The 60,948-nt window shown below is 38.8% G+C and overlaps 1 pseudogene; it reads right to left on the bottom strand.

Moving 5' to 3' along the window:
- Nucleotides 1–23,793: 23,793 nt before the first annotated feature.
- On the bottom strand, nucleotides 23,794–26,860 carry LOC139812138 (uncharacterized; annotated as a pseudogene).
- Between the last annotated feature and the right edge of the window lie 34,088 nt (nucleotides 26,861–60,948).

The raw sequence follows: 60,948 nt of genomic DNA, 5'->3' as shown, positions 1-60,948 counted from the left end.
CGCGACGCCGGAATCCTGCGCCTGTCATGGCCGCCATTGCGTACATACGTGTGTGCTCGCGCGCCCTCGACTCATTCCAGCTTTCCAAATTTAGCTCCACCACAGCATCGGTAAGTGACACTCTTCACTAATTTCTATCGCAATAACGTCGGAATCCGAATGGACGCATTGTTCCCGATCTTAGACGACATCGCAATCGCTTTAATTCAATGGTCTTTATACGGCTTACTAAAAGAATTAAAAGAAGCTAGTGGTTATACGACAAAAGTACACTCTTTAAAATAGTTCCCAATTTGGATGTTATATATCACTTTAAAATATCTCGACAAATAAGATGTAGCGTCATTTCTTACTAGAAACCTTGTGACCTTTGACTTTAAATCTAGTATTGATCCAGATTCGATAGTGTCTCATTTGTTTAAAGAACACTAACGATAATGATGTATCTGCTTCAATCAGAACACATTAACCCGTATCCGAGTTAATAAAAAAGAGACCGTTTTTTATTCGAAATGAATAGTTTAGCACAAGTGTGGCACTATCCTCGTAAAATTAAAGAGCCTAACCAATTTACAAGCGCCATCGAGTCAAAAGTCACCGGAAGATCCTGAAGAGGAAACCGTTGAGCAGAGCCTGTCGAAGCAAAGCGAAGTAGAGAAGCAAAGCAGAAGGAGTCAAGTTGTTTATTTGATGGCGCCATAAAAGGCCTCTTTATGTTTATCTCCCATTTAAAACGCTCGCATAAAACCAGTGACTGCACACACAAACCATCAGCCGAGCATAAATCATGCCGTGAAACGGAGTGTGTTTGAGAGTCACCCCGATTCTGATATGTACGAAGTAAGAAAAGTAATTCCTTGCGTCACGCGCGCGACGTTGGGAGGAGACTGCTTAAGGAACATCGACGTTCGTTGGTCGTATCATCATGTCGGACATAACTTATTGTGATATTTTTAATAATATCTACAATTTTGTATATATTAATTAACTTTTTCTCCAGAGTGAGTGAGTGAGTGAGTGAGTAAGAGAGAGAGAGAGAGAGAGAGAGAGAGAGAGATTGTTCCGAATAAAAAAGATATATTGAATTAATGAAGCATAAAGATGTAAATAATAAAATTAATTTATACAAAATTATATCCAAAGGATTTGTTAATATCAAAATTATTGATCAGTCTTTCTGAAATCTTCATTCATAGTACACAGATGGAGAGAAAATTTTCTAACCCATTCTGTCTCCAACAGGTAACAAAAAAAGTTCGAACTGACGTAAAAATCTACAGAATAGACCACGCGTCCTTGCCTTACCATAATAAAAATCAATACTGTCCTGAGCATTTTTTGAACTAAAAGGATAAGACCTTCAGATGAACCTTACAGGTGAAAAAGAGCTGCGAAGTATCGCGTACACGCAGCTCGTAACTAACTCACTGGCCTATGCCTTATTGGGAAACGTTAGGCACACAAAGAATGTCGGCAGACGAGCCGCACGAAGAATTCCCGCGCAACACGTAAAGCGAAACTTCTCACGAAAAGCATCAGCTTCAACGACAAATATCGATATTGCAAATTTGCTTGAAACAAGTTTCGGCGAAAAGTTGTTGAAGTTGATGGTTGTTGCATGTTTACGCTGCCGATACTGCATACGGCAACTTATTTGCGGAAGGATTTTAAAAAATATGCTTCTTCGCGTGCTTTCTTTACGCTCACGCACAAGTCAGTTTACATAACATTTTGTAACGAATCAGTTTCTCAAATCTTCCACTGTAATCTAAATATAAATGTTATAATATATCGATTTTTATGTATACAGTCAATTTTTATATTAAAATTAAAATTAGTCTGTTAGAAGTGGAAAGAGCTACATTTATTTGTTCATATTTCAACAATTACAATTACTCTATATGTTAGTAATTCGTACACATATGTATCTTTATTCTGTAATTTGCCGGTGAGAAACATATTTGCAGCACATGAAATCCTTTTTGGTCACGAACAATAGCATGTTGGCATAAATTTGTGAGCGATATAGGTACAACCGGAAAATTTTTAACAAGCCTCCGTACCGACTAAAAGAAAGCCCTGCAGCGCTATTAACCGCACTTTAGGCCGAGCGAAGGCTGCGAACGGCCTGGATCGCAACGAGCGGTCAGTGGGAAAAGGGTTGTTTTGTGCGTTTTACTATCGACACGTCAAGGCTGAGACAACACCGTGGCAAATAGCAACCCTTCCTTTCCGTACATACAGCCCAAGGAGATCCCCTTCAGCCTTTATTCCACGAAGAATTTAACTGCCACCCACCATCCGGCATTCAAAATTACACAGTAACCCTTTTTTTACACAGGTACGAGCGAAGAAGTAGAAAAAGAAACAATATAACGCTTCGATTTTTTTTTACGCCAAAGGATACAAGGTGATGCGTGTCCTATTTGCTGGAATGACAAAGTCTCTGTCTAGGACGCGGCGAGGCCTTGACGTGTCGTAAAGGGGTAATCAGCCTTCCTCCGGCCGAACCTTGACTGTAATGCCTCTCTAGCATGTCCCATCCTGTGTTGTAAGTGCGTGCGTCAACCGGTGTGTCAGTGTTGAGTAGGTATGCGTGTCGCGTCGCTGCGCTTCTGTCATTCTACCGTTGAAGTCTGTCTAAGAAGCATGGATCAACCGATGCCTCGTGATAGAATCGTGGATCCATACATTGTCATCCGTTGTCAAACGGATGGCAATCTTGCGATATTGCGAGAAGTGTGCGAATTACATCAATCATCGGCGAATGCGGTGATGTTCAGTGAATTGTGCAGTTGGTGCATCGATCAATAGTCAATGAACTCTGTCTCTAGCTGGGCTTTAATCAACACGACATAGCTACTACATTCAGCGACATAACTACTGTACTTCTCGCAAGAAACAACATGCGTAAGGTAATTCGACTGTTACATGCAACCATTTCCTTTTTCTCGTGTATTATTTCAAATAAGATTAAGCAGAATTAATTTCATTTTGGAATATATTTATTTCGGATCAGATAAAAAAAGTGTGTGTGTTACATGGAAAAGTATACTATATTTTAATGAAATACTCGTTTGAAATAGCGTTATATTCATAACGCTTAATTGTCCGTCCACCTACTAAATTTTTTTTATATATAAAAGTGATTAAATCGTTATATATATTTCAATAACACATTTTTTAAGAAAAATTCCAGAGAAAGCTTCTCTCATACAATTATCCGCAACTGTCGCAGTAAATCTCTCACATCCGACGGCATTATCGTTCTAGATATACTTACAAGTATCTTCATTGAGCAACATTTCAATGTACAAATAACTTCAACGAGCTTCATTATTAATGTCATTAACAATGAAGTAAAAGCTGATATCTTAAGTTAATTACGACGAAATTTTATATAAAACTAATGATTATGATTAACGAGCAGTCAAGTGATGACCGTGCACTTCACGTTTATTTTGTCACAAACGGAGGTTACATTCGTTGTTTTTAGTCGATTAATTTGTACGAATTAATTGACTGGCTGTTACAATGAACCAAGAAACGAAATTTTGAATTAATTATTCCTCATCATATAGTAAAGTAAACCGTTTCCTAAGATGCATACGTCGAATTTTGCTCATTAATTCTTATTCTGCAAGAATGTGACATGAATAACAGAAAAGGTTTCTATTAAATTATTAATTTTTAGAATTAATTTATTATGTGTCATAATCACCGCTGTAACAATAACTATCAAATTAGTGAAACAATATTCATTCAAAGTTCACGTGTTAAATAAAAAACAACAATAAAACGAATTATTATTTTGGAAATATTCGAATCGAGTGATGTTATCAAAGGCAACATGACATAAAAGAATTCTAAATTATAAAAAATTGAAATACAGTTAATTTCTGTTATTATTTGCTGTTTGTATCTTCGTTATATTACATAGGATATAACATAAAAAAGATAGATGGAAGGGAGCAGCATTCGACAACCCATTTATGTATGAATTTGTAAATTCCGTATGTGTAAAATTTATGTAAACTCAATTAGTCTTAGCATATAATCAAGCTAGCATAAAGATCTATCTCACGGCATAAATATCACATTTTTAAATGAGGCCTGCCGTAACGGGAGATAATTTTCGACTATGGCCGGAATAAGTTACATTCCAATTCTGTACGGTATTTAGAGTCTTTTTTCATTTTGGTATCGGTCGCCTTGATAACGTCACGAACTTAAGTGCACCCATAATAATAATTTCGAGCGCTACGCGCGCCATACTGCAAGCTTCATTCGACATTCCATTACCTTTTTGCTTCTTCTTTCTGACTCGCAAGTTATTATTATTATGAATATCCCGTTTACTCTACGATCTGTTTTCTGAACGTCATTTCAGACGCGCGGGTTATAATTAACTTAATTTTGCTCGTAATTTTTTTTTGCGCCGCACTGATATTTCTACGTACTTTTTGCATGGAGCATTGTTTCGTATCGCAACTGCAACCGCGCTACATTGAAAACCAGAAAGCGAATATATCAATGTCAAGAGTCGATAACTCTAATAATTAACAAGCGTGATAATTAACAGTAGTTATTTATATAAACGATAATAAAGCAATTATTAAATAACTAGAAGAAGAAATTAACAATTTATATATTTTATACAAAATGTTGTCGATGATTAAATAAAATTTGCTTTATTTTTTTTAGATACATTTGCAATATACAATTTCTCTCTCATTCTTAATATATGAATAATTATTGAATGAGATTAACTTAACATATATATATATATATTTGCTATCATAATTTGTGCTTAAATTTCGCAGAAAGCATAATTATCCGCTAATTAAGCTCGCTGCATTAATTTATTAAACAGAAAACGGAGAACAGTGTCTGTTAATCGAGTACAATGTATGAGTAAGATAACATTCAGATTATTATTTACATAAGAAAATGTACATTGCATATTTTCTTGTTATTCATGCAATTAATGCATTCCTGAATTACTATCACATAAAACAGTTCTAAAATATCAAGACATTCGTTAGCGCTATTTCTGAGTTAAGCAATTTGACGCGATACAATGACACAAATATACATATATTATATAATAAAATGCTGAAAATCGTGTTGTCAATTATTTTACTGTTAACAGTATATTACAAGGAAGAAAGACAGAGTCGGAGGAACGGAGAAAGAGAGAGAATATGAAATTGTTAATGAGCAGGCAGGTAATTCGACAGAAACGAGATGCATAATTGGTTACGTAACATCTATCAGCGACGGCCATATTATTTTGCGATGCCATACTCGTGAGAGAAGTAACGCGGATAGGTTTAACTAACAGATAACGTCCAGAAACTGTTTCCTTCGGGACAGCCGTAATTTCACGACTGTCATTAATAAACGATAATGCCGGCAATCACTTCGATTATTGTACGATAATCGTGCCGTATACTATACGCTGTTTACGCTCCTCGTCGCGGACATTCCTCGCTCGCGCGCAAATATCGCTCGGCGCGCATACCCACAGCCATGTTAGTTAGCGCGGAGTATCGCCTTTGCGTCGTGCCTACGCCATTCCGTGCACGGACTGACCCTAAGGACGTCTCGTCCCATCCCGTTCCGTCCTCACATATGTAGATCCGGTGAATACACGCGCGCGCGGCCATCTTAACGCGCGCGCGTTCACACGCGCGCAGCCTCCACGGCGCGGCGCGTTGAGTTGGATGGTCCCTACGGTTTTCGACTGGCGGTAGCCCCCATGGCTACCGGTCTCGGTGGAAGGGAAGTCGGCCATTCGTGCAAACTTAAACCCAATCCATTGGGTCTGATGCTACCGATATTGATATTATCGCAAGTACTTTCGAATCGTCGACGCGCTCTTTCGCTGATTTCCCGATATCACGAATGAAAATCTCTTATCGGATCGTCACGGATACGCGTTGCCGATACGTCCCCGTCGATCTCAGCGAACGTTTTCTCGATCATATTACATATAAATTGCGGCGGTAATCAGAGATTACATGGAGCAAGTGCTCTGTGCCAATAAATTTCGAGTTATCATAGAAACGTCATATTTACATGCAAATGGGTTCACGTATCAATTTTGTAGAGCAATCGAACGTTTCCTTTATACGTATTACATGTATATTTTACATAATTATGCTCGGTGCGACAACTACCTGTTTGTGTCCTATATGTATATATTTAGATGGAAAGACGTTTCAAATATACCTTCTTCCGGTCGACAGATCACTTCCATAATATATTGCGAGCGGATCACGCATACGTGCACGAATACCGAGAGCTTTGACTTCTATAGTTAGCGGTTAGAAGAAGAGAACCGTCGGGGTCGGTGCAGTTCAAATCAAGACACACGGACGGGTTTGGGGGCACTATTGGGCATCATGGAGGCAGATACCTTTTGGTCAGCAGCGGCAATTTCGCCAAAATCGTTTGGAGTCCTTTACGGATGAACAGTAAAGAGGATACGGGATAGCCAGAGAGAAAAAGAGCAAGCGAGAGAAAGAAAGAGAAAAAGAAGGAGAGGAGGGGAGAGAGAGAGAGAAAGAGAGAGAGAAGGAAAAGGAGAGATTCGACAATCCAGGATCGAGCAAAATTAGGTGGGCGTATTCCGCCGATGGTAGAAAAAAGACGCGCTGCGATTCTCTCCGATTCATTACCTCACATTGCCAAATATTTTTTATGATCTTCAATCTAGGAAGAGCGTTAAAGCGATGCTGTAAATGAATTTATTTACTTGTCGGTTGTGGTCTGCATATATCACAGGCATAATATAATAGCTATAGATGAAATTACATAACTCTGAAATCGGATAGATACGCTAAAGCAGCAGCAAAAAAATTTATCTTTTATTCTGTATCTCGTGCGTATAATGCTACCTGTTTCCAATTTGATTAATTTGTCTAATCGTATGCAATTAAACATTAGCAATAATCTTCTGATGTATATTTCCGCGTTATGACATGCAAATTGGATAGAAAAATACATACTAATTTATTCGAACACGTTAGATGCGCAAACAGATGGGTAAGTACAATTAAGCGAGTATTATATTTAACGCCACAAATACAATTAGAAACTAGGATTTTTGATAACAATGACTTTACCATATTATAACATATAATAATTATACGAGGTAATGTTCATATGAGATATCATCGCCCCTATATATCTTGGTAAAACAGTAGTAAATACGGTGGAAAACATATCACGATAAAGATCTTAAGAGATTGTACACTTTATTAATAGTTTTCTCGCATGCGATCCGCGGCGTTAACTTTTCTCCTTCTTTCTTCGTGCTGTTTCAATTAATCGGATGAGCGATCGCGGATCAAGAATCGCGGATAACGGATACAAAAATGTTAAATGTTAAATAAGCGGAAAATTCAGCGGGATGCACGTATTATGGTGGGAAAAATGCATATCGGCGCGATCGCCAGACGCAATCTATTCTGTGAGCGCGCGCGACTATATAGCGTGGCGTGTCACGGCATAAATCAGTTGCGTCTATCTGCTTAACAATAAATACATATTACATTAAGCGAACAATGGAAACGGCCGTTTCGCGTGTTGGATGTTGTTCCCGTTATGCAGATTCCACGACGTAACTTAGCATTTGCTTAAGCGGTGAGATCGCCATTACGAGCCGATAACATTTAAAATACATGCGACCGAGCTCGTGCTGATGTTTCGACAGCGAATTTATTTTATCTGAGCGCATTATATTCGCTCGATTACAAAAATTATACTTTTCGTAACTTCCGTCGGGGTTACTTTATATTTAGCCGTCACGCTCCAAACCTTTCGTCATGGCCGGGTCATCGCAATTACCCCAACACTTTATGTCATATCTCGTTTCCTGCATATTTAGATATTTCTCCCGAAAATTCGGAACTATCGATGCAAATGTGGTAATTTCGCGGTCGTGTGGATAGAATGTTACTATATATTTCCCTTTATTAATATCACCGCTACATGCGAATGTTACATCTGGGGCCGAAATCGAGGCCGACATCGAGATCGTGATGACCTGTGTGTATGCCGGGATTCTACTTATGTAACTTATAATTTGGGGATTTACGTGCGACGGAACCCCGTGAATACCTCAATAAATCTCTTCTAACAACGCGTTTTACGAGGTCATTCGCATTTACGATCATGTTAATTTTCGCATTTGTAATTTCCCGCATTGATCCTTATCGCGCGACGGGTATTTTGGCAATGACGGGTAATTTGCGACCCGCCGGACTTGCGCGATTACCAACGTGTGAACGGGTTGACGATCCCGGCCATTTTTGTCACTCGCACAAGTGCCGTAAATAATATCGCTTCAACCGTCGGCGTCGGGCGTTTAACTATCTGTTCTCTTTGCTTCTTTTTTTCTGCAGCTACAATTTAACGGATGTTCAAGTTGCAGAATAGGCTTCTTATGCGGTTATAACTCGACATATGAAGTGTTATAAATCGCTTGATAATACCCGCATGTTGATCTTCGATGACACACTTAGACGACGTAAATAGAAAGAACATTCGATGCTGGCTTTTGTCTCATATTTACATATGCAATCATAATTATAATACATGTATATACGATAGATACGTCTGTTCTCTTCATGTTACCTGCATATTTAGAATTATATTTTTACCATTATAAGTGACTATACAATTGTGAAAAATACTCAAATTATGCAGATGAAAGCAGTGTTCCGATAGCAAATATTCTGACGTGTATTGGCATTACAAGGTAATATCTTACACAAAATAGCCTAAAGCATCGTAAATCTCTCAATTATAATGTAGTATCGTGGCAAAAGTCTGCGCTAAAAATGTTGTGCTATGTGAGCTTTCCAGATCTAACCATCAATACATATAAGTAACACAATTTCTTCCAAGGAGAAATTTTTTCAAAGAAACAATCTGCCTTCGTACAATTTCTTTTACGACGCGCGGTAAGTACAATTAGGAGCAATGTAATAATAATAGATGCTTATAATACCTGCTGTGCAAACACTTACCTGTCATTAACCGTCTTCTCTCAGGCGCCATTACCAACCTTTCGTATAATTTAGCCAATCTTCCTGTATTTTTTTAGTGTGATTTACTTTTACTTAGAATATATTTTATTTAGCAAAAAAAGTACATTTTCTGTATCATGCTATAAAAATTGAGATTTTAAAATAAATCTTTTAGCAGCTATAAAATAATTTTACTTCTATATTACTTTTACTGTAATATTACGCGCGTCTCTCGATTTCTAAAATAAATAGGCGATCGGTAGCCCGTGCGTAGTCAACATTATAAAAATTAAAATATTATTGGATCGTTTCGTCGTCATACCTGGAATATATCGCCATTCGAACGTCAGCGAAACGACGTTATAACTGTTATTCGCAACTGGAGTACCAATTGCTTGACTCAGAACTGCGGAGAATGCACAATTTCACATGCAAACGTAATAAACCGTGTTCGGCGCCCGAGTAACCAGCGAACCGCATTCCCATTCCAGAAACGTGCGACTTTACTAACGCCACCGCGCTCAGCATCGTAAAGAATGTTAGCAATTAACGTTTGAAGCCATGTCAAGTTAAACGGAAATTTCGTACAAGCTTTGTTTTACTCGCACGCTATAAGAAGTTCTCCAAGTTTTCCATTTAGTTCAAGAAATGCGAACGTAATTATTATGAAAAATAATTTAAATCAATAAAGTAGTAATCGTCGAGTCTATTATTATAGTTTAGGTCGATCGACTTTTTCGCATTGGTAACGCTTCGAAAAATCCTCATTCTCATAAATTGTCCCGTCAAATGATACTAAGCGAAATTACATCATAGAGATTACATCGAACTTAGTGAATTCGTTGCACGACTGCGTAGGGCATATTCATCGGATCGAGTCTCGCGATTTCAAGTGGAAGCGTCATAAAGTGCGTTCGACGTCTTTGGTTAACCGCATTTCCATTCCAGAAACGTGTGCGCCAGTCGAGCGTCGCGACGGCTGGAATCGTAAATAACATTTCAGCAATTAGCACACGCGACCAGGAGGGCGTTCCAACCTAAGGAGCGGCCATATCCCACGAATCGTGGCTCGAATATGGGATTCTCATAATAACAAGGATTACATCGGGATCCTCGAGGTACCTCACCCCTCGTAGACCCTCTGGTTATCTTTGTCGAGGCACTTAACTCAATCGTTCGGGAAGGCTCGGGTGCGAAAAAAGTACGAAAGATCGTTATTTCTCGCTGAGCCGTTTGGAAAAAATTCCCCGTAGAAATTAACTTTGACGTAACCGAGAGTCTTCTACGAATCTGGTTGCTCGAATCAGCGAAATAGGGGAGAACAAAGTACTGAAAAAGCGCATAGGTATGAAGTACGTATATTCGACCGAGACGAGGCGATTAAACGCCTATGAGACAAGGTTTAACCATCCTAGCCGGGACATTTATTCCGACCATTTGCCGCGCAATGGTGGAGGTAAACGATGAGTAGGAGTGGAAGTGTTCAAGGTGAAAATTCAATGGACGAATTAGCCGTAATATGCAGTGCATAGTACTTTGCAGTCTTTATTGATGGACTTAGCTACCATATCGGGTTTATATCTTTGCCAAGCATAGATCGAGTATTCGTCTCATCAAACAGAATAATTTGGTTACTTTCTACAACCGAGCAGCGAGTAATTTTTATTTGCATATGGAATATTATTACATAATTATGGCAAATAATTATAATGTATTAAATATGTATCGAAATTAATTTGATTCGTATTGCTGTGTTTTTTGCAAATTTCCTATTTAAATAATCGCAGTTTAACAATAATGTAAAAGAAAAGATTTTCGTATTATGATAGTAAATAAGATAAGAAATGGTTATTTTTTCTGGAAAATTAATGGTCAAATGAGAAATGCTTATTAGCAATTTCACGTTTTTAGATAAAATTGACATAATTTATTTCTTCAAAACCTGCATTTATGTGCATGAGAAACAGTATGCGTTACATTCGGCTGAACAGTTCCGCTATCGTCAAAGAACAGCATGCATCCTTCAGTTATTGCTTACTAAAATAGCAGTATACATCGTAAAACGACGTCATCTATAATGAACCGTGTATTAATACAGTATTTATAGCAATTCCTTGCTTGTAAAGCCTCCAGATCAAACCGATAAATATAGAAACCAGTTTCCGACGTTTCCGCTAGTTTGATAACAACAGTCTTGGAAAATCTTAAAGTAAAACTAAAGTAAATTATTCTTTTATATATTAAGTTGCAATTAGCTTGACAAAATTTTAACATATTAATATTAACTCAACGAACTTGTTACTTACGTTTTAAATAATCGATTTATTTCATATAAAATTTATTGTGATAAAATAAAATTATCTTCGTCAATGATGATCATAAGCAAAACTTTTCCACAAAATGTTTTCTCAATTATGAATTAATTACTTCTTGACAAGATTTCAGTATTTACGTAATATAAAATGATCTCAAATATTTAAAAACTTAGAAGAATGTTACAAGTGCAATCTTTCAGCAAATTTCAGTTTTACAAGTCGATAAACGATGCGATATAGCGCATTCATAAATTATCGAGCATTCATGTCTCGATTGCAATCCCTCCACACCTGTAAATTAGACACGTAACGACATCACGGATTTCATCCCATAGACGAAACTGAACGGTGCGACAAGAAAGAGGGACAAATGAGGCATAAAGGGTGGATAGAAGCAACGCAACGTAAAATCATGAAAGTTCGCAAACTCGTGTGAACGGTCGCTCGAACGCCTAAAAACGAAGTGAGAGAAAGAGAAAGAAAGAACGAGAGAAACGGGATGTTCTGAGATCGGCCACGAAGTGATGGAGAGAGGAATGGCATTGGAAAAGTGAGGGCGAGATGCAGAGGGCACGAGGAAGGAAGGTAGGAAGGACGCGGTTCCGGAAAAGAGAGAAGGAGGTAAAAGTTTCGCTCGTAAAGCGAATGGAGGCAAAAAAGGAAAATTACATTAAGAAACTCGAGCGTAGTCGGGTGTGATGGTACTCGGTTGCTGGCACGCAACATGGTGGGCTTTCCGAAGAATGGTTTGTCTCTCGTGTTCTCCCGCTCTTCCTCTTCTATTCACATCTCTAAGCGAGAGGCAAATGTAAGATTAGTTCAAATTGAATCATTGAATCAGTGGTTTTATTGCTATTGCAAATTACTGTTGATGTTTATGTATATGTATGTATAATTGCATTTGCAAAGATATTCTATTTAATATGCTAGTTTACCGCAATATATCATTTTTAATAAAAACCGATCTCCTATCATTTAAAACATACGACACAAGTCGCGTATAATAGTCTTGTTGAAATCATTAACTGTACGATTATATCAGGATAAGTATCTCTTCTAAAATATGAACGCGAGCCAACGTTAATTTATGATAGAATCTGTTGAATACAAAGAGAAGATTATACTTTAAAAGTTTTGTGTCTTTCATGCACAAGTAGAGTGCAACGATAAACAATAGAATTAAAGTCCCGGTGACTCGAGTTAGAGACCGACAGGAATAGGAAAATGCGACATGTCTTATCTTGCTTACGAGTTATCGTGAGACGGGAGAGTATGCAAATGATATAAGAAAGGGTCGCGAAAGGGAAAAGAGAGAGAGAGAGAGAGAGGACGTTTACACGCAAAATCAAGATACGTATCGGACCAACGTAATATGTCACGTAATGGTAAAGAAAAGAAAAAAATAAAAGAAAAACGGATGCGGTATGGTATGTAATGGGCGTTGCACTGGGCGATCCAGACGCGTCTGAAATACCTGCAGGTCGCAATAATAACAGCATTGTAATGGCCAAACAAAGAGGAAGCGTCGGGAAGAAGCCTCTATAACGTTCTTGTGGAGATTCGAGCGCGAGATTAAACAAAGGAACGGGAGTTTCGTAGTAAGGGGTAAGAAGGGCAGGGATGGCGCTAGCTCACCTCTCGCGCAGTAGTTAGCTTCAAGTACAAGAGAATACACATAGGCAGTAGGAGAAAGAAGAAACCGAGAAGAAAAGGAAGGGACAGCGAGATAGAGAGAAAGAGATGGGAGAAGGAAGGAAGGAAGGAAGGGTGGGAGAGAGGGAGGGAAAGAAAGAGGAAAAGAGACGAAAGATTGTCTGCATATAAAGTGGACGGGAAATGAACCGGGTTACATCGAGTCGGTAGGTAAAAGCGTGTGTCGGGGTGCCTCTCTCTGCGTAGTTTGCCCGCCTTTTTACTTGGCGTACATTTCGTTTACATAGAGTACACGCTCGTGTTCGCGCGCGCAAACGCGGATGTATCGTACGGGGAGAAGGGGGAAGGGGATGGTGGTTGCGTACGTGTATACGCGCGTATTGTATATATATATATACATGTATATATAAAATATATATACGTATATATAGAAGCGGGTGGGAGCGAATAGAAGGTCGAAGCCTGGTTAAAAGCGCGCAGGATGCTCGCAATGGCCAGCCATTTTCAACTTTTGCTATCGCGTAGCCGAGAATGGAAAATGGAGAATCTCGTCGGCGAAATATACGCCTGAACAGAGCTCATTTAGTTCGAAAGTTTCTCGAGGATCTCTGCGAATCTCTCTCTCTCTCCCTCTCTCTCTTTTCCCCCCCCCTCTCTCTCTCTCTCTCTCTCTTTTTTTCTCTTTCGTTTACTGATCTCTTCTCTCTCTCGTTCGCCATCCTCGTTACTTCTATCAAGATCTTGGATAGCGGGGCGGACGACATCGAACACGTCGGTGCGTAGTCTCAACTGACAGATAAACGCCAGGATATGTTCAATACGCCTTCCCGAAACAATCCCCAAGATATCCCTGCATGATCTCGAAGGGTGTAACGTAAACGTAATTATCCCTTTGTTTTCGAGCGGGCGTTAGATGTTTTAATTTGCAAGTGAAATGACACGCGGAAACGGACCGCCCGCCGCGGAGTTCAATTAGAGAGATTCGAGACACGGATGTTCCACATTCCTGCAGCACACGCAGTGTGCAGTTTTCCCAATGGAAGTTACCAGCGGCACGTTTCGCGCGCGGTTCCGCAAATGGGAAACTTTTGTTCGCAGCTGTGACCGAACGTTCTTACGATCGCTTAGGTGTCGGATATATCGAACATCTTTTTTGAAATGACTTTTATATACGGCGGGTTTTCAGACGAATTGATATACGACGCAATTCTAAATTTGCGTTAAAGCATAAAAATAATTCATCGCAGACCCGAAATAAATTGAATGTGAGCGAAGTATTCGGATAGTCTTCGCTAATAGAGGTTGAGATAACTAATTCGCGATCATATACATCTCCAATTGGTCCATATTGGCTATTGGCACAGCCGAATTCTGATCAGTAAAAGTCAAAAATATAATCCCGCTAATGACAAGCAAATAGAATACACGGGACTGGAATGTCGAGAGGCACCGGTTTAACGATCGTCAAAAGTCAGGGAGCCCGATCGTAAATTCTTCTATGACATTTATAGTCGGACACCTCGCGACGGAAATTCTCGCTAGACGAGAATCTGAGACGCGTGATGATCGTTAATCTGATCGGCCGCGATGAGTACGAATTGGACTTTAGCATGATTTAACTCCTGCCGGAATAGACATTTGTTTTATAATAATTTACGTTATGTAGAATCGCAACGCACTGCCTCAGAGAGATGCCGTTGATAATCTCAAATCCGAGGCTCTTTGGCCCGATTCCAAATTGTAATAGAATTTTCCAGTAAATTAAATCAAATTCGCCATGATTCTCGTGGAGTTTTAATTAATGTCAAAGTTTCCTATCTTTAAGCCGACCCATCTTACCAAACAATTTCGAAACTTTAGTAGAATTTCATCAAGAAATATTGATAAATAACACATTCTACATGACTATATAAAGTTCTGTTCTTTAAAATTATATTGCAAAATAAATCATATCAAAGAATCAATGTTTGTAAAATATAAAATATAAACTATATTGTTGCTAAATAACTTGTTCTACAAATCCTTTCAATCAATATTTTTAATAACGATTACATTGAACAATCGCAAATATTGAACGTTTTACACAACTAGCTTCTTTCGAAATTTACTCGTATTCGGTATTTGCGAACTATTTCCGGAACGATATCGGGTTCCATCCATGTTTGATCCTGCTCGGCGAAATCTTCTCGGCGACTGAACGCGAATAGAGATGCAGTACGAACTGCAGCAACGACGATTCGCGGGAGATGGGACAAAGTGACCGTAAAAATTCCCATGACATTGGTAATAACGGAGGTACTCTTAGCGATGCGAATCCGTTCGTGACAAAATTGAATTGGTAAGAATCCATAAAACTTTCGCGACGCACACAATTGTGAAAATGCAATGTCTAATGGTGAAATGCATCTGCAGATTTCTGTGCGATCTTTTTTTCTAACTTTGCCATGTAACACACAAAGTTTCAAATATTATACTCCGAAAGTTTTTTAAATTACATGTTTCTTAAATAATAATTATACAAGCTCAATTAAAGTTACGATCAAAACTATATACATACTTTTTTGTGTTAAACCTAAATTTTTAAAATTAATTAAAAAAGAAATTCTTCTAATTTATAAAGCAAGATATATGGAATTTGTTTCGTCTCTCAAAGAACATTCATATAGAAATCTCTATTACCTCATAAACCTTGGTTGAAAGTCATGACTAGAATGATACACGAACGATCGTGACAACGTGATCATCATTGAACTTTCGGTTACAGAACAATACACTCTAGCGCGGGTCTCTTTACTATGAAATTACCATGAGCCCATTCAGCCATTTACCCAATCAGGCTGGTCGTGGATTCCGAGCCATTTTTAGATTTAACCTACCCAAATATGCAAATCACCGAGAAGCGTAGTCGAGCTACTTGGAAGATTCCTGGAGGAGAATGGACGATTCAGTTGGCTCGTACTGGAAGAGGAATATAATCTTCGCCTATGGGTGGATTGTGGGAAGCCAAAATGAACGAGCAAAAAGGACATGAGGAATCCGGCCGAGCATGTATGCGCATGTATGTACGTGCGTAGCGATCCTCTATCGGCGCCGATCAATACCTATAGATATTATGAGAAGAACGAGCAAAATGAGAAATAGCGTACGAATAAATTAATATTAAAATTGGATTCTTTCTCCCCTCACACTCACAAAGAATATGTGTACATATATTATACAACGTAACGTATTTTTACAAAAGCGTATAGCGAACTTTTACTTTTAATGTTTTATTAGTGAATTTTATAATTATGTTATCAATATCGTTTTAAATAATATATTATGAAAACCATCAGAAATTTTAATTTTGACAAACAGAAATACATTGTTCAAATGTTCAAATATTTCACAAGTGCATCTACGTCTAAGCATTCACGTTGCGTGATACAATATAGGTTTTTGGCTCGTGTCTCGATATTAATTTAATTTCACTTTGAGGTTCGAATCTTAACAAGCAAAATAGAGTTCACAACAAATTTTCACTTCGTAAAGATAAGCCGTCCCGTTTCAGAGTTTCTCGCAAATTGAGAACAATTTGCTTTAAGGATTCGTAGCGCGCCCCGAAAAAAGACCGACGTCACTTCAGAAAATACGCATTACGGTGCCTAATGATCGCGCGCCAGTTGAGAGCATGATGGCGGCACAAGGCGGGGCTCTCCGCGAATATTTCTGTCTGCGTAGGTAACTTAAGAGCAGGAGAGAAAGAGAGACCCCGAGAGAAGAGAAGAGAACCAAGTGAGAACCCCGAGAGAAGGGAAGAGGCGAAACGGACAGAAGGGAAACAGGAGGTCGACTGTAATCGTTCCTCGATTCAACCAGAAAGGGAATCCGACGTTCCAATTCCAGTCGTTCTCCTTCCTGCTTTAATTAAAATCAGAAGTTGACGACCGGCCGCCGCGCGTCCCACCTTTTTAACAAAAACGTAAAACGTCGTATCTTAATGCGGTAGAATTGTTTTCGCTGCCACTATCGCGAGTATAACGGCGATGATTTTATTCGATATATTTCGTGTAAAGTCCGAGCAGAAGTTTGCACCAAATTCGCTGTAACACTGCTATTTATCGTTTACTCTCTATTTCAGGATACGGATAACGTCGCATACGAATTGGTAACAACGGGCTCAAGCACCATCTCATAAACATAGAATTTACCAAAGAAAATATTAATTTTATTTTCATATGATTTGCATGATATTCTAAGTTAACAGATAATAAAGAAATTAGTTTAGGAAGTGTCGATAAAATAGGTAAATACACCGGTACTCTATTAATGAAATTATTGAAAATTGGTTAGGTAAAATTTGATTTACAATAATTCATCTAAACGATCACGTAAGCATAAAATTTTATAATTAATACAATTCCTTATAAAGATAGTGCCAATTAGTTATATTGATGCTACATGTATATAATGGCCAATTAGCAAAAGAGAAGTTAAGCGATAAATTAGGAAGTTTGACAGGAAATCAAGATTCACAAATATTAATAGCTGCTTTGATAGTGAATAAAGTAAAAAAAAATAGAAAAAAGTATATTTTTGTATTCCTCATAATAACCTGTTTTTTGGAGGATTTTCCGTTTTGCCTAACTAATTAACGAATAAAAGATATTAGCATAGACCGTTTGATACCGGTTTGATTCCCAACCACAATTGCATCACACATAATTTAATATTTTATGAAGTATTTAAAATATTTTATTAATATTTTAAGAAATTTATCATTACAACCGTAAGTCCCGCTCATGTTTCATCCACGTGTAATATTTCTTTCGTCTGTATAATACTTTTCTACGTCTACTTTTATCCCATTGCTGCTGATATTTCGAAACCCTTCTTGTAGATGCGTTATTGCTAACGTCAGTTGGCTTCAAGGAAGTCTCAGTTTTCGAGTTTACACCCGATAATATTTATCAACGCCATTAATAGACCTCTATTTTTGGTCTACATCATAAATTATCGTTATGTTTCACCGCAAGGGGAAAATTTGAGAGAAGTAGTAATGCATGTGAACAATGACGTGCATTAACTGGATTCAAACATTTGTAACGTGATATCGCAAGATAATCGCAACCATGTTTTACGTCATGCATTACTATTTGTATCGTGCAAAGGGTCAGCCATAGAGAGAGAGAGAGAGAGAGAGAGCGAGCGAGTGAGGGAGAAAGAGAAAGAGAAATAGGGAGAGAGGTGGAGGGATTCACAGAAAGCCGACAGAAATAAAGATGAGGGTATAGGTGTCGGGGGATGGACCATTCGCCGTGACCATCCTATGAAGCCGCGTACGCAGTCCAGGGTATAACAGATGCCCTCCTCTCTCCCCTTTCCACTTTCCGAGTACGGGGAAGTTTTATTGGAATAAAGGTTATAAGTGGAAGAGCGTGTGAAGAGGAGCGTATATATTCCTTTAGTTGCGGCACAGGGAAAAATAACGCGGGGGCGGCAAAAACAGACGAACAAATAGGTTCAGATATTAAAGATCAGCATGAAACTTACTAAAGCAGGAGCAAGAAAAAACCTACCGTGACGTTCGACAATTTTTAAGCGACGATTACTGAATGAGATTGTTATTTAAAGAATTCATATATAGTCTTTCGTCATTCTTTTTTAAATTTTATTCCCGTTATTTATATCGATGCATCTATAATAACTTACGTCTTATGTGTGACAGCTATGAAAAGCTGTGTAGCGAAGTACAAAAATAAAATAAATTATGTAATCTTAATGTGAAATGCTGTATTTCGCAGCAGCTATCATACACGGTCATGTATCGTGCAATAAGTGATTACGCGTCAATCACGAGCCACGTAGTTACATTAAGTAGAGTTAAGTGGAGGTTGCTCGTTATAGAAAAAAAAAAGGGAAAATCCGTGAACAAATATTCGAGCGTTGCATTAACTTTATCTCGGCGTATTCGTGATTCATGCGAGCTGTAAATAACGAGCCCGCGCCGAGAGCGTCTCTCTCTCTCTTTCGGGCTCTGGTATGTGCGTATCTAAGTTTGCAAGCGAACGACGACGCTAGATCGTCTTTCGCTCGATTCTCGAATATCCCATCCTAACTCCCTGCCGATATCTTCTCCCCCTCTCTTTCCCTTCCTTCCCTTACCGCCCCGCCACGCTTTTCCTTTGCCACCCTGCCTGTAAACCCCCCCTTCCTTCGAATCCAATGCGATATCAACGGATTACCTTACCGGAGGTAATAAGGAAGATAGCAATACTGTTAAATCGATACGTCCCGCAGACGAGCATCATCCTATTCTGCAATCCCTTTGAGGCGTTGCACGTGCTCGCAAGCGCGATGCGATGCAGCGCGGTGAGGTGCAATACGGCACGGGAGGCGGAATACCCGCGCGTAATTTGAAAAATACTCTGCCCTGGCCCACGCATGCGCGATCTAGGAGAACCGGATACGTATCCGAGGCGCGTCACGCAGAAATAAGATATTATAATCCCGCGGACGATCGTAAATATCGTTGCGGTGACGCGGGCATTACACAAAGTTGTAAAGTCGTAGGACATGTTACACGGAGCTGGCCGCACTCGCGACTCGTTTGGCACGCCGACTGACGGGATATTTCCTTTATTTTTAATATTCTTTTTTTTTTCTTTACCCGTCCGACGTTCGTGCTTGCGCGTAAATACGTCGCCCGGTCAAATCCGGCGCGATCACGTCGGCACTAATTAAAGCGCATTGCTCGTAGATCATATGACATCTCGTGTATGTATGCCTATGTATATCTCATTTGATGTTGTTAACGCTTTGAAATGCACATAACTCGATAAGAAATATTTCACAACTGTAAGAACGAAGAGACTAATATTTTATATTATTTAATAGATATTTTCGATGATGCCTGTATTCATGGAAGCAAGTAAATTGTGGTATGTATGTTCATCTGTATATTCATCTGAAGAAAATCACGATAGTGATTGAATATTAGCACACTTGGTTTGGCAAAGTATAGTTGTTAACGATAATTATGAAATATCTTGGAAGAAACAATGTATTAATTATTAAGAAATCTATAACGTCTCATAACTATAAAGAGGCAAAGAAAGAGGAAGAGAAAAATGACAGAAATTATAAAACGTATAAAGATTAAAAAATTATAATTCTGTTTTCGGATTATGTAACCATTTGAGTTTCGAATATCGTTTTACTATACTGTCTTTGAGTCATCCTCGTTTTTTATACTCGGTCTGTTATAGAAACATCCTATTCATGGAGACATTTATCTTCAATCACTTGAATGCAACGGTGTTTCTCCAATACGCCGCCAATTTTTCAGTATTACTTGGTTGTAAGGATTGTCATGTATGTCGAATATGTATTTCTACGCTGTGCTTGCAGGCATTTCTTGCTTGTGTCAATCGATACAACTCGTAGGTATACCTATGTATGTATTTGCGTGATGATAGTAGTTATTTAATATTTTATTTCTTTCTGCTTCCTTTTGGCAACCGAATTATGCATATCACTGATCGCATTTCAATAATATAATACGCGCAACGTTATAAAAATATTCATTCAACGTCCTAGGTCACTAACGTCGCGTTATCTATTCCTGGATAATCTGGAGTACCGCTGAATTATCAGCGCCACGCGTTTCCACCAGCAAATGCTTTTCATGCTTTCACCGGACGTGTGGATATCGCGACGCGAAGGGACAATTATAATGCGCCCCGGTCATCTCTATTCCGCGTAGCGTGCCCTCGATACCTTCTCGCCTTTTTTGCTTTTATACTCCGCTGTGAAATGAAACTGCGATGCATGCACACTGCCCGCTCGTCCCTTCCTATCTTCCTTCTTCGCTCGCCCTCCGCCTCTTTTCTCGCTTGTTCACCTCACTCACGCTTCTCCCTCTTTCGGGAACCGCTCCTCTCCTCCCTCCCGCCCTGAACCGAAGCTGAATGCGCTCGCCGTTCCAACCCCTCTTTGCCTCCCTCCTTCTCTTTTCCGACGGTTTTTCTTCCTCTCCCTCGCCCCAAGCGCTCGAACCCCGTCCCCACCTCGCCTCCTCCTACCAGCTCTTTCTCATCTGCTACACTGCCATCCCTTCCCCACCTTCTGTTCTCTTACCAACCGGGCCGCACGAGAATACATATTTTACAGGCATTCATGATGGCCGCCGCACATCTGTGCGAACCTGCCTGCTGGGCTGCCTTTAGCTTGCCTCGGGCAGGCTCGCCCCCTTCGAACCAGAGCGATACCGGATCTGCCCAGGCTAACCCTGCGTTGTCTCTCTTACTCTCTTCGGCTACAATCCCACACCATTTAGATGCGTCGTAGGAATAATTAATTTGGTCAATTTTTATATATTTTATGATTCGGTAGAAGCATCGAATTATTACTTCTCACTCGATAATATCACCGATATTCTATAAAGATAAATATTATATGAAAATAAATATACAGCACGTGTGTGGAATATTCTCTCTTCTTCGTAGAAGCTTAATAAAAATTAAGAATAATGAAATTATAGTGCAGTGAAATATCGAGGCATAATTCAAAAGAGTGAGTGCGAGAAAAGTGAGATGTTGGGTGATATAAAGCGAAAATATCGAAGTGAAATTTTGCAGGTAGATTTATAAAATCGATAAGAGTGATCATAAAATTAAAGCAAAATTTAACAATGCAACAATCTAAAGAAACATAAAACAAACTCTAAATACGTTTGTTATTGCCACTAACAAATAAATATATTAATTATCATGTATCAATAATTACTTAATAGTAATTTCTTCCAATAATTATATCGTATAAATCTGCACACATACATGTTCTCATATCACACGCGCGTACGAACACACGCACGCACGCACGCACATATATACACCAAGCGGTAGAATATAAATTGTGTGACACTAGGATACGTTTAGAGTTACCAGCCGACTTCGCCGTTGCTGCGTGGAAAAGAGGACAGATCTATATCCGCGCGAAACGCGACCGAAATTACAGCCGTAATTGCGTAATAATCCCTCTCGGCCGTATCACGGCTGGAAGAAAAGCTACATGGATAATAAGCAAACGCGTGTATGCTTTGTGGGTTAACTGCTCCTTTGCACTGAACGGTTTTTCGGTCGATTTGCTTACGAATGCGCGCACCGAGATGGTCATTATTATAATCATCAAACCTGCGTTGATATATGTATCCCATTATCTATTATTTTCGTGCGGTCCTTACTCCATTACGCTCGGACGGCCGGTATTTTCGAGCTGCTTCTCGCTCGCTCTCCAGTTTTACGACGGTTTACCGATGCGATGCGTGCGAAGTTATTGCCACCGATTTTAGTGTACCTATACGTACGCTTATGACTACATCGGTTCCCGAAGGCGCAAACCTGGCAGGCTACGTTAAAACCTCAAGGGGAGATCGAGTTTTCTGTCGGTGGCCTCGCTCTCGTTTCTTTTTTCGCGGGATCCAGACGCGATTAAGTACGGATTTTCATGGTGGTATCCTACAGCCGTGCTTCTTTATGTGGTATCGCTTAACTAGACACCACGGGAATTCCTTTGCATATATTAGGATTTCAGTCGCGAGATATACAGTGGCGTAGAATCAAGGAAATGTATGAACTTAATGAGATGGAGAAATTAAGAGAAACGATTATACTGGCCGGTTTACACATTCTAGTGGATCTTTAATACCACTTTAAAATCACGTCTGGAACATTTTATCGAAGTTAACACTTTAATAAAATTTAATAAGATTGGATCGATAAAAATATATTAATTCACAAATCAGTTATTAAATTGCATAAAAAAGCTATATGTATATTATTATACATCTTTATATACGTAAATTATAAATATATGAATTGTAAATTATACATGTCTCACACACACATACACACGCGCGTACGCGTGCGCGTTTTTAATAATTTTAAAATACCGAAACAAATCGATTAAAAGATTCATTTCGATTATATCTAATTTCGGAAAAAATTAATAAAAAACAGACGTCTTTTTATACTCTTGAATTTTCCTGAATAAAATTTGCCATTAGCTAATTTACATTTAAGTACTTTGTTACTGACATTAAAATTCTAAAAAGATTGTACAGAATCGAATGAGCTATTTATAGAGAAAATCCTCTCTGAAATATATATATATATATATATATATATATATATATATAATGATCAATTTTCTTTTATAAGATATCGTAAAGGAATGTAACAGGTTCTGGGAGGCACGATTGAATATATTGATAGTAGGATGCCTAGGGAGAGGCAAACGGCAATCTAATCAGTAAAATCGATGTCGTTGGCCTCTGTTCATTATTCTCTCTCACAGTATTATTTTTCGATCTTAAAAATTATTTGAAAATCACAAAAGAGCGTTTTCTCGAAAAGGAGATAAATGCGAAACGAGAACAAGACAACTCTAAAGGAGCTTACTATAGTAGACTGTATACATTGAAGCACAAGGATAGCGAACAAGAGATTAACTGACTACGACTGAAACGCTTAGGCCAAATTCCTCGTCACAAACGTCGCTTACTACCGGCTTAACATGTGTACGCGTGTACACACGCGTGTGTGATGTCGAAGGGAATCTATAAACGAATGTTTTGGATTGTGCTGTACAGATGGCAGCACCTAACAAGGTATTTCGTGAAGGTCAATATTCGAAGCTATGGAATTCATCTGGATTTTCATAGAACAGAAAGCTTAATCAACATAGAATAGTCGCTTGGAAATTTTTCTATATCCTTTATTGACTCTTACATTCTCTAATTAAATTTATCATGAAGTTTTTTTGCTCTTGTCATGTGAATCGTCAGCTATAAAGAGTATAAAGTATTGAAGTTAAAGGTGTATTTCATTTTTTTAAAGAGAGAGAGAGAGAGAGAGAGAGAGAGAACCTGTCCTTTCTCATTTTTTTAAATTTTATATTTTTAACTGTTTTTACACACGCAATCTCGTATTACCTCATATTAAATGTTACGTAATGTGTCTTAATATCTATGCAAATCTATCGCAACGCCAGTTCGCACGTAAAAATCTGACTCACTGTTCTTTAAACGTTCGCAGATTCATCTTGGCGTATGCGACCCGTTTCTCCCGATTTACGAGCCAACTACTCGTCGAATTAATAATTTTCGCTACCGCGGAGGTTTTTGTAGCAAACTCACGAGGTCGTAACCTTACCTGCACACTAGACAAAGAGTAAACTGAAAAAGGTGTCCGCAGGCGCGAATGAGAAACGGAGAAAGAAGGAAAGTGAGACGAAATCACACACAGGGGCAGCTTGCAATACTCGTACCCTCTCTCTTTCACGTAACAGAGCGTCGCCCAATAAAAACGTCACGAATTCAGGGGCGAAGAGTTTCTGGGTGAACACCGTCTGGTGGCGCCAGGTTACACCACCTTCTCGATCCACGGGGAGTTGCGTAAAGCTCACTGACTCGCTGTCACACGCAGAGTCAGCGAGTGGTGGGGAAGCTATGGAGCGAGATGACATCGCGCGCACACAGAGACGCGGCGAAATCAAATCGACGCCAGCGCGCTTCGAAGGAAGGGCGAGAAAGCGGCAGGACTAAGCATCAGAAGAAAAACAGAGAGGACATTATAAGAAGACAGTTAAAGAGAGAAAGAAATAAACGGAGCCAAAGCGAGGGAGAGAGAATCGAGAGAGAGAAAGAGAGAGAAATAGAGTCCGTAGGGTGGATGAAGAAAACGTAAACGATAGACGGAGTGAGAAGGTAACGGAGAAAGGTTGATCGATCCCGATAAGAACGAGAAAGATGGAGCCATCCCGAGAGAAGCAGAAGGTGACAGAGGAAATGAGACAATGAACATGAAAGAGAAAGAGAGAGATAAATAGGATAGGTGTGGGAGAGAAAGAGAAGTTGTTCCGGAGCAATGAGGGAGACAAAGAGCGGAAGCTCGGCAAGAGGGAGGCAGGTAAAGGCAGAAAGGGGAAGAGAAAGAGAGAGACGGAGATGGAGCGAGAGGGGTTGGTCGACCCTGCGCGTTATCAAGAGCCGCCCCTCCCGGTTGCCCCTATATCCACCCCGACTTTATATACCCCCCGTGCATCTAAAGAGTACATGCATTCGTGTGTGCGGTGGTTGAAAACCCACACAACCATTGACGTGGCTCGTCCCTAGACGCGGCCGGGCGCAGAGCGACGCCGCATGGCGTCGGCGTCGCGAGGTCGTCCCGGCACTAACTCTCTAACGATGGCATCGTCGGCCAACCGCCGCCGGAGGAAGCCGCTTCTTCCGTGGTTCGTAACGTCGTTCCTGGACGATCGGGACGCCCGGACGGGATCGGAGCATCCGAGGAGACCAGGGGCACGAAGAGACGAAGAGACCCGACACCCGCGCGAGTGACGTGCAACGCCGGAGCGCCGCGACGCCGACAGTCGTCCGCGGGACGCGTCACGGTCGTCTCACGGGAGACCGGGGACGTCTAGTTCCAGCTGCATCATCCTCCAGTTGGCGTCTGACGTATGAACGGCACACGTCTCTAATCATCCCGTCTCATCTTCCTGCCTGCGCGTCAGCTTTTCTTCAGTTTTTTTTTTCTTTATTCTTCCGTTCCCCGGCCGTGCGCATTCTTTCCCATTCTATTCCGTTCCTCGTTCTCTACGCCTCCCCCATTTTCGTCTCGTCTCTCGACTCTCGCCCGTTCTCGAGTTTATCTCTCTTTCTCCTCGACGATTGCGTCGAGCGCCTGTCCTTCGCATCGAGCCACGACTCAGCGAATCGGCGAACGAAACGGACGGAGCGTATCCACCGTGAACGTCACTCGTAGCATGTAGACCGAGCGGAGCTGTCATTCGTACGTCGCGAAGACGAGATTCGGAGTGCCTTCTGTGATTCGCAATCCCGAATGCCCCCTTCGGAACTCCTCAGTGTGCGGTGCTCGACATACATATCGGAAAAGGATCCTACGTCAGATTTCACATATCGGTTGATTTCAGTTGGCGATGCTCAAATAGGAAATCTACGTGATGACGATGTCGCAAAAATTAACCCGATCGCAGATAGAGAGAGACCCAGACAGAGAGAAGGAACGGAAACGATAACGAGTAATAATATCAGGTCAGTATACTTTCGAATTTCTCGTTCCGCAGTCTAAAAATATTTCCAGGTGTATCGCGACGATCGCGCATAAATGTGTAATAATAACGATGCATGCTTATTGGGGTAGACGAATATTGATCGATTGTCACGCGAGCTGCCTTACATTTCGGTGGAAGATTTCCGCAATGGCCCAAACAGCAGGCAACCAGTCTGACATCTCGGCACGTTGGGCTTCCAAACTCCACGGGCTTTCGAGAATCGTGGGGTCACAGGAAGATGAGATCGTTTTATGACCGATTAGTCATCGTTTGCCCTTTTTTTTTCTTTCGCGTGGGATCTTTTCAAGAATCGCGTTCAATAAATCTTCGATCTATATTTTCGTTTCCGCGGAACTCCGTGACAAAAACTTTAGGATATCCGCTCTTGCCATTCAATATCCATTAATAACTCGAGTGTTATTTATGTGTTATTATCCATAGGCGAACTCAAGATGGCCATGAAAAGCAAAACGCGTATGGACTTCCACCGTACATTAAACAATTTCAATTGGATTGTTTGTCGCAAGATCACTTGCGTCCCACACAAGTCAACAACATTTAATAAACATCTTGTCTCAAACCTAATTTGAATTAGGCCTTGCCCACAATCAGGATTGTTTGCGGTGAGAGAAACGCGAATACATCTTTTTACACTTTACACCTTAATTAAAAATTAACCAAATTTTTACCTGGATTAGGAATGGAAGATATTAACGATATCGAGGTCGTCTGCCACTTCATGCCAGCAATTCCAGAAGATACAATGTTAGTCTACTTTACGCGATGCCAGTCTGCCGTCGATCTTATCAGGCTCTGCATCCTTGGCCGGTGCAGTCACCGGCGTTATCCGATGAGGAATGTGAAACCCCCTGTACGTATACTGAATGTATCCTGAGTGTATTCCTGTCCGGTATACCTTCAGTATACGTAACAGGAGGCTACACCAAACAACGTTGGACTTCTTCTTCGGCGCAATTCCCCAATTATCAATAATCTTCGTGCTATAAAATATAGAACTTTAAGAAGATAGAGAGAATAATAAAAATAGAAACAGAATATAATATATTTCATTTACCTAAGACGTCGCAAATTGTATCTTGAATGTAATTGTTTACTTTAAAAACTCTCACAATCAATGTAATAAATTTTGCTACATATGTTCACATACTGACATTCGTGAATTTATTAATTGTACAAAGTGTACTAATAAAAGAATTATGCATACAATCATATAGTTATAATATTAATACATTTAGCATATATATGTATATATACTAACTCTTTTAAATTTTCATATTAAATTGAATCATATATCCATAATATTATTACATAGGCGTGATATATGTACATACATATGTAAATCTTTCTCTTAGAACAACAAAATTTTAATTATCTTTCAACAATAAATATTGCCTTTTGTTAGTCGAGCTTATACGGTAATAATTGATACTGCTAATAATTTAATTAATTGCAATATAGCATTTATTTTATACATCATGTATAAAAGTTAAACTTTCTTCTGTACAACAAGAATTGTATTAGTATTTTTACCCTATCCTCTGTCAAATAATATTACATATTTAATAAAATTGAAATAATTATGCATTACAGATCATATTTGATAAAAACAACACGATATATTTCGAATAAAGCAGTAACGAATTTACTGATATTCTTTTTAAGTACCTCATCTATAAATTAAATACGTGTAGGTATATTGCAGGTACACGATAATTAATATAACGTTAGAAATCAGAATCACATAATAAATAAACATATATGTATACATTATGAAAATTAATGTATCTTTGGAAAAATCACAGCCACAATATGTATGCCTTCTATAAATGCAGAAATAAAAAATGAGATATGCGTGTGAGTTACGCATATATAATATATAACAAATTTAAAAAATTAGCAATTCCAAAGAAATATTAATTTTCCAAATGCTTAAAACGTTTATTTGTTAATTGAACGTATCTCTGTATTCCAAAACTATTTTAACCTAAATTAAATAATATTTTTAAACTTGCGCTCTACTATTAATAATATTATTTGTCTAAACTGTAAAAAATCTATTTTAAATCGATTTTTTATTACACACAATATTAATTAAAACTAACCTTTCAACAGTAGACTTACCTCTCAATATTAATTAAAACTGAAAGAATCAATGTTTCGTCTTACAATTACATATAAAAAGATATAAAAAACAACACAAAAACATCGAAATATTCTATTTCTATGAATAAGAGGATCCAAGAAACTTCAAAACACATGCAATTCCGTGATATTTGTTTTAAATTAAAATTTTTTGTCTGATTTATAGCTATTCTACTTCTCTTAAATAATAGATAAATAAAAAAAATATTAAAAACTTTTAATGGATTATTTTTATTTACATTTAATAAATGTAACTCTATTTTTGTTTTAAATACTTCTATAATACTAAATTAAATAATTTACATACAAAGAAATATATTTATTTGCTTGGACCGTGCAGAAATTAAAAGACGTAAAATTAACTTTGTCATGGAGCACAAGGTCTAATAAATTTTCTCCGAAATAAATATGAAATATATCATTCCATTCAAAGATGACATTTTTAGAATAACCCTTTCTTCGAATTTTATTGTATGAGAGCAAGTTTGACAAACTTTCCCTTTTTTAGAGCGATCATAAAAAAGGGTTAAAGTGGAAAGGAATTCAGAACGGTTTATGCCGTCGGTTGAAGCGTTTGCAATTGGTAAAGGGTTAGAGAAAGCGACGAACACGATAAAAAAAGAAAGAATTAGAAAGCTAGGAGAGGGTTGTCTAACTAACGGTGGAGCCAGAATTTCACCTTTTCAGAGAAACAAGCCAAAACTCACTCAGTTTCCATCAGTTGACCAACGAGTTTAAACAGTCATAAGGATTTTCGAAGCTTTTCAAGGTGCTGTTAGCAAAGCTTCACAGTAGTAGGTAAGTGAATTATTTTGTTGCATTTATTTAAACTTATAAAGTGATTTGTATGTCCTTTTGTTGATAGTAGAGTCCTTAAAGTTAAAAGTCATAGAATTAACCTTTATCTTTTTATTGCAAAGCATTTTTTAAAATTTATCTTTTTAGACAATAATGTAATTAAATTAATGGTAATAGAGGAGAATATAGAAAGAGTATATACGTAAATGTCTTAAAAAATAATACTCTTCAATAAAATACATTCTAATAAATAAAATATGTTTCATATAAAATTATTCGTAATATTAATAAAGCTTAATATAATATATATTTTTTGCATATTAAAATAGTTGAAATTAAAAAAAGTTAATTTGATCTGCTTTGTGTTAAAAATATCTATCTAACAAATATTTAAAATAGCAACTAAATATGTTAATTTAAACACATTAAATATATTTGACGAAGTATAATTCTTAATATTCCGGTAATTCCTACTCCTTTAAGATAATACAAATAATTTTCTATTAAAATACACACAACAGAAATAACATCTAAAATTTTCTATTTACAATACAATTATTTTAAAACAAATTAGATAAAACACTTAGTTCTTACATAAAAATTACTGCTCACATTTAAGTAATCATCGCGAGATAAAATTGCGCAAAATCTCGGCGAAAAATGCGAAATATTTAAATGGACCAGAAAAATAACTCCAACTCCTTTTTTGTACGAACGAGGTATCGTGCCGTCATCCGCGAACGCTTTTCCATCGCGGACATCTAGCGATATCTAGAACATCGAACTCGCGAAATAAATTTCACGTGGCCTCACGGCAAGGAACGCAAAGGGTCGCATAGCCGGAGGATGACTCTGAACATGTCCGACAAACATGAGGAATAATAAAAAATAAACCAAACTTTACTCGTGGCGGAGAAACTGGCGGGGCGAGATAGACGGAATTCGCGGGGCGCGGGGAAGGAAGAAACGGAAGGTAAGGACGGGAATACAGAATTCAGAATGAGACGGACGAGGACGGGGAAAAAGACGTCAGTTTAGAGCGAGAAAAGCTATGAGGAGGACGGAGAGACGCGCCGTCGGGGATGTCGGATAAAGAAGAGCGTTGAAGGAAGGAGACGGAACGAGAGACACGGCGACGGACGGAGTAAGACGGAAATGGAGAAGCTCTCGCTCTCTGTCTCTCCTCTCACGGCCAATGAGTCGCCGTCGTTTTGATGGCCCAACCCTCGGAGCAACATGGCCGCCAAGTGCAAAAGGGAGCTTAAGTAAGGGTTAGGTTAGGCTAGACTCGTCCTTTCTGGACCCGTCGCTTTTGTGAGAGAGCTGCGCGCCAGTGGAGTGGGGTAGGGTGGGGTGGGGTGGGGTGGGACGTTGTCAGCCATCATGGGATAGGAAATGCAACGCTCCGTATCTCCATGGTTCTGGCAACTTTTGAAATAATAGAAACGTAATCCGCGACTTCTGAGTCTAAATAGTCGAGATGGTCGTCGCTATTCGCCGGTATTCGCGACGACTATCATCTTAATTGCATATCGCGCTCGGACGGAGGTTTTCCAATATCAAGTGTACACGTGAATTGAACTAATTCCACCGAGAGAAGTTATCGTATTAGGAGATATATCCTTGCAATATATTTTATTGCAAATTACAAAAATGTAGATTGCCACCATACAATTTAGCGTGCAATTTTCCCCCACGATTCTGCTGCGAGTGAGAAACGGGATTAGTTTATCGCGGATTTTATTTTGAAGAAAACAGAGCGGTTTGCGAGCTCGGGACAGGTTGAATCGTGCATGAGGGAAAAAAAGCAAACCGGTTGCTGCCTTCACCGGTTGCTATCAAAAGCGGGTCCGCTAATTTGACATTTTTCACATCGCTCGAACGATCATACATTGAATGGCCAATAATTGGCTTCTAATCCGTAAGTTTCTGTGTGTACTGGTATTAACGCAGCCTATGATATCGTGTATATATAATAACGTGGAATTTTGCGAAAATGCAAGATAAGGTAATATACGTTAAGAATCGATCGATTGCATATTTATCGTCTACTTTTATTAAAAGACAATTAAGTATACGTTATCGCTTTACTTTCAAAGAGATGATGTATGCAAATATTCTCTATCAATAGATACGTCGTGAAATAATTTAAAGTAATATCTAAATTTATAAATATCCTAGCATACGTTAACGTATTAATTAAATGGCTGCTCGAGATTAAGTCAATGTATTTGATCCATTAGACATTAAACAAAGTTTTATGGTATTTAATGCATTTTTTTATAGAGCAATATCACATTTATATTATCAAATATATCATATTATTTTGAGTGTTTTTGATATTATTTTTATAAATTTTAACGTTTTTATAAGAACAGAATTTTAAAAGCATTAGACCACACATTTATTAATATTAATGAATTCAAATTGCCTTTAAAAATATATAAAAATCCAATTACACGATTATGAAACATTTAATACCATAAAAATTTATGGTTTTAAATATTTTTTTTCTCCATATCTAACGATTTTAATGACATTCTCGTAGAATCAAACATTTAGCTTCGAATGGCCGTTTCAATACTTTTCCTTTAACATGCGACAAAGTACTTATCTAAGAAACGCATCTTTCAGACTATTCCATGACATCTAAAGTTTATCAAAATCGCAGGTGAGCACTTGTGCATGTTTCCTCGTTAGATCGTAAAATCGAAAACACTTGTCAGTTATACAAACAAGATGCGTGGCGACATGCACACCGTGCGGGTATTAACGCGTATTAAAATGCCTTAAAATATCGCGACTCGCGTCAGTAGAATTACAAAAGTTCAGAGTGGAGAAGCGCGAAGGCTATGACTTAACGGCGTCAATTAATTCGATATAAAATGAAGGCGCAATTACCTCACCAGTCTTACGATATTAAACCTGGAATTCATAGCGAATGCCGGTTGCGCTTAATTAATTTCTGCCCGTCTTACGGTTGACTTACGGCGAGTACGTGTACGTCATTAATCCTCGCAAATACGCATATATATGTTTGGGCGTACGTGTACCAAAACTCCGCGAAAGCTTTATATTACATCAGTGATTACATATAATATAATATTTTGACAAGTACCTTTTGTAAGCAGATAGCAAACTTTGTAGCTATACGACGATATATAAAATATTAGATTTATAACAGATTTGAGCTTATCAGACTGGAAATGCAATTGGCGTAGTTCGATCAAATCACTTTGAGGATTGCATTCTTTGAGATTGAGCAGAGAATCGTCTTAATATCGGAGTGCCCGCGAATTCGCATTACAAGCTCTCGTCCATTAATGTATGTATGATCCTATCGATGTACGCGCCAGACCGTCGCGATGGGAATTTCTTTTTCGTCTGAAAAGCAGAAGGCGAGGAAGACACGCAGAGCGCGAAAGAGAGAGGAGATAAGAAGAGTGTCGGCTCGTTTTCGAATACGAATGGCCATCGACGGTATCGGTTACTATAAATTGCGGAGAAAATCGTACCTATCCGCCGTAAAGGGTGAAGTAAAATAACGAATTAACGGCGCAGGGTGTGTCGCGGTGTGCAAAGTGCCGCGTTCATGGCGTGTGCGTTTCCGAAACTCCGTCGCGGCCGCCACCACCGACGAGATCTGGCCGCCTGAACGTGAACGTGAATTTATAATGGCGTTGTACTTTGCAAACTACCTTTTAGGGAAGTTATAATTTACATCTCTCACGACTAATAAGAACGAGGCCGAAGGGATGACGGAGGGTGAACACGCAAAAGAGGGTGGGATTTGCGAAAACCCGTAACGTAAAGAAAGGAAATGTTGCTTACGACATTTTTGCGTTGCCTTTAAATTAAAGCAAAACATGTAGAGAATAATATAGAGGATAAAACTAATTTAAAGTTTTATAATTTCTCAAAGAAAATTTCCTCAAAGAAAATTTCGTTATTATATACATATGTATTGATACGATCGGGTTACATTAATCAAAAAAGTTTACAAACGTGTAGTTAATTTTTGAACTTACTAACAAAATAATTCGATATCCTTTTATGCAACATATTTGAAATTGTTAATATACATATATAGTATTTTAATATTTTCAGTCATGGATATTAAATACGGATATTAAAAATCAAAAATGTATTATATTGACTTTATAAAAAAATTTAACTACTTGGGCAATTAGTCGTGCCGATACATTTTATTTAATTAATTTAAATAAAAATAACATAACATTTTAGACATAATTTTGAGATCTTTCCTATCTGCGTAAAAATTGAGTTCGTCTCCTTTTTCATTATACAATCTGTAGTAGGTTCAAGATTTATTGATGTTAATTAAGTATAATTCTAAGTACCATAATGTTTTACGATATTCGGGTTTGACGCGCATCGCTTGAAGATAAAATTTGTTGGCCGTTCTCTTTAACCGATAAAAATGAGTAATGAGACTCGTAATATTATTTTCTATCGATTACGTGCCCTGACGCGATGAACAACGAGAACTCCTTAAAGGCAATGCATAATTGCAACGTCTATATTTTACGTTTTCCTATGGTTACGGTCAGCGTAAAGTACAGCTAAGAGGATACTTGCAATTAAAGCTATAATAAAACACGTGCGGTTTCGCTTGAGCGGTTCTTCAGCATCATCGTTTTAGAAAGTCGGCAGTGCCGAGAAAATTGCTGGGATACTTGGCCGTTGCGCTACAGCTAGTCTCTTGCGGATGCAATCCATTTCTTTGATACATTGTCATTTTTATCTCGACGTAATCGTCCCTGTGAATCTTTTACAGCACTGCGCCCGTTGCACTATTTTATATGCATGCCAGTTCAAATTACTCGGCTATAAAAACTGCTTTTTTCAAATTCAAATTACGTTCATGCAAAATAAGATGAGCGTAACGCCGCTTTAACGGCCGCTACCACGAATTATGATGAATTTCTCGCAACCTATTTCTTTGCCGTACCGTTATTTTTCTAATCACGTTACCGGAAAATCCGCGCAATTACGTACAATCATTTCATGCACATTGTGTATCCGCAATGTTCTAAAACTTACCGGTATTCAGGTGACTTTGACGACTTAGCATGTCCAGTAATCTGTAATTAGAAACAAGACACAAATAATAATCAATTTAAAGGTTCTTGTCTTCTGGTAATCATGCGTAGAGTCAAAGTATAATATGTACACCTGCTTAAAGTGTAATATGTACACCTGCCTTGTAGCATGTGTATTTTTTAACTACACTGATGATTCTATGAAGTATCTCATTTTGGAGCACACAGGGGGTAAAGAAATAGCCTGAGCTGGTGAAAGCTGCTTCCACGGATCACTGATGTGACGTTTGACTTTTCGCTCAAAAAGGGTTAGGAGAAAGTTCCTTATTTACTGCGCTGTAAAAACGCCAACGAAAGGGTTCTTTTTTTTCGGGACCAGGGCTTTCTATCGGATCTTTTACCATCGCCGTCGGCATACCGCGATTTCTCCGGCAGTGCACGATGCTCTTTCTTGCGAGTAATTGAATTTGGACTTTCACAATGCAGAAGACGTAACAAAAATTATTTCATCGAATATTGTGATATAGTTAAGTGAAAAACAGAGATGTGCATTATAATATAAAATATCTTTGTGAAAAAACTTCTTCAATGTTACATGTATACCGAGGATTCATCGTTGTTCGGCTCGATGATAAAATCACTAATTGGTCGTTGACGTTGCATGCGCCGCTGTAAATACTGGAGTTGCATCGGGGACGACATGCAGTGTATAATAGAAGGTTCAATTAAGGGATTGAGTGTCAATGGGAGACAATTGCGTGAAGACTGAAGACATTTAAGTGTAATCATCAGTATATCACTTTATCGCCATTATATACATCTCGGTTCGTATTTGCGTGCACCTTACGGGCGGAACCCTCCATCGCGGTTTTGCCATCACGAAACCCTCTCGCGTGAACGATTTATACGTTCGGCGAATGTATCCACGGTAACCTCGTTGAATTTCGCGATTCACGCGTACAACACAAACAACACTCTCGGCGGGTCGTTAGTATGGAAGTAAATATACCTCGCTCGATTAAATGCAAATTGTTTTGCTCAAATGTAAATCTCGGGGATATTATCGGAAAGCCGATACTGAATTTGTTATATTATTCAAAAACGTTGCAAATTTCTTTTCTCTCTGTTTCTCTTTAAAAATATTAAAATCGCTAATTTCCAATATTCCACAAATGCGAAATTAATTCGCACACTAATTTGTAATCGTATACTAAACATGCGACGATTATACGATTCAGATAAGCATTTACTAAATACTATCTCGTCTTTTTTCTTTTCTTTTCTTCATTTATTTTTCCCAATAGGATGCCAGGATTGATGATTACGAGTTGATATGACTCGTGTGTATATTAATAGTTTATTAATAAAGTGCTGCAATTAGTATGGTTGTAAACGTCGATATCAGCGACGTTATTGTAACTTTACGGGACGTTAACCTACAATGCGCAATGTTTCTTTTTTCTTATTTCTCTATAAAATCTTTCGTCAAGCATCATAATAATCATTCCTCTTTTTATATAAATCTTTTTTATGCGTGATAATTGAACTGCCTATCCATATAAAACGCATTTAAGCTATTAATGGACGAAACTTTCTTTCTAAGGCTTCATAAACATCAGAGATAAGAATATCAGAATACAAAAAAATGTTTTTTATTATCGAAACCCACGTCATCCGCAATAAAATGCTTTAAACGCTAGTTAAATGTGTGATCGCTAAGAATATTAATCGTGTCAATTATCTTCCATTTAACGACTCCATTTAATCGCTTACAATATAATGTTTGAAATTATGCAATAAGTACATTTTGTCTTATATAGGCAGTATTTCGCAACTTGTATTCGTAACTTTTTATCTTAATTTTAATGACTGATGTTTGACAAATTTAGATTTCTCTTTCAATAAAAATGAGGGAAACAGCTTCTGCGAGTTACAACCGAAAAAAACTGAAAAAAGCACTTTTCACGAACTAAGCTTTAAGAAGGAATAGGTTAACAGATAGAAATTATAATTTTAAATTAATTTAAGTAAAATATATTGCAAAATGTATCGGTACGTAAAAATTATGTACGTTGAAAATATTTCTCATCCAAGTATCAGTAAATAGATTATTCTGTTACTCATAAAATCACTTTGGTATGAACACAATTCTTTTCAAAACTCATTTTTTCAAAAAATTTCTTATATTTGAGTTTAATCTTCCCGAGCAGCAACATAACTTTTAGAGGATATCAACTGTTTAATTATTCATAAGCATATAAATCTCATTAATCATTCTTTCATTAATCTTGTTCAAAAAGCGTAAAAATATCATTAAAATTTTTAATGCCATTCCATTGAGTTTCTGTCACTGTTTCTGTCAGATAATAAAATACGTTGAATAAAATACGTTAAATATTAGCGAGTCGTGAGATAAGAAGACATGAGATACGTATCTTTATAAAACATAATACATGGCGAATGTAATAGCAGCATGTAACTTCAACAATAGAGAACAGTAAATGACAATTTCCTAGACCTAGATAACCTACGAAATAGGAGGGGGAGAGAAAAGAGTCCGCTGCGGATTTATCACCGCGTCTCGCGCATTGTTTACGTCTCAGACGGCGATATAAATCCTCATTCTAAAGCGCCACAAACTGTCTGCACCTAACAGTTTGCTCATCCCTGTATATCGCACACTTCTGTTCACTTGGACATATATCCGTGTTCTTTACAAGATCATGCATCTGAATAAAAAAGAGATGCCGTGTGTCTTTAAATAAAGATCCATCCGTTACACCTGTTGCGATACAAATTATTACACGGTTTTTTTAAGCGCTCAGTCAGTAGAAAATCGATGTTTATATATAAATGAATAACGGCATGATAAAGCCTTAATTCCATAGATCGCTACTTTAATGATTATGTGGATTTAAAATTTGAAAATTTTGTCATAGACACTGAGTTGCTATTATAATTAGAAATACTTTAATAGATTAATAAAACAAAAACTTTCCTTTTATATTTGAAATTCATTATAGACAGATATTGTGTTTCCTGTGAAACAATATAGATCTAGAAAATTTAGCTTATTATGTGTAAATAATATATTTAAAAAACTTCACTTAATACTGTTTATGAAAAATACAAGACTACTTTAAAATATTATTCTTAAATATTTTCGAACGAAAAAACAAAGTACTTATATAGTGAATATATGTCGTTTATGACTCCAAGTTAGTTGAGCTCAGCAACATAATTTTGCGGAAACGCGATTTATTGGCGGAAATGGGGAGAAACCTTTGTAAAAAGCATAGAAGCACATAGAAGACGAGGAAATTACTCGTCCCGTAAATTTCCAGAAAGTGGCCGTACAACTACGCAGCAAACAAAAACTTTGGCCAGACCGAGCGTCTTAATCGAGAATCGATATAGTCGTTCGTTTCTTCGGGAAGCTCTGAATTTTTTATAAAGAGGGTTTGTGAATGTCGACCATTCTCTTCGACGGGAGATTTTTGCTCCGTCAACATTTACGCTCCAGACACGACGGACGGATGCTACAAGCACAAGAAATACGAATCGAGATGGAATAATTGCAGTACTTGTGCGTGAAGTGCTTTCTATTTCGGTAACGAGACACCGTGACGAGTTCTACGTGAATTTAGTAGAAACTATGCACGAAATCCCGATGATCCAAGGTTAAAAAAAGAAGTAGACATTCGGTGCGTCAACGTCCTTACCGTTAAATTATTAATATATCGCGAGGTTTAATGAGCCATGTATATGCGACGCGTTTGTACGTAAAGTGTAAAGAAGGTACCTATGCAATTATTACAATCCTTTTGGTTTTATTAAAAAGATGCTAATGAGGTCTTACAGGAAGAATCGCGAAAAATGGATAATGTACAACGATGATGTGCTGCACGGAGATACGCAAGGTAGCCTGGAATATACCCTCCCAGAGAAAGGCAAAAATATCTTATGGACATGTAATGTCGAATATTGTGGTATATCGTAAATATTCCATAAAGATTCCGAACTCTATAGCGTTAATCGCCGATAAGAAAATATTATTATTACTACATTGACACGGCATATTGAAGAGTCTATATACGAGGATAAAAAGAGCAAATTCAAAAATCGAGCATCAAAGAAGGATAATTGTAAATGTTGATGAAAAGGCGTATAATTAGCTATTTTTTTTTTAACGAAGGCAGTTCTATCAAACGTATCCAATGTTCTGAGTTAACGATTATAACAACTCATAAACAAGGCAGAAATAACTAATACTCCGTTAAAAATATTTCGAACTGCAAATGTTCTCCAGATGTGTAATAAGATATTTAAATATCTCATAAGATGAAATCTGAAATCTTTGTGACATTATAAAAATTTTCTCATTTTAATTAAAGACTCCATCGCGAGCAATTAAGTGCGGTCACGTGGAACCTGGAATGTTAAATATACGCAGAAACGAAATGACGGCACTGGAAGTAAAGGAGAACATTTAGACAATATTGGCTCGAGTTATCAGGAATCAGATGCAAAAGATATTTGGACGGAACCAGGGCAATCGCGTTTCGACGGCATCAGTAAGTTCAATCGCGTACTTTTATAGCATTGCTTTCCTCCCGGGAATAAAGCTGGGACATATTCCACGTAAGCTTTTACATATGGGAAATAAATCTTGCGAGGATCGTAATCTATCTATGCATAAAGAGAAAAATTCTATTATATAGATCGCATCGTAAAGGCATTTACTAAAACTACAAAATAAATGGTTGAGACAGAAAATGACGAAAAATTGTACCGTCGCCTAATCGAGAGACGAAGGAAAGAACGTGACGATCAGCCATGTTCGAGCAGAACCAGCTCGATCGAATCGCTGTCGAGGACACGCTCCCTCCGAACCGGCCGTGGCGATTTAGCCAGCAGTCGACGCAGGCACGTATAGAAAGAGGGGCTTGAGAGGGTCCGACAGGGGTAACAACCAGGTAGAGGAGGAAGGGAGAGGGTTGAAAGCCACCCTCGGCTCCACCGACGGTTCCCAGAATAATCCAGCGTATAAATTGGATTGTTGGTGGGACATGGAAACTGAAACGCGGCGAACAGGGAGGAGAGGACGGGAGCGGGGGGGGGGGCAACACGTTGCAATAGCGAAACGGGAAACGGGAAACACGTATAGACGTGCGAATACCCGCGCACGTACTCGGCCGCACGTGCACGACAAATGCACCATGCATATACATATACATGCGCACGTATAAATACGCGTGCACGGACCACCCGTTCAAACACCCCGTGATTTCGGCAAATTCAACGCTGCAACCGCGGAGGTGGAGTTACATGAATACGCGCGGATTTTCGCGAATATATAGGTACAGGATACGCGGGGAATACGCCCTCGTATGTGAGTTTGCGCGAGTTTTCGTGATACGTAGGGACCCGACGAGCAAACAAAGTCGTTCCGGGCCATCGCGGTTTTGGCTACAGGCTCGATGACGCCGCTGCGGAAGAGAAAATACGCTAGAAATCAGTGTGGAAATAACCACGAATCAACGAATAATTTTCTAGTGGCTAGACTTCAATTGTATTAATCAACTTTTATTGACGCCACTTAAATTCAGTGACGTTAAATAATAATTCTTTTCAATTCATTTTCGGTGTTTCACCAAACAGTGAAGCGTAAAAAGAAAATCAATGAAAAGAAGAAATAATCATAAATTAAGCTTTTTTACACCGAGGGTTAATATGGTCTCTAAATTCAAAAAAATTAACGCACTTTTAATCTATTATAATGAGAAAAGAATGTAGGAAAAGAAAAGGTTTCGAAAATATTTTACAATAGCTGAAACTCGAAAGCAGGAAATAACACGTCCGGTATTTTTCTTTAAAACATGTTTGGGGCAAGAAAGATCTTCATCTTAGGGCTCAAATATAATAATAGTAAAAGATAATAATTTGAATAATCTAAAAGGGTTTAAAATAAATTTTTTATTCTCATTTAAATTCTTCGAAATAGAAGAAAGAAGAATTTCCCAAGTTAGATGTAAGATATGCGTTTAAATGTATTGTAAGATAAAGATAAAGAAAAATACCGGACGTGTCGTTTCTTGCCTTCGAGTTTCAGGTGCCGTAAAATATTTTCGAAATCTTTTCTTTTCATACATTCTTTTCTCATTATAATAGATTGGAAGTGCCTTAATTTTCTTGAATTTAGAGACCCTATTAACCCTCGGTATAAAAAAAGCTTAATTTATGAAATTTAATTACGGGCGAATCAAACTTGGAAGAAGATTCAAAGGACAGCATAAGTGACAAACTTGAATAAATTTGCATTTTGGTGGAAATTCAGAATGGCGGATCCCGTCGCATTGTAAGGGCGGCTAATTAATCTCTGTGAATAATCTCTTTGCTAACGAGATCCGCGCACAATGTGGAAAACTCTTGAACCGTGACCGACCCCCTATCTCATTACATAGAGGCAAACATGTAATACGTGAGAGAATAGCCGCGTAAACACTGCAACAGATTACTTCGGTGAACCATTTACAAGATAAGAAATAAGACGTGTCCTTTTTGGGGTGAATTCATTCGGCTGGGCTGGTGATATTAATTCACTCTCTTTTGCGATCAACATTTGTTGGAGATACGTACTTGTAAGCAAATCCTAAAAAAAAACGTTCAAATTTTTCGATCAAACGTTGATTTTTTATATAATGATGATTTGAGACAATATCTGGTATTTAGTAATGACATCAAGTTGAATCAATTCTAATCGTACAAAAGCTAATTACCAATAATTAGACAAATCCGATATTTTAAACATTTTCGCTGAATATATCGTCATTTTCCTCATATAATGTATCTCAATAATTTCCGTGTTACATTACAAAAGAATGATTTAAAGTTCTGCTTTATTAATTATTCAGCATCGAAACTGAATGTGCAACCATTTCGCAATTTTTTTACGTAGTTTTTATTAATATTTAGAAGAGGATTATTTTTAAAGTTAAAATATAATTTTAAGTTGAATATACATTTTGACTGTATTGCAGTTAAGGATGCTAATATATCTGAAAAATCGATATTTTGAAGTACGTTGAGAAAATGGCGACGGATGTGTTAGCGCAGGCGTGTTTTGTTCATCGGGTTCCCTTATAATAAATTCAACGCGGTAGTATACCAAACCTAAGTAAACCGTTCCTCGAGAACAACAATATGCTATTTTATCTGCGCGTTGATTACACGCGTCTTCGTCCCTTCCGAGCTATATTGGCCAGGAACTTGATATATGTATGTAGGGTATTCTATTTTCTTCCCTCCGTCTTCGCAAGCTTGACAATGCAGCGACAAAGAGGCCATATTTTTCGGGAAGAACCTTCAGATATATGTACAGGTATGTATAAATCGATACCTACATGCCACCATTTATTGTATTTCTTGCGAGATTTACATCGCAGGTTTGGTTATATTTTTCTAATCATAAAAAGTTTTATTTAAGAGATGAATTGTGATTACTTCAGTAATTATAAAAAATCGTCGATATATTAATAGCAAGAACAAATAACTAAGTAACGTATTATCTTCAATTTCAATTCGCAGAAAATATTTCAGTAATAAATTTAAGGAAATTGTACTATTTTCGAAATTGTAATACGGTAGAGACGTGGATTTAATAATTAGAACGATAACAGTTTAAGGAGCAGAATTATGGTAATTTAAACCGCGCAAGCAACATTAACCGCTCAGCTGGCGAAAGTTTGAATTGGAATACGGCCAAAATATGACTGCAAAGTACATAAACATTAGGATATACTTTAAACTGAAATGTTTTGGTTTAAAATAACACTGACATGTTGGCAGTAATAATATGGTTGATAAGGTAGCTAAATCTCTTGTTTGAACGTAGAATACGCCTCTAAAAAATATATAATTATGAGCAGCAAGTATTATATATAAGAGCAAATATTTTTAGAAATCTCTCTCTCTTTCTCTCTCTCTCTCTCTTGTGAATTAATTAAATAAATTGAATAAAAGAAAGGAGTCATTATAGACATTCTAATCTTAAATTCAGTTGAGCGTGCAATCCTATATCTGCTTTTCTCGACTGAAAATCTTCTTTTATATTTTTTTATAAGGGTACTCTTCTTCATTTTTTTTTTAGAATCTTGTGAACATTAAAATAAATTTGATCCGTTTCGTTCTATTTAGTTGCTTGTTACGGCGTTACCCGCGTAATAAAATTTAACGCCTACTTAAATCTCTTGATCCGATCTGTACATTCTAATTTTCCGAACCGACTTTCGTTTGACGCAACCAACGAAAGAGCGCCACACCTTCGGAATGCCAGCCCTACATGCAGGCGGCTATGCGCGCGTCCATGTTCTTTTATCGGCCTACGTTACCATGGCGTGTACGATGCTCGTTGTTTATTCACGAGAAGACGTTGCCTCCTTCTTCGCCGCGTCTTTTTTATTTGCCCGTCGATACCACCTCATCTCTCGCGCCGCACAAGGACCTCCCTCCCATTCTCCTTCGCTTTTATAAAATATAAGCAATTTCATACTTTCTGCCCGACTCCCGAGCGACTCGCCGAGCATATCTTTATGACGCGGCACTCCGGATTTTGCCAACTTTCCAGCGCTCCCGCGCCTCGTCATTTTGCCGATAGTCCTTTGTAGGAGGACGTGTAATCCCTGGTAGCTTGAAGAAAAAAACGCGCCTTTTTTCCCTATGCCAGCGACTTTATCAGCCCCTATTCCTTTCAATGTCGGAGGAGATTTCGCCACGAACCAAGTTCATTATCGGGAATGAGGTAATTTGTGATCGGCTCGATGGTAAATACCAAAATAAATAATAGATATAACCGTAATACACGCATCACGCTGACGTGAAGTAATGCAATCTCAAATGGAAACACTATAATTAGGGCACCGAGCTGCAAAACAACAGATCTTGCCTATTTCTGCCGACATTTAAAATCTCCTTACTGTTATTTCGCTTAAATATTCGTATCAGATTGCAAATCGAACATGAAAAAAAATTAAGCCTTTTCTACGATATTAATTAAATACTGAACTGTACGTATAACGCTACATACCACAAAGCCAGGGATTGCTTTGAAGTCTGCGGTTCGTTCATGCGTCGAAAATAAACGCGAAAGAAAATAGCCTCTTAATTCTCGATTCGTAGTTTCCCAATCGCCATCATTTCAATGCCATGTTCGACAATCTCCAAGTCTAATTCGCGGCTGCCAGCCACGAGCAGTCTCATTCATTCTAATTTTCCCCGAGCGTCCCTGATTGGAGTCTACGAGGGGCAATTTAATCCCACCTTTCGTACACCCTCCACTTACGAGCCCATTCCTTTGCAATATGCATGTTGCACCTGCATCCACGCCCACGCTATTAGCGGAAGACTACTCGAGAAGTCTGTCTTTAGGCAGAGTGCCTTGTGTCTCGGAGGAGTACAATATAATATAATAACGATAAAAGAGAGAACGAGAGAGAGCGAGAGAGCGAGAGGAAGAGAGAACGGAAGAGAAAGACATTCAAGCAATGCATTCTACATCAACATCGTCTTTTTGTTCGAGCACATTATATGTACATTCGACACGTTGTTTCGGCAATATTTGTTTATTCACCACACACACATGAATCAGCGGTTATCTACGTTTTGCAGCCGAGAAGATTAGCACGTATATTCACATTGACTACAATATATTCTGTATTTATCTTGTCACAATTACTGTTTCGAAAGGAATTACGAACGATAATATTTATTGTGGATTTCACAATATGTAGCATTAATTCGTAAAACTTACATTTGCGTCATGAAATATATATTCCTTTAAATAAAAGCAACAAAAAGATTTATAATAAATCTTTTATAAATAAATACATAAATATACGCTATTATAGGCGACTAGGGAATACCAGTTACATTACGTTATAAAAAAGAAAATAATTCATTATTTTTATATATTATTTTATATATTATTTTATATTGCTTAACAACGTGAATTTATCGGTTAATATTACATTCCCAGATATTTTAATGGCAATATATTAACGTGGAAAATATCGCGACGTATATAATAATAAAATATAATATGAATTGAAATTTACTTTCGTCTGTTACTTTAGTAAGCGATTATATATATATTTTATACACTCTCGACGAGCCGATAACTTTTTCTCTCTCAGTTTGATTCCATTAAGTTCCAGCTTTAACCTATGTCATTAACGTGAAACAACTCATGGCACCTGCACGGCGCAAGTTTGAAATAACGATGGTCCCTTTTCCCGGGAAAACACAGAAGAGTCGACGCAGAGGCAGATAGGGAATCGTGATTCCGTTCTCTCGTTCTCTCTTCTCCTCCTCTTTCTCTCTCTCTCTCTCTCTCTCTCTTTCTCTCTGGATTATAGGTGGGACTGGGAGATTATCCTGCCAGACGGCGAAATGGTAAAAGTTGGGCCACTGGTGCGTGCCAGGGTAAGAATGGACGAGGGTGGCGAAAGTAACGGAAAGAGAGGTTTTCAAACCTTTTCTTCGGAGCCCTGCAGACGCAACGACACGCCCTGCTCTCCCGACTCCTTTCTCCCCTCCCCTCCTCTCTCTCTCTCTCTCTCTTTCCCTTACTCCCTTACACTTTCATCTTGTACCCTGGCAACCAGGGTCGACCGGGACCCACGTAGGGTAGGTTTGACTACGAGGCAGGGTCGATTTGAGGCTGGAGGTCCTTGGCGACAGCCTCGGGTCGGAGCGGAGGGGATGATGCGGATGTCGATGCTAGCTGCCGAGTGCCTACGTACACGTCTGGACAAACTAGCACGAGCAAGACTCGTATGTGCTCTCGCGTGATAGTTGTGTGCCGTCAAACGAGCCTGTGCTTGAGGCGCTTGTATAGCTCCAAAGACGTGAAAGTCCATGTTAGCTCCTGGTGATAGTACAGCTGATTGTGTAGGTAGTCTAGGCACTTGTGTCAGCTCTTAAGGTGGGTGTGGATGCTGGTACGCAGTCGTGGTAGTAGTGGCCGCTTCAACGTGTCCCCCTATTTACCCCCCTATCCTCCTAGCTCGGGTTGGTCCACAGAGTAGCGCTCAGATCGATACGCGACTCCGGCTTACCTATTCGGCTACACTTCGACATCGCAACTATTCTCCCTGCAGTATTCTCTTCGAGTATGCAAAAGTACGATCCATCGTTCGTTCATCACTTTCCTGTTCTGTCACAACGTATGACAGCGGATATAAATACTGAAACGTTCGTGTCTGGTTCCTCGGACAGTTTTACTGATCACTGATTTTCACGTCGTTATCAAAGCGAACGTTATGTAAAAAAGGGGGCTTTTGAATAAATATTCTTGCTATTATTATTTATGTTATTTATGTTGCTATTATTGTCCGCAAGATGAGAATATCTTCATAACAGGAAACATAATTTACTGATATGCTTGACTGCGCTATAACGATTGGTTATTAGTATAGAAATGCAAGAAATATAGATAATTTCATTGCTATATCTATTCCATATTGAGCGCCGTAATTAGCAAATAATTAACCAACTTTTGTAATATGTAATTTTATAGACGTTATTGCTTCCTCGTCCGCATTTGACAAACATTATACTTTCGCAAGTATGCACGCAAAAGTATAAGAGGTATGTATACGAGCTAATCATCAATTAGCTGATTTTTCTCGAGCAATTATTTTCCCGCGTAATCGCGTGCCTATTTTAGATAATCCTTTCTCGCTAAACCACGATAGAATCATTACTGTCACCGCAAGAATAACGGATGGCTCACTTACGACGTTCTTTTCTTTCATTTTCCTGATGGTACGTAAATTCATATCTTAGATTTAGATCGCACGAAGCACATTACACGAATGAAACAAGGCCTGATGTGCTTTAACGGAAAAAAAACCCCTATTTGTAAAGAACACGAAGCAAGTATCATCATTATCATTTCGAGGGAGGTTGTCGAAATCCACGGTCACGCGGAACGAGTCGACTATACCGGTCGACATTGTCAGACACAAATTGGCAATTTTATTGTTCATCGCGAGGGGCTATCTCTTTTATTGGCGCGCCGATCCCTTTCAGCTTCTTAATTTAACACGAAATGGATCGATAGCTTTAGGGTAAATTAGAGCGATAACTTCAGTCCCGATGTCAATGGAGCCCTAATAAGCTGCCCACATAATTAACTAATTACTATATATACGTTGTCGGAATCGGCGTCCGGAGGATGCAAGATAGTATGCATAATAAGCGCGTTCGCTTCTGCATCTCTTCCCCATCGAAAGTATAATTTTGCCCGTATCTATAGTTAAAACGAAAAGAGCGGAGCGTCTTGAGAAGGCGGAGCGAGTAATTAAATAAATAATTAAGAAATCTTATCTGATATAATTGATGCAAAAATTCGATAAGTTGTTAGTCGGCGGAGGGACTTTGAGACCGGCTCATGTATAAAGATTCTCTCTCGTTACGTGACTTCTCCGACGTCTATCGAATGGACACGTAAATGGAAGACGAAATCAGAGGACTTTATCAAAAAATCAGTTACAGTAGTAAACATCGCACAATATGAATGCAGGAAAGACTCCCGTGTGCGTCTCTTTCATTATATTTTGTTAATAGACGGATTAAACGGAGTGCCCGTCATTTATTTATAAAAACATGAGATCTATTAAAAATGTAAAATGTTGGATGCTTCGCGTGTAAGATTTGCGATATTATTCGCGTAGCTTTGTAAATTAAGTAAGACGAAACTTACGTCTTCTTGCATGCTCGAGATGAAGTTGCAATTATGAAAAGTAATTAACACATACTTTAACGGCCATCGAGTTTCGGTAACTGGCGGCCGAAGTATGTTATTCAAACACGTTGAGGTCGCCTATTCGCTACTATACTTTGATACTTTTGAAAGGTAAATCAAATATTTCTTTTTTTTTCTCCGTGACTGTTGCGAAAATGTGCACGTATCACAGCCGGAATAAATAAATAAATTAATAGGTAATGAGTTTTATCTCCCCTCCCTCCCCCGCCGGAGAAATTATACAAGAATCCGATGTTATGTTAAGCAGTCGGGGCCTGAGAGCTCTCGGGTATAAAAAGTACGCATTATGTGAGCTGTCTAATGGGAAGCCACCAGTGATGACGTGCAAAAAAGAGCAGCGAGAGATGCTGAGAAGCTGTAGGGATTATCGACCACGGAGAAAATCGTCGCTGTTCCTTATGGAACGGGTTCGAGTTTTGCCACAAGACGTTGGCGCTTGATTGCCGATACGCACCAGGCCATATGGTCCGGCCACGAAGGCGTGCTGCTGCGAAGAAAAGAAGGAACGGAGAAAAGAGAATGAAAATGGCGGGGATGCGTAATGCAACGAAGGCAGCTACCCTACTCCCGCCGGGTTTGATAAGTTTAGAACTCTCTCTTTCTCTCTCGCGAGCTTTCATCGATAGTTTGGCATTTCTACTTGTTCCACATATAGACACATCTCAGATATATGGAGCATATGGAAATCGACCACGCAAGGAATATTTTACTTCATGTTCGATACACGTTTAATTCCATGTTTACGTTTAATTTCACGGTAAATTTTCACGTACCTTTAAATTTTATATTAAAAATTACTTGATAAAATTATCAATTTCAATGATTAAAATTGATACTTTTTCATAATAACTCAGCAATAAATACGTACACCAATCTAAAATACAAAAATACAGAAATAAATTTTTATAATTATGTTATTCTTTCATCTACATATTTGTAATAGACATTTAATATTATAATAAATATCTTTGCAATAAGTTTATTTTAAAACAAATTGTTTGGACGGTAGTAATATCATGTCTGGCGGTACGCGACAAATGAAATGGAAAACATATTCTTTTCGTTCTTCATGTCCAGAGTCTCTCAACCCAGTTTTCTCGTAGTAGCGGTGCCAAAAAATCAGTTTACGGTTATTACGTATTCCATGGAGTTTTGGTATAAATAGCTGGAGCCGCATAATATGGCGCACCACTTTTTGGTGCGCTCTCTTAAATCACACTCTTCCGCGACAGGTCCAGACTCATTTCGTGAGCGTATTACCGTAATTCAATCCGCCTGTAACGAACGTGTATACGTAACGATTGCATCTTCCAGCGAGTGTTTACGAAGTTTATGAAACGACACACGTGCCGACCACCCGTGTTTTAAATGTCGAGCGAATTAAAGCACGCCATCTTCAACAAGAATCTATATGAGATTGTTACTTTATCCTAATGTAATAATGAAAAATATCTAAAAAGGTAATATCATTTTTGTATTTTTGAGCAAAACATCAAACGTGTATAAGGAATATTGAAACAGTATTTTCCGTCTAAATTTGAAATTATAACATGTATAAAATATTGCTTACATTAGCAATTATAAATGATTATTTACGGAGATAGAGAAAGAGATATATTTCTAGTGGAAAGTAAAACGTGGAATTTAGTTCTCTGCTATCACTGGTTCGCAGCGTCATCGATATAAATCATGAATTAGAAGACAAACAGAAGCAAATGTAAAAGAAAAGGAAACACATTTATATTCGCATTTTATTTACAAAGCTCAGTTGATGCGATAATTCAATTCAAGGTTCGTCTGGACTGACATTACGCGATAAAATCAGAAATTTCATTAGGTGGTAACGCATTCTTTTCCAGAAATAAGTATTCAGCGGAATACCCAATCACCGGCGATTTGTATACGTCAACAAAACATGCGGATTAGGTTCTTACCATAACTTAGATTTTTTTTTCTCGAATTTTTGAAACTAGATTGCTAATATTTTTACTTAAAAATGATAATTGATTGCGAATCTTATCTATTGCGTCAAATATTTCTATATTATATTTTCAAACTTCCAATATAGAATACGACAACAAATTTTCGTTTTATTCAGAAACGTGAAACGCAGCTATTCATATAGCGTACACGATTTTCTTAGCACTCGCGAATTGAAATTCTTTGCACAGTCTTCCAATATGCTAAGCAAGTTCCCGCAACAATCACACAGTAAAGATACGTACATGCTCGTCGGACATTAGGCGTGGAGCCAAGCGAACATCCCAGCGACGTTACGTAGATAGATAGTAACTAATTTACATTGTCAATCCGCGGAAAGTCAGCCAAAAGAAAAAAAACCTGGCTAATGCCCGGACACGAGCAGTCCTTTCGCGGCGCCGCGGCCGTTTTATTCCAGTTCGAAGCATCAACTCGGTAATTTTATAACGTCGTAAATAAGACGCGCTTATATTGAGTTACGTGTCAACTCCCCTTCCATCTCGGTATTCGCCGTGGTTTTACAGGAAACCGCGCCGTAGAGTGGGGTTAAAAGAAAAGTGGAAATAAGCGGTTCGTTGGATCTTCAAAGCTCGACAATTCAGAGGATCCGTTCAATCTGGTTGTTTATCCCTACAGCTTACCTGGACATCTCGCGCAAGTTGTCCGACGTTCCTCTTCGTTCTTTTGCCGCCGCTCCAAATTCAGCGACGGAGAAACCGGAGAGAGAGAGGATTTTACAGGAATGTCTGATAAGAATAAATTGGACCTTCTCGAAGCGCACACACCGGCATGCAATTGAATTTTATATTAAGCGTAATCGTAACGCACATCAAACGGAAATACCGCTCTTTTCATTGCCCGGATCAAAAATTAGCGACAATTTCGGATCGTGTCTTACGACGCAAGAGTAAGTTGACAGAAATAACTTGTGTCATCGGAGTGAGTATATAATATGTTAATAATTATCTCTCTTTCTGCGATAACGGTCATCTACATAGAGAAATCAACGAAATCGTTCTGCGATATTTATTTCATACTTTTTCTTATTCCTTTTTTCATATATTAGATATAGGTGTCAAATAATTCATTATTATTATTAACCATTAATTTAGATTAAATTAATTACGTAAAACAATTCTACTGAATTGCAACAGAATATAACATCTCACACAATATCTGTACGATATCGCTTGATAATAATCGCTAATAATAAGATGGGAGAGAGAAGGCTGAATATTAAAATTGAAAAACTGCAAATAAAAAAGTAATATTCATATTCTAAAGAACAAATTTACATTTTTGAGAGAGATCGAGTTTTCTGCTTCTAAATAATTAATAGGCAATATATTCTTCAATTTATATCTATATTATCAGAGTAGAAAAACCTTGCTGACAGATCTGCAAAAATTGCTTCCTAAACGCCAAGATGGTACAACTAATAAAATTTATTTCCACATGTGCCGCAAATAACGACATCGTCGTTATGAAGGCATCTGAGAGTCTCACGCATACTCATGAAGTATTTATCGGGTAATGTCGGCAATTAACGCGCGCGCGCGACTAGCATTAAAATCATAAGATATAACAACGCGCTACGATATTATAATTATAATTACGTAACGTCTGCCCGACTGCATGTGGTTACTCGCTTCTACTATGAATATCCTCATTAAAAACGCTCATCGTTCGGGATAGAAATTCCATAGAGGGTCTCGAAATCCCGAAAGAGATATACTACGAGCTAGGAAGACGAGAGCTCTATCTCCCCAGGAAAGTCTCGTGCATAGATTTCGTAGGAAAAGGGGAGAGCCGGATCGGAAATTACCAATCCGGAGAGCCTGCGGGGTTTGCAGTCCAGACGGAGAGCACATACGTAGGTACGTACGATCGCGTGTGTGTATTATACACGAGACGAGCGTGCATCACGCACACGTATAGTGTCGGCGACGCGCGCACACCTCGGCCTACCTTTACGCTCAGGCTAACTGCTTCGGAATCGACGGGAGGAAAAAGAAGAAGATCGGCCATCATGAATTCCAGCCGTGAACTTTTCTTTGCGAAGTCGTCGTCGTCGTCGTCGTCGTCGTCGTCGTCTCCGTGCGACGGCACCGGGGGAGAGATATCTCCGGTCTGCGCGCGTTCCTTTATCCTTTTTATCCGACAAAATAAAGTCGCGGATAACCGAGCGTAATAAACACGCCGACATAATTATCCGGATCCGAGACGCGGATAAGGTTGCCCCGCTGTCCTTTAAAGTACCGCGATGCCTCCGTGGGTAGGGTTACTGTAAATTTTCGTTTTACTTTCGCATCGGGGCTTGCCTCTCGCGAGAGCCCGGCGTAGAAAAGCATCGCGAATTTAATCTTCCCGTACCTATACCAGCGCGCGCGCGTAGCGAATTGAAGATGGAGGAAGACTGCACAGAATCACAGATAGAAGCTACGGGGAAGGCCGGTGTTAATACATTGCATTTTCCTCGCTTGTATATCGCGGGCCGGATTGTATAGATCCGCTTAAATTATCCTAGATCCACTGCGGCGCCGTCGTAACTTTTAATTAACTGAATCTTAATGTCACGATCGTCAATCGTAAAAGTCTGCCTACATTTTTACCCGCATATATTAACACATTTATCACGTGATAGATTTCTTATTCTTTTATCTTTGAAACGTGTATTTTATCGGCAGTGGTATTATATAGCTTTACGCCCTGAGTGATTCTGTAATTTAGCTAGCGTTGTAAAATATCACTCTTCCGTAAAGATAATTCAAGTTATATATAGCAGCATAATAAATAACATTTGCTATACTGGTATATTGATACATTGATTAGCGGAATTGCATATATTTTTATATTTTAATAATGATTTATTTATTGTTGTGCACGTTCGATAAGTCTACAAAGAATTGTTTAAACATTATTCCCTCCCTCAAATAATATCAGAAATTATAATATATAGTTATAGTAATATGACATTACGACGTTATTTCTCGTTTGTTAATCAAAATCAAATCCCAAATTATTGCCACTTGATCATAAATATTTTCGTTTTTATTAATATAAAATAACTTTAAGCATTTAGTTATTGAATTAGTTTATAATTTCTTAGTTTATAACTTGAAAGGGATCACTATAGATTCAAGAAATATATCAAACTTGCAAATTCAGTTACTTGCTATCAAATTATCACAACATCAGTTAATAACTACATCCATTATCAATTAATAGTTACAAAATTCAAACTGCAGTTATTGATAATACAATCAAATAGCAATCTAAATAATCTAGAATACATATTAAACTTATGGGTATTATATGCTACAAATACATTTGTTTTCAACGCGTATCTTGCGATCGTCATTACCGCGAATAGGAATAAGATTTATTGATTAATTAACTAAAGAATTTTGCGCTAAAATTATCGACAAAGATTAGCACAGCGTTCTAAGTGGTAGAGACATCTATCGGGTAAGCTGTGAAGCCTAAAGTTGCGAGGACGACCAGCAGAGTGCAGGATGGACCGTTTTTCTCATGGCTGCCGGTAAGAGCGCACGGATTGGTCCGGTCGACGGCGGCCATCATGAATTCCAAGCATGCGAGAGCGCATAATGAGTCTCATGATGGCCGACGAAACCACCAATGACGTCAAGAGGGTGGCGCCTAATAAAGGCCGGTATATCAGTAAAATGGCGCGCCCTTTGCGGCAGACATGCTGCTGCTGTTACATGAAAATTCTTCGATCGTTAAGGAAAAATACGTATGAAAATACACGTCGCCCTATATCAGACTTATAAGCATATGGCTCACAAATTAGAAAAAGAATTCTGCGGCAATGTAGAAAGAAGATAAATATAAAATGGAAAGATGGAATTATTTTTATATTATAAATTAGCATATACATATACAATATACATGTTTTTCTTGAATAAAATCAGTACAAAACATGAATTTTTAAATAATAATTTCTTATAATGTTGTATAAAGCATGAGGCAGCACTTTAATTCCACACGTGATGCATGATCGTGTTATTTTCAAGTAACGCATAAGTATTTTGGCGGGACAGCAATGTTTACGTATAGTATTGGAGAATTAAAATGAGGTCAATGTGCCCGCGAGTAGTAAAAACAATAAAGCGGTGTGGGACATAAAATCCACGACCGATACTCACCGCGATCTCAAGTGGGGGCACGCAGGAGGTCCGCGTGTAAAAACTTTTATGATCGCAGTCAATAAAATGACGTAACCTAAGTGGTCTACGAGCGGCGAGGTGACGTCACAGACCGGAAGTTACGCGTAAATGCCACGTGGACTTATATAGGGAACCAAGGGGGTCCAGGGGGGCGGGATAGACGACGTCGAGGGGTAGGTGAAAGATACGACGGGAGGAAAAGAGACGGAATCGGGTAAGAGTTGACTGTGCGAGTGACTGGTAGGAAGAGAGAGGAAACGAAAAGGGAGACAGAGCTGGTTGATGGTTTACGACATTCTGTTGATGGCCGTAGTGGCGTAGTTGCGGCGTCGAGCTCATAAAAATGTAACGAGCCTGTAAACGTTCGTTTATATTGCCCTGCCTTTACACCCGTCCGGATTGGGGCAGGTCGTGGCACTTCTCCCGCGAACCCGTTGTACCATGTGACGTCACGTGTAAGACAGAAACGAGAAACCTTGTACATACAATCTGTTTTAGGGGGAGAGGTACGCCGTTTCGCGACGTACCCGCACCCCGACTCGTTTTAGAGTCGATAAACGAGGTTTCCGGCCCGGAGTATCGTAATGTTTCGAGGAAATGCATCTACCTCACGTAAGTGACGACTTATCCGTGGCCCTGACCTTGCATGACAATCGAGAAAGCAAACTAGAACTTTTCAAACGAAAATTAAACTCCGGAGCACTTGCTCCGGGACGAAATATTCTCATGGTGTTCATCTAATGAGTTCACAATCGGGACGATAAAAATAAGAAATTCTTTGTTACAAAAATCGTCGAGTTTATCTTCTACTGTAATACACTTTTCTAATCGCAAGTTCAATCACATAACTGCTCGTGTAATTAACTAATGACACATTCGTGCCAACTCGATGCATAATTTTTTTATAGCAAGTCGATCTTGAAATCGCGATCACGTGGAGAACGTGTAGTCATGTATCGTCCAAGACAGGCTTGCGGAAACGTTCGTGTCAATGATATGTAGTAACGAATATGGCTTGGCTTGCCTGTCATTTACGAGTGTCCGGCCCGTCACTCTCTATCCGTTACTCGAGTTAACCTTGACACCAATATGTAGCGCATGTGCACCCATGATTCACGCGAGTGGCCGACTCATCACTCGTCAGGTGTTTTGTGTACATGGTCGGCGCACGTGTGTCCACCTCCGGTCGCAATAGTCGAGGGGGAAGGGGGGGAGCACGCGAAGACACGCGGTTTAAAAGCCGCGGAGGAGTCGAAGTCGTCACGCCACTCGTTTCGCCAACACTTAAAGCTTTATAGACGCTCGTAAAAACATTCGTTTAGCTTTATTTGGACGGTAAGGTGGTGGACGGAAATGGGGAGAACTTGGTGCCGACCTGATGACATGGAAGCTAGAGATACATCCTTATCTTATCTTACCGTCGCACGTTCGCTTATGTGCTCTTGATGCGCAGCGTGCGATCAACGATCGAGAGATGAATGGCGACTTGATAGTGTCGCAAGATTCGTACATCACAGTATTCGTATTCTCGTAATAGAAAAGGAGATAAGTTATTTATAAAAGTTTTTCAGGTCATTTAATCGCGCACTAAAGTGGCAAGAAGTATTCTGCAATAATAAATATATATTTTATATAATAATATTATATATTTATTTCGCGATTCTTAGTAAACGTGATACATCGTACTTTCTTGGCACATGCCAGAGAAAAAATTTTTCTCAACATAATGTAGGTTAATCAAACCGACTCAGACACCGTCGACAACGTCAGATATCATCGCGTTCACTCGCGTGTCGTTTGGGTTTATAATCTATGTTATCGTGGGCAGCGAGAAGGATTCATTGCTGTCTGGACGCCGTCTGTCCGTGAATTTTATTGCCCACATAACCGTCACTTTGCGCAATAACGTGCACCGTCAACCGTACACATGCATCGGTTTGATTACTTTGACTAGTTCGCACGATTGGAGAATCGAATTGACTGAATAATTTATGAATTGAATGCAAAAAGAAATTAGCTTAATCTGTGGAGCTGGAATAACGCTGTGATGGCTGAAACGTTGTTGGAAAAATGTTCTAGTTTCCTATCTAGTTTATGAATGCTAATTAAATAATAAAAGGGAAGGAGGATCGAGAACAACAACGTCTTATAATGATTCTCGCTGTCGTCAACTATTATGATGTTTATAATAGCACACGCTCACGCTATTCTGAAGAGAGGAAGAGAGAGAGAAACACACTATTTTTATCCACTTGATTTTTATCGTTTGTTTGGTACTACAACTGCGACGTTATTTTTTAATTGAGAAAAATCACAAACGCTATCAGAATTATTATTTGAGCACCAAAATAAAAGAAAGGGCGCTTATATACTGTTCTCTCATCCAACTTACTAGATATTTCGTCACTAAGGTTATCACAGTTTGCAGGCCATTGCTGTTATCGCTACAATACGAGCTCCGCGTGATTGTAAGAAACAAATAAAAACTCGATCAATAATTAAAAATTTTATACACAAATCTTCGTTACTTCGTTATTTTTTATTAGGATAATCGATTTTCCATCGTTTCTTCGTTGTGTTACGCTACGCAAAGCATTACCGTTAGAGATTGTTCAAATCTCATTTTATTCTCACCTAATGAACGAGTTCAACTGGTTTGAACCCGATCGTAGGAGTAAACTTTCAATTACTGGAGATTGCGGAGTTTCAAAGACGGATCTCTCACGTTGTTCGCGCGATTCGCAGACTTAGGTGATTTTGTCATTGAGATCATCATAGTGGCGTGTACCATGCAGGTCATCGCCGTTCTTGTCTGGGGACTGTCTGTGTCTAAAGCCAGAGAGATACCGCTTCGCGTTTGCTCGTAAAGTCGGCCGCTTGCGTAATCGCTCGTTCCCTCGGCCCCGGTTGACTGGCTGCTATTCCTCTACGACACGTACCGCCTTCATTCATGCTCGCATGCCATCCGAGAGGGAATTTTATGCGACCATCGTAAACAGACGTTATGCTTCTCGTCCGCAAGCCCGTTTTTTTACGAGGAGTTCGACGACGCCACGCGCGACGACGCGGACGGTGCGTTACGTTACGTTCCTTTCTATTTCGGCCCGGAAATGGTTCCCCGCGTTACGCAAATGTCGTTCAAACAGGGGCGCAATCGACATTTTTTGAGAGACCAGGATTCAATTGACCGAAGACGATAAATACGAAGATCGGCAATCTGTCCTTGGTCGCGCATTTGAAATTGAATTCGTATCGCGGTTGTATACCATCCCTTCTGCTTGACTCGAGGAATTTTACTTCTATACGTATAGGGGGACTCGAGACAACGCGTATCTTCAGATACGTTTATCGTGTCCCGAGAGCGAAAAAATTATTCAAACGATGGTGGATTATCGGAGAGGACGTCGCGAGGAGATGCTGGCATTGGCCGGCACTCAGGACATCGCATTCTCCGAGAGAGAAACGAATCGCAAAAGGTCGCACGACTCGTTTGACTTCCCACTAGTCCCGAAATACAGAGAGTCCCTCTCTGACGTGGCGTGTATGTTAAATATTTACGATTTTCCACAGGCTCGTTGGTCTCGTGCTGTTCGACCTTCCACGACGAAACGTAACCCAGCCAATGGATTTCTCTTCGTGTTTGCCAAAGTATCGGCATTTGGCTTTCGCATCAAGACGATACTGCAATGGCAATGTAAGTTACGACGATAAGTCTCGAAACTTATTGATATGGACACGGGAATTTCAAATGAGGGAAAGAAGAGACTCGAGACTCTTCTCTTAGCTCTATAAGAATTCGATTTATATTGTTAATATAATTAGTAGATTCAAATAATAATTTAAATGTCTTCACAATGAAAGATGTCTTAATAAATCAGACAAGTTTATTGCCTTATTAATGCGACTGTGTATTGTGGGGTATATAATTTATACTTAGAGCGCACGACTAATTCCAAAAAAAAGATATAAAACTCTTGGTTTTTAGTTATGTAGGTAAAAAGAAAATGGCTAAATGGCGAAGTGGCTAGCATTCCACGCTACACTGCGATGTGATTTTCTTCGACGATACCGCTGTCGGAATAAATGACTTGCAGTAAATAAGATCGCAACAACGTCGAATACACGCGCAAAAAGATATCGAGGGTATAAGCCGCGCATTTACATAGCTCCGAATTAATTTACTAAACTTTGTTTACGAGAAGTGAGAGCGTACCTCGTGTCGTAAAATACAGTTTTTACACTTCCGCTCGAGGTCCCGTGGTCGACGGCGACGGCGGATTGGCCAGTTGATATCGGGGAGGAGTATGCGAGTAGGAAGATAAGACGATATCGATAACGATGCCGGTTAGCCGCGATCCTGTCATATTTACGAGCCCTCAAGCGCCGTGGAAGGAGTCTCGGCCGAGGGAGAAAGTAAGATGGAAGGGCGACTCTCGAGAGCGTAAGGATTCTCGTGGAAGCGGCTACGTAATTGCGTTGCGTACGGTTCATTAGTTCCACTCGAACTTCTCGAAGCGTGGGAGGGGTGAGAGCATGGGACGGGGGCAGGGCAAGGGGGTGGAGAGAGATAGTCCGGCGTTTATTCGCGGAGCCGGCAGAGTCGTTATCCCTTTGGTGCCTGGTAATATTTCGCGATTCCCTCGGTCTTATCCTCCGAGGTGCACGCTCGAGAGGCCCTTAATTAGAAACTTTACTTTGCGCGTTTTAAATGCATTACCGCGCCATAATATTGTACAATTTATGCTCTCAAGCTGTAACTGAATATGCGTACTCCATATAAAAACCGCCCGTGGATAACTGCCGGTGCGGGAAGAAAAATCGCGTATATCGTCACGGTATACGTCTCGTAACCAAGTATCTTTACAACACGATCGAGCGATACCAGTGTTACGTGAGTTATCGATATCACATTGTTGGTATATATCCGCGTGATTGTCCTGCCTAGAGAACAAGTTTTTTTCATTTTTATAATGAATTCGCGCGCTAATTTACCGCGAGGTTAAATATATATCTATGCTAATGCGCCCGAAGGGGAGTAAAAGCAAAAAAGAGCAGGGAAATCAACTTTATACATCGAGGACAGCCACTCGCAAATAGCAACTTTGTGTCATTTGTTTCGCCAGATAAATTCAACCCACGTACGTACGTACGTAGCAAATGATTCGATTCCATTGGAAGTCGACTAACCGAGCCACGCCCCGCGTGATCAACTAGAATCTCTTTGGCTCTCAGGTCGATGTTTCAAAACCGGCCCACGATCAATAAAGTTGCAAGTTCACTCAATCTACCGTATACCTTATCAAATCAATAGCCTGAAAATTTCTATACGCGAATTCTATCAGAGTTTCGAATTTCCATATGGCGTTACATTTTTACGAACATTTTTTTCATTCTTTGTAATGTTATTTTTTATTCTATTCAGATTTTAATTCACAGATATTAATTTAAAAAGATATAAAAAACGAAATAAGATACATACACACACTATTAATATTTTTATAAATTATAATATTAATATTAATAGATTAATATAAATAATAATAATAAATTTTTACACATATTTTCGTAAATTTTTATCTAAAAATCTAATTTGTGATCATCTAACGTAGTGAAGAATTAAAAGGCTAAAGATGCAAGATAGCTTTGCTCCAATAAAATTCTACCTGACTTATAGACTAGCTGCGTTACAGAGAAACAAAATTACCTCATTATGCAAGCAAACGTATCATCAGTGATTCCACGCTTGGCTGCATAGAATATTTTCATGGTCTCGACAGCTCCCTCGAAAGATTACATGCTTGTATGTTAATTATATTACTCGAAGAACTCTGAGCTGTCTGTTCATATATACATATTTACGACTTCTCGCGAGATTCTGGTTGTTGTACAATGCATCATTTTTTCATGTTAAAGTATTCAACGAAGGAAAGTAGACGTAGGGCTACGTCAACTGTCTTTCGATGAATTATACTATATAACATGAAATAGTGACAGTTGACGTAGCCCTACGTCTACTTTCCTTCGTTGAATATTTTAATATTATCAAGGCAGATATTAAACGCCATAACAAAGCGACTATAATTTATTTCGAAACGCTCCAACTATAATTTTTAGGCGGACATATTGTAATGTTCAATTCTAATTATGCGATTTAGATCTGATACAGTTTGTTCGTAGAATATTAAATAGTCGATGCTGTATCCAATTTTAATTTTGTCTAAAAGTATTACAGAATATAAAATCTAAGATACTGATGTAATTTTTGTATTGCACATTTTTATTTTTAATACGCTCTGTCACTGTATTGAAATATGATCAGAGTGTGAAACATACACATAATCCCCCTATATGTTTATATGCATACTGCATATGCATTTTATGATCCTCTAAGCAGTATAACAAATAAAATTGTAGTATTAGTTAGAATAATATTTGAATATTTCATGTTATTCTCTGCTATATCAATTGCCGCGAAAAGAACTTTGATTCGTTGTATCTGAGATTATGGATGGGACGTTGTCTTTATAAAATCCAGTCGGCAATGTTATGAGAGGAATGTCTGCCTTCTTCGATTTCTCCAAGAGTCTGAACGTACTTCGTATGCATATTTATCCGATAAATAACCGCGAGTTCGAAGCACCTATAGGTATACGAAACGATTGGAGAATTTTCGGAGTCTGAATTGCAATCTCGGCGTCATTCTTGGCGGGCTTTCGGGCATCTCATTTGCGTGGATGCAAGCCGGGTCATGTGTTAAGTTGTAAAATTCCGCCTGATCGTTCGCTATTTATCTGGAGACAAGCGCTCGTTCTCGCGCTTCTCACGCACAAAACTCAGCGCTCCGTCCACTCGCTTATGCTAATTATTTCGTTGGAGATCGCATGCCATGAGCAAAAAATGGCGTCGGTCGCGCGAGCGCGTTTAATTAAAGTCGAGGCGAAAAATCTCCCGCGCTACTCCTTATTACGATCGGTGCGTCGCCGCTATCAATGCCGCTTGCCATTCATTCCCAGCAGGCCCCTGTTTTCGGAATTTTCGGAACCGGAGCGGTGACCGATTAGCGCAGTCGCATACGTTCGGTATTTTCATTAAAATCTCCTAATTAAGGCAGGATTTCATTGCGTACGCCAGCCCTGGAACCTGCTGTGTCCACGCCCTCTGCGGGCCCCGTGGTGTCTCATTTGGGCCCAATGAGGTGAGTCGGGCGCGACGTGCCAACGGCCATGCTGCACCCGAGTGAAAACTGGTACTGCGAGCTCATGGATGCCGCGCGCTGTTTTGATACAAAACGGGTTTACGCTATAATTGATACGTAGAATAGTTCAAATAGAAATTAATTGTCTTACGAGATACTAGCGATCCTTTAACACATGCGATGCCACAAAGCTACCGGCGAAAACGAAATTGTGGTCGATTTTTTCTTTTATGAGGGTACATATGGATAATTAGGCGGCGCAAGGACCATATATTTGGGTGTAACTGAATACAAACCCTATCGGAAGTTCTATATAGGAAACCGAGCGTTCGCACATATATGTCCCGGCGGTCCACAGACGCTCATAAATATTCTCTGGAAGTAAGAACCATAAAGAAACCGCTTGCGGGTCGGAAGGGTTAATTTTTTCGCCTCGGCAGAAGCAAAAAAAAATATCGCTCGCTGACAGAACAGGCCACTATGGCTGAAGGTCATAAGCGAGGAAGAATAAAAGACCCCACTGTTCTTTTACATAAACGGTCACGGGAAGGATTATGTCCAGGTTCGTACGTGCGAATTTTGAGATATTTCGTCAAATATTTCACGTTTAATCC

This window comes from Temnothorax longispinosus, chromosome 4, assembly GCF_030848805.1.
Source record: "Temnothorax longispinosus isolate EJ_2023e chromosome 4, Tlon_JGU_v1, whole genome shotgun sequence".
In the NCBI taxonomy this organism is placed as follows: Eukaryota; Metazoa; Arthropoda; class Insecta; order Hymenoptera; family Formicidae; genus Temnothorax; species Temnothorax longispinosus.
The sequence above is the reverse complement of the archived record's forward strand: the minus strand, read 5'-3'. Positions and strand labels throughout refer to the sequence as shown.